The 72,089-nt window shown below is 41.1% G+C and overlaps 5 protein-coding genes across 12 annotated transcripts in view; 3 read left to right on the top strand and 2 right to left on the bottom strand.

Moving 5' to 3' along the window:
- Nucleotides 1-6,475: 6,475 nt before the first annotated feature.
- Nucleotides 6,476-28,840, top strand: LOC121875448 (citron rho-interacting kinase-like). Its single transcript, XM_042380006.1, has 7 exons — nucleotides 6,476-6,882; nucleotides 9,181-9,393; nucleotides 16,850-16,988; nucleotides 21,489-21,615; nucleotides 23,017-23,065; nucleotides 23,957-24,136; nucleotides 24,499-28,840. The coding sequence occupies exons 1-7, from the start codon at nucleotides 6,476-6,478 to the stop codon at nucleotides 26,774-26,776; spliced, it is 3,393 nt and encodes a 1,130-aa protein (XP_042235940.1). The 3' UTR covers nucleotides 26,777-28,840.
- A 7,153-nt stretch (nucleotides 28,841-35,993) lies between these two features.
- On the top strand, nucleotides 35,994-46,503 carry LOC121875454 (flocculation protein FLO11-like). Of its 4 annotated transcripts, none has more exons than XM_042380016.1 (4): nucleotides 35,994-36,156; nucleotides 38,832-38,935; nucleotides 43,459-44,396; nucleotides 44,751-46,503. In XM_042380016.1, exons 3-4 carry the CDS (start codon nucleotides 43,462-43,464, stop codon nucleotides 46,192-46,194), a joined length of 2,379 nt encoding a protein of 792 aa, XP_042235950.1. In that variant the 5' UTR covers nucleotides 35,994-36,156; nucleotides 38,832-38,935; nucleotides 43,459-43,461; the 3' UTR covers nucleotides 46,195-46,503. The 4 variants fall into 4 exon arrangements, with proteins under 4 accessions (XP_042235950.1, XP_042235951.1, XP_042235949.1 ...); XM_042380017.1 differs by having other exon boundaries at nucleotides 43,459-44,351; XM_042380015.1 differs by having other exon boundaries at nucleotides 43,459-44,261; nucleotides 44,577-46,503.
- A 1,584-nt stretch (nucleotides 46,504-48,087) lies between these two features.
- On the bottom strand, nucleotides 48,088-58,887 carry LOC121875457 (lactoylglutathione lyase-like). Of its 3 annotated transcripts, none has more exons than XM_042380023.1 (6): nucleotides 58,754-58,887; nucleotides 53,926-54,035; nucleotides 52,070-52,293; nucleotides 51,692-51,762; nucleotides 50,949-51,038; nucleotides 48,088-49,612 (listed from the first exon to the last, which is right to left on the bottom strand). In XM_042380023.1, the coding sequence occupies exons 2-6, from the start codon at nucleotides 53,998-54,000 to the stop codon at nucleotides 49,512-49,514; spliced, it is 561 nt and encodes a 186-aa protein (XP_042235957.1). In that variant the 5' UTR covers nucleotides 54,001-54,035; nucleotides 58,754-58,887; the 3' UTR covers nucleotides 48,088-49,511. The 3 variants fall into 3 exon arrangements, with proteins under 3 accessions (XP_042235957.1, XP_042235955.1, XP_042235956.1); XM_042380021.1 differs by lacking the exon at nucleotides 58,754-58,887 and adding an exon at nucleotides 55,292-55,435; XM_042380022.1 differs by lacking the exon at nucleotides 58,754-58,887 and adding an exon at nucleotides 55,292-55,379 and having other exon boundaries at nucleotides 53,926-54,051.
- A 155-nt stretch (nucleotides 58,888-59,042) lies between these two features.
- LOC121875455 overlaps nucleotides 59,043-72,089 on the top strand; it is a 22,361-nt gene continuing 9,314 nt past the window's right edge. The window contains exon 1 of one of the 3 annotated variants that reach the window (XM_042380020.1): nucleotides 59,043-59,149. The gene's annotated coding sequence lies outside the window, so the exon portion shown is untranslated. Of the gene's footprint in view, nucleotides 59,150-61,364; nucleotides 61,660-72,089 lie in introns of those variants that run through there. The other 2 variants (XR_006090605.1, XM_042380018.1) reach the window with 2 other exon arrangements.
- On the bottom strand, nucleotides 64,507-70,720 carry LOC121875458. The gene is made up of 3 exons (XM_042380025.1): nucleotides 70,634-70,720; nucleotides 66,536-66,660; nucleotides 64,507-65,284 (listed from the first exon to the last, which is right to left on the bottom strand). The coding sequence occupies exons 2-3, from the start codon at nucleotides 66,618-66,620 to the stop codon at nucleotides 64,818-64,820; spliced, it is 552 nt and encodes a 183-aa protein (XP_042235959.1). The 5' UTR covers nucleotides 66,621-66,660; nucleotides 70,634-70,720; the 3' UTR covers nucleotides 64,507-64,817.

Genomic DNA, 72,089 nt, shown 5'->3' on the forward strand with positions numbered 1-72,089 from the left:
TAATAGCGGTGCCAGGTCCTGTATACGAGTCAGTTTTAATGGACCACTGTGGGTCTTGATGGACACCGCTCGTAATTGGCTCCAATCAATCCTAATGGGCACCAGTCCTAATGGGTGGTTGGAGTATGAAGTATAGAATAGGAGTAAAAATGGGGTTTGTGGCGAAGCAGGAGCAGCAGGAGGAGGAGCAGGAAGGGGAGAGCAGGAGGTAGCGGCGGTTCCTTCTATATAATTAGGTAATGAGTTTTATGGTGGCCTGAGGGTTGGCGGTCGCGGCCCACCTCACTCATTACTAGATCGTCTGTGTCATATTAACACACACACACACACACACACACACACACACACACACGGGAGCTGTACAAGGCTTGGTCGTAGTCGTGCTTGTTAAAATGTGTTGGCCAGTGTACAGGTAATGTCTGTCTGTCTGTCTGTCTGTCTGTATGTCTGTCTGTCTGTCTGTCTGTATGTCTGTCTGTCTGTCTGTCGGGCGTGTATACTCTGAACCACATTATTCATTCTTACAGTACCACCCCAGACCACACCTAACCACACCATGTTTAACCATACCATGTTTCTCACTACCATTACTCTGTAGCTTGAGAAACATATCCCATTTACATTTATAATTTGTACGTGTGTCTCATCAGTCGTCATCACCTTACGCCAGCACACGGGAAGGCGGACAGAATACATATCACATAATTATCAAGATGCAGGTATAGCTTGGGGGGGTGTGTCTCAGGTGTAGGTTGGCTGTGTACAGGTGTGGCTCAGGTGTGGTTCAGGTGTGGATTGGGTGTGGCTCAGGTGTAGGTTGGCTGTGTACAGGTGTGGCTCAGGTGTGGTTCAGGTGTGGATTGGGTGTGGCTCAGGTGTAGGTTAGGTGTGGCTCAGGTGTGGCTCAGGTGTATTGGTTAGGTGTGTGAAACCAGGTGTGGCTCAGGTGTATTCGTTGGGGTGTGTACAGGTGTGACTCGTTATGTCACTTAGCTGTGGAGTTGCTACTCTCTTGTAGCTTATGAGATAGTAGTATTAGTGTGTGTGTGTGTGTGTGTGTGACACACACACACACACACACACAGACACACACACACACACACACACACACACACACACACACACACACACACACACACACACACACACACACACACACACACACACACACACACACACACACACACACACACACACACACACACACACACACACACACACACACACACACACACACACACACACACACACACACACACACACACACACACACACATTGTTTACTTTCACCCGCTGTATATTTAACCTGGAAAGCCTCTAATTGGCCCCAGTTTTAATGGACCACAGTCTTAAAGGGCCCCAGTATAATAGGGTCCAAGTCCTAATAGGCACCATTTATAAGGAACCACATTCTCAGTAACGCCCAGTCCTAATGGTTAGGTTAGGTTAGGTTTGGTTAGGTTAGGTTAGGCTAGGTTAGGTTTGGTTAGGTTTGGTTAGGTTAGGTTAGGTTAGGTTAGGTTTGGTTAGGTAGGGTTAGGTTAGGTTTGGTTAGGTTAGGTTAGGATTGGGTTTGGTTCAGGTTAGGTTAGGTTTGGTTAGGTTTGGTTAGGTTAGGTTAGGTTGGGTTTGAGTTAGGTTAGGTTAGGTTAGGTTGGTTAGGTTAGGTTAGGTTAGGTTGGGTTAGGTTGGGAATTTGGGTTGGGTTAGGTTAGGTTAGACATTGTTGGAATTCAAAGACATCACTAGAACCTAGACAACTGGAACTCTACGCACACACACACACACACACACACACACACACACACACACACACACAGTAAGGACAGAGACTATGTGCTGAACACATGTAAAAACATCGGTAGCACCATTTATTCTTTATTTATTACGACCACCAATAACAAGACGTAACACACCTGGAACATAGTATGAAGGAGTCCAGGTGAGGGTGAGGAGGAGGTGGAGAAGAGGAAGGGAGGAGTGGAGGAGGAGGGAGGTTAAGGAGGAGGAGGAGAGGAAGGAGGTGGAGGAAGAGGAGGAGGGAGGGAGGAGTGGAGGGAAGAAGAGGAGGAGGGAGGGAGGTGGAGGAAAGAGGAGGAGGAGGTTGGGAGGAGGAGGAGAGGAGGAAAGGGAGGAGTGGAGGAAGAGGAGGAGGAGGTGGAGGAGAGAGGAGGAGGGAGGAGTGGAGGAAGAGGAGGAGAAGGGTTAGGAGGAGGAGGAGGAAAGGAGGAGGAGGAGGAAAGGAGGTCGAGGAGGAGGGGGCCAGTTGAAGAGAGGTCGAGGAGGAGGAGGAGGAGGGGGTCGGGGAGGGAGGAGGAGGGTGGTCGAGGAGGAGGTCTCGGGAGGAGGAGGAGGAGGTGAGGTCGAGGAGGAGGAGGAGGAGGTCGAGGAGGAGGGCCGGATTGAAGAGTCGAGGAGGAGGAGGAGGAGGTCGAGGAGGAGGAGGGTCGAGAAAATAAGGTCTTCAAGGCACGGGGCCCGATAGGACAAATGGAAGTCAAAGCACGGGGCCCACTTCACTTCCAGTACTACACAAAATAAACTTACATGTCTTAAGAGAGTGATGGTATGGTGACTCAGGTTAATTGACAGGTGTGGGGGGTGTGGCTGCTAGTGTGGTAGGCTTTATGACCCAGGAGTGTAGCCATCAACTTACTGTGGTGGTGTGGCTGACGTGATGACCCAGGGGTGTGACACTTAAGGCGGTGCAGTGTGTGTGTGTGTGTGTGTGTGTGTGTGTGTGTGTGTGTGTACGATAACTTTACCACCTTTGAGTACAACGACTTTACTGTGAGCGGGTCAAGGTATCGTACTGGAGGCGTTAAAGATAAACATTTGTGTGTCACTAAAGGACTGACACACCGGGCACTAATGAGACTTACCTGGACTTACCTGTCAGCCTAATGAATCTCCCACACTTTTATAAACACAAGATTTATTTATTTTGTTTTTTTGTTTTGTTCTTCAGTATAAAGAAATGATATGAAAATAGTTTATATTTATATATTATCTTGTAAGCAGTGTGGTTCTGTGTTACGATCAGCATACACACAGGTAGATACTCTCTCTCTCTCTCTCTCTCTCTCTCTCTCTCTCTCTCTCTCTCTCTCTCTCTCTCTCTCTCTCTCTCACTGATGTAACAGAGAGAGAGCACATAGAGTTTAAACACACACCACAACACACCACAACACACCACAACACACCACACCACAACACAACCACAAGTATAATAGTCAAAACACTATACCTGCAGCCCCTTGAGGCCTAATAAACCACCTTTTAATTAGAACTAAAGTATATTAGATGGCAGCAGAAAGTATAATGAAGTATAATGGATATATTCAGGGACGAATGTAGAGTCTAATGGGATTATAATGCATGTAAGACGAGTGTAGAGAGTATAATGAAGTATAATTGATATATTTAGTCCTGAGGGCATAGAGTAGTGGCGTGGAGTGTTGTGCTTGATTACTGAGTGGTGCCACCTGCCGAGGGGGAGTTTTACCTTTAATTATAATCTGATGACAGTATTATAGGTGTGCGTGTGTGTGTGTGTGTGTGTGTGTGTGTGTGTGTGTGTGTGTGTGGCCGCTACCCCTACCTCACCTGGCCACTACCCCTACCCCTCACCTGGCCACTGCTACACAGCCACTACCCTACCCCCTCACCTGGCCTACCCCTACTCACCTGGCCACTACCCTACCTCACCCAGCACTACCCCTACCCCTCACCTATTTTCACCCCTACCCCTCACCTGTGAGCACCCCTACCTCACCTGGCCACTACCTACATACCTGTACACCCCTACCCCTCACCTAGCCACTACCCCTACCCCTCACCTGTACTACCCCTACCCCTCACCTGCCCCCATAAAGGTGTGTTTGTGCTTGAGTGTTAATAGAACACAGTTTTTTTTATAATGATGTGATGAACAGAGAGATGGGACGAGGTGACACGTATACGGCCTGTTAAACCTGACACCTGAACCACTACCCCTACTACTACCACTATCCCTACTACTACCCCTACTACTACTACTACCCCTACTACTACCACCCCTACTACTACCACTACCCATTCTACTACCCTTACTACTTACTACAACACACACACACACACACACACACACACACACACACACACATAACAATATAACCATTTTGTTCTATAATTCAGCTTCAGACATTTAGCCATTTAGACATTTATTGAAGTAAACATTTAAACACGTAGACATTTTAACAATAAGACATTTAGACAGGTAGGCACTAAGCCATTTAGACACGTAGACATTTAGACACGTAGACATTTAGACATTTACAAGCGTGATGTCTAACAGATTTGTCGGCTCATTAATCACACTTACCTGGATGCTTCCTACCTGGTCCGGCCCTTAGTGAACCTCACCTGTCTCTCACTACCTCTCACCACCTCTCACTACCTCTCACCACCTCTCACCACCTCTCACTACCTCTCTCTCAGGGCGTGGCCGCTGCAGGTGAACAGTCAGGCCAAGATTTCCAACCATGGTAACTAGTCAACCATGGTAACTAGTCAACCATGGTAACTAGTCAACCATGGCAACTAGTCAACCATGGCAACTAGTCAACCATGGTAACTAGTCAACCATGGCAACTAGTCAACCATGGCAACTAGTCAACCATGGCAACTAGTCAATCATGGTAACTAGTCAACCATGGCAACTAGTCAACCATGGTAACTAGTCAACCATGGCAACTAGTCAACCATGGCAACTAGTCAACCATGGTAACTAGTCAACCATGGTAACTAGTCAACCATGGCAACTAGTCAACCATGGTAACTAGTCAACCATGGCCACTAGTCAACCATGGTAACTAGTCAACCATGGTAACTAGTCAACCATGGTAACTAGTCAACCATGGTAACTAGTATGTCAACACCATGTCAGCAACTCAATCACGTGTGTGTGGTGGGGGGGGGCAGCAACACTCACAACCTTTCATTATAACAACACTAAAACGCTAAGTCATGTCATAGATAAAATGCCAACAACAACAACAACAACAACAACAACAACAACAACAAATAAGGTTATACACACCAAATTATATACAAACAAAAAGTTATATACATTACTACTTTGGTAATATTTCTGAGTCTTGTGTATATATAAAAAAAGTATTCTCCGTGTTAGTATCTTAGTGTTTTGTAAGTAAAGATAAGACTTAACACACAAACGGACACTATTTAAAGATTCCAGTATAATGTTGTGGAAATCGGACTCAACGCTCCACTGTGTAGGGTCGTGTTCAAGTCGTTTATCAGAGAACCTGTTTGACGTAGGTAATTGGTCAGGTGTGACATGTTGCCGTAGGTATTTTGGTCAGGTGTGATGTGACATGTTACCGCAGGTATTTTGGTCAGGTGTGACATGTTGCCGCAGGTATTTTGGTCAGGTGTGATGTGACATGTTGCCGCAGGTATTTTGGTCAGGTGTGATGTGACATGTTGCCGCAGGTATTTTGGTCAGGTGTGATGTGACATGTTGCCGCAGGTATTTTGGTCAGGTGTGATGTGACATGTTGCCGCAGGTATTTATTCAGGTGTGACATATTCCCGCAGGTAGCTACTTGGCCAGGTACTACATATCCCCGCAGGTAGTTACTTGGCCAGGTGAGACATGGCGCCTCTCCTCCTACCTCAAGACAATACTAAAAAGTCATTATCCCTTTGTGACGGTGTGACGGACAGATGACAGGGAGCCGCTCCTTAAGTAACACTCTGACCTATATTAGGGAGCCCGGAGCCTTGTATAACACACCTCAGTCATAACAAGTGGGTGAATAACCTAGAACTATAGGGTTGTAAGTAAGACGTGAGAGGGAAGGAAAGGATGTGAAGGATGTGAAGGAAGTGAAGGAAGTGAATAATGAAGGAAGTGAAGGAAGTGAAGGAAGTGAATAATGAAGGAAGTGAAGGAAGTGAATAATGATGGAAGTGAAGGAAGTGAAGGAAGTGAATAATGATGGAAGTGAAGGAAGTGAAGGAAGTGAATAATGAAGGTGTTTGATTAATCCCTTGAGTACGATGATTTTTAACCCCTTGAGTACGATGATTTTAACCCCTTGAGTACGATGAACTAACTACTTAAGTGTGTAGCGTGTTGTATGTAAGTGTGTGGTAGGTGTGTGGTAGGTAAGTGTGTGGTAGGTGTGTGGTAGGTGTGTGGTAGGTAAGTGTGTAGTGTGGTTCTAGGCGAGTGTGTTACGTCACGGCTCAGTTGGTCAGATATTCAGGTTAGGTCACAGACTACCAGATTAATAATGGAGACCAGGTGAAGCTGTATCGAGACCAAGTGAAGCTGTATCGAGACCAAGTGAAGCTGTATCGAGACCAAGTGAAGCTGTATCGAGACCAAGTGAAGCTGTATCGAGACCAAGTGAAGCTGTATCGAGACCAAGTGAAGCTGTATCGAGACTGTATTAGCTGAAGCTGTATGAAGCTGAGACCAAGTGAAGCTGTATCGAGACCAAGTGAAGCTGTATCGAGACCAAGCTGTAAGCTGTATCTGTATCAAGACCAAGTGAAGCTGTATCGAGACCAAGTGAAGCTGTATCGAGACCAAGTGAAGCTGTATCGAGACTTAGTGAAGCTGTATCGAGACCAAGTGAAGCTGTATCGAGACCAAGTGAAGCTGTATCGAGACCAAGTGAAGCTGTATCGAGACCAAGTGAAGCTGTATCGAGACCAAGTGAAGCTGTATCGAGACCAAGTGAAGCTGTATCGAGAAGTGAAGCTGTATCGAGACCAAGTGAAGCTGTATCGAGACCAAGTGAAGCTGTATCGAGACCAAGTGAAGCTGTATCGAGACCAAGTGAAGCTGTATCGAGACCAAGTGAAGCTGTATCGAGACCAGAGACCGGAACAGGGTGTAAATAATAATATAATAATAATAAACGGTTTATTGAAAAGTTTGCAACCCAAGGCTGAAAATATACATTGGACATAAATGACTGTGTGTGTGTGTGTGTGTGTGTGTGTGTGTGTGTGTGTGTGTGTGTGTGTGTGTGACGTACTCCTAAAATACCAAAAAAATAATAAAAAAAATTCCAATTGGTATTATTTCTAAACGCCGAAAACACCAAGACCTCGGTGTGGTAGGAAGATGTAGTAGTAGTAGTAGGAGGAATGAGAACGACAAGAGAAGGGCATACGGGGAGAGAATTCAAAGCGTTGATCAGAGCAGCTTCACTCCTCTGGTGTTCACAACCTCTGGTGGGATGGGACCAAGTGCAAGATGCTTCTACGCCAGACTCGCGGAGGTGATCTCCGAACAGAAGCAACAGCCTGGATGAGATGTCGACTGTCATTCTCTCTCCTTAGGTCGGCTTTGCTCTGCCTCAAGGGAACGAGAGCATCGGCCCCAAAGCCGACAACAGTTGCAGATATTGACTATGAGGCAACAGTCACTAAATGCCGCATAGATCTGTGGCTCAACTAACTCAAAACAACTAGGGTAGCTACTTATGTATTAGGATATTTAATTTTATAATAGTAGTAATAGTAGTAGTAGTAGTAATTAAGTGTTCTTCGCCAGGTATAGTAGAGTCGTGTTACCTGAGAGTGATACTACCTACCTGGGCTGACGGTTCATATCTGCCTGCATCACACACACACACAGGGGGAGGGGGGCTACCTGGCATCAACAGCTGACCTTCCACCATGTTACAACCATAGATCAAGCGCTCACCTGAAGATTAACCCCACCAAGCTTATTTCACCTGAAGATTAACCCCACCAAGCTTATTTCACCTGAAGATTAACCCCACCAAGCTTATTTAACCTGAAGATTAACCATCCGAACTCTAACCTAACCAGACCGTAGGGGTGTATGTAGGTATGCAGGTGTATGTAGGGTGTGTAGGGTGTAAGGTGTAGCTGGGTGGGTGTAGGGAGGATGATTGATAGGGTGTCTGTGGCCCGTAGTATGTTGTAGAGTGAGGGTCGCAACATGGTCACAGTCCAGCCTTATCGACCTTATTTGGCGTGTGTTGACCATAGCTGTGTGTACTCTGGTTTAGACCTTCATTTCCTTCTTCCTCTCCTCCTCCTCTTCCTCTCCTCCTTCTCTTCCTCTCCTCCTCCTCTTCCTCTCCTCCTCCTCTTCCTCTCCTCCTCCTCTTTTTTCTCCTGCACATTCCCTAATTATATAACTTTTATCATCTGTTGACTGTGTATTATCTGCCTTATTATTGTTATTATTATTATTCTCTGTTGACTTTGTATTATCTGCCTTATTATTGTTATTATTATTATTGCTCTCTCTCTCTCTCTCTCTCTCTCTCTCTCTCTCTCTCTCTCTCTCTCTCTCTCTCTCTCTCTCTCTCTCTCTCTCTCTCTCTCACACAGTACTCGGTTCCTGTCCTAAGGGTCGGTGGTTCTCGCCCGGGACACAGACAGTTGACACAGGTGTTAGGAAAATGTTGGCCTCCTTGTACACCGAAGACTCAGTATGCCGTGTGCTGTATCCACACTGCCCCTAACCGGCCGCCGTGACGCTGGGACTAACTTCCATCCTAGTCGCTGAGGATGATGGCCATATGACGTCACACATGAGGGCGACATGAAACAGTGTTCTTATCTTAGAAAAAAAAAGTTAATTAAATTAGGTGAATATATCATACCTGACGTCACTGTTATAATGAACAGGAGAACAAACACCACCGAGACAGGTTTCAGTTGAGAGAAGATGACTGAAGAACACACATCCCGCCCCGCCCCGCCCCGCCAGGCCCTCTCTTATCTCACAAAACTGTCAGCTGACAGAACACTCACACCGCCCCCAGGTGTACAACCTCACCTGCCACCTGCTGCCACTAATTATTTTTTTAAGAAGTTTGTATCTATATATAATCCATTCCTCCCTTCCTCCTCTCCTTCCCTCCCTCCCTCCCTCCTCCCTCCTCCCTCCCTCCTCCTCCCTCCCTCCCTCCCTCCCTCCCTCCTCCCCTCCCTCCTCCTCCCCCTATAGCTTCTTAACGTGATCACAAAGGTCATTACTATACAGTGTGTGTCTAAGTATTATTCTATCTGTGATGTTCTCTCTAGCACTGTACTATACACCTTTATGTAATGTATACTGCTGTACTACTATAAGATGTACTACTATAAGATGTACTCAGATGTACTCCTCCACCACAGGGGACAGTTCGCCGTGGTCTACCACTGCCAACACAGAGTTACGGGGGAGGAATACGCCGCCAAGTTCTCCTCTCGCTTGCGTCTGGGAGCTGACTGTACCTCGGACATCCTTCACGAGGTGGCGGTGTGTGCCATGTTGAGGCCAGCCCACAGGACGATACAGCTACGAGACGTGTTCAGTACCGAGAGTGAACTGGTACTGGTCATGGAGTAGTGAGTACTATTGTTGTTGTTGTTGAGTACTAGTCATGGAGTAGTGAGTACCTCTTGTTGTTGAGTACTATTGTATTAGAATGTATAACTGCTCTATTATACAATTAAAATCATTTGTGTAGTTATGAAGTAGGTATTATGTTTACCTCTGAGGTGACGTGGATGGATGGGTGGAGGGAGGCAAGAAAGAGGAGAAAGATGAAGGGAGAGAGAAAGAGAGAGGAAGAAAGGAAAAAACACAAAGCTACAGGGTCAGTATACACACCAGGTGATCAATTAGTCAGGGTCAAAGGTCACCTCACCACAACTGATCACCTTTCATCGTGTGTGTGTGTGTGTGTGTGTGTGTGTGTGTGTGTGTGTGTGTGTGTGTGTGTGTGTGTGTGTGTGTGTGTGTGTGTGTGTGTGTACAGGTGACGACGTAGTGTTGATTGTAGTGCTCACCTGTGTCTCTCAGCTGCATACCTGTTGTTATGATCGTTCTTTAGCGCTACAGGGTGAAGGGTATCGACATTCTATCATTCCACAGTAGATAAATGATAGACTTAAGGAGTATAAATAACTTAGACACAACAGAAAGTGAAGGTATCTCGTGAGTCCTGAGGTGAATGTCTGTAAAACTCTCAAGGTTGTTTTGTTTAATAATATCAAGATAAAAATAAGAAATATCCGGGTGTATAAATGGTCAATGTGGTGAGTGTGTTGAGTACTCTGCCTTACCAAACAGCCAGGCATTAGTGTCGTAAAATTTGCTCTCTCGGTGGTAAAGAAATTAAGGAATGTGTGGCATGTTAAGCGGGGTAATGGCAGCAGCACCCTGCACCGTCCACCTCGCCTCGCCCTGCCTCGCCTTACCTCGCCCCTCCTTACCTCGCCTCGCCGCCCTGTGAACCCAAAGCTGTTGTGTTGGTCGTGTGCACCCTCCCTCCCCTTACCACAGCAGCTCTCCCCAATAAATCAAGGTAAATAACACACATTGTCCCCGAGTGAAGGTTCACAAGTGTAGATGACAGAGTCGAGGGCCTAGATGAAGGGGCGAGTGTGTGTGTTTGTGGTCCTTCCCCCCCGGCCGCTATCACCACCAACCACCACCAATTACTGTCTCCTGTTGCCTACTAGTTGACACACACACACACACACACACACACGGGGTCAACTCCCGCTGTCGTGTCTCCCAAACGTTCTTTAAGGTTCTTCTTTTATCACATTTCACGCATTTTATAAAGTGAGTTTATTGCTTTAGCTGTGCGTGCGTGCGTGCGTGTGTGTGTGTGTGTGTGTGTGTGTGTGTGTGTGTGTGTGTGTGTGTGTGTGTGTGTGTGTGTGTGTGTGTGTGTGTGTGTGTGTGTGTGTTACCCAGATCTTCCCACAGTTTAGTATACATAGACCGTCTCCCTGGTGCTCTTAACCCGAAGACTCGAAGACTTAACAAGAGATCAAAGTTGTTTTAGTGAGTTTGTTCATTAGTTAACGATATAGTTCACTAATTAACAGGTATTTCATTAATGTTTGGTTACTGGAGCAATATATTGATCAGTCTTCACTTTAAGATGACTTTTGTTCTTGTTATCTAAATCAGTGTTGTGACGAGGCTTTATCACCTGTAGTTATTGTTGTTGTTTTGTCGCTGTTTTTGTTGTTGTTGTTGTTGAGGTGATCAGCTGTCAGGAAGGAAGGGGTTGTACCGTCAGCGTCAACCTCTACATAAGACACTTGATGAGGCAGGTCATAAGGTCACTCAGTATAAGGTAAAGTCAATAGCCAAGATATATATTATGAATCTTACGCCCCCCTTACCTAGAGGTGAGTGTCAACAAACTACCATTGTCTTGCCTCCGGTTATCAGGTAACTACAACACCTGACTGAGGAAAAGATTGTGATCAGTGGTCCGTATATTTGAACACTATATTGACCCGAGTGAAGTGTGTGTGTGTGTGTGTGGAAAGGTAGATTAAGTCAGTAAGTGGATCAGTCAGTCAGTCAAGGTAAGCATCCATAGAGCTGACTGGAGGACACATGGACCTTGGTGCGGGATATTTAAATCTACGGGACCTGAACACCATGGTCCAGTTAATGGTCCAGGTAATGATGGTGGTCCAAGTATTGGTCCAAGTAATGGCCCAAACAGCCAAGCGGTCCATCAATGATCGTTTGGTTCAAGGGATAGACAAATCTAGACATTATCCCCTCATGCATTAGAGCCAAGATAGTTTACCCTCCATGTGTACTGCCCGACACACACAGGTTACTTGGTCACGGTGTAAGAGAGGCTCCTCCTCCTCCTCCTCTTCCTTCTTCTCTTCCTCCTCTTTCTTCTTCTCTTCCTCCCCCTCTCCCTTCTTCTCTTCCTCCTCCTCCTCTTCCCCCTCTCCTCCTCCTCCTCCTCCTCCTCCTCCTCCTCCTCCTCCTCCTCCTCCTCCTCCTCCTCCTCCTCCTCCTCCTCCTCCTCCTCCTCTTTTTCCTCCTCCTCCTCCTCCTGCTCTTCCTCCTTCCTCCTATTGGGTGATACGAAACGTCTTAACGTGTGTCTTTAGTAGTAGAGAACAAGGGTAGAGAGAGAGAGAGAGAGAGAGAGAGAGAGAGACAGGAGGGGACACACAGTGGCCTGGGGTCCTGGATTTATCAGGCAGTGTCGCGTCGCTGTCTTTACTTGGGAAGAACCACTACCTCTACCGCCACCTACCACCACTACCACCACACACCTTCCCACCATCACCCCCACCATCACCACCATCACCACCCACATCACCCCACCATCACCCCCACCATCACCACCCACCATCACCCTCACCCCCACCATCACCCCCACCATCACCCCCCCACCATCACCCCCCACCATCACCCCCCCACCATCACCCCCACCATCACCCCCACCATCACCCCCACCATCACCCCCCCACCATCACCCCCACCATCACCACCCACCATCACCCCCACCATCACCATCTACCCCCACCATCCCCCCACCATCCTCCACCCACCATCACCCCCCACCATCACCCCCCACCATCACCCCCACCATCACCCCCACCATCACCACCCACCATCACCCCCACCATCACCACCCACCATCACCCCACCATCACCCACCATACCCACCATCCTACCCACCATCACCACCCACCATCACCCCCACCATCACCCCCCCACCATCACCCCCCCACCATCACCACCCCAGGCCACAGATGCCAACAGCTCACCACCACCCCATTACCTGCCAGAGAGCCACTGTTGCCAAAGGAAGAACAATCACCAATTGGTCACACTGTTTGGATCTTCGTATACAAGGAGGTGAAAAATTCGCTAAAAATAACAAAATATTTATACTTCTGGATGCAAACAATTTATCTTTGTTTATTGTTAACGTATGAATGTATAACAACACTCAATAATCCTACAGCTATATTTTGTCATTAATGGTCTATGAACTATGGTTGGATAAAGGTGTGTTATCCATGTACCGATATCCAGGTATAATACAATATAAATTTATCCATATCTCTTACCTCACCTACCTACACCTCTCTCTCTCTCTCTCTCTCTCTCTCTCTCTCTCTCTCTCTCTCTCTCTCTCTCTCTCTCTCTCTCTCTCTCTCTCTCTCTCCGCCAAACGACTCCAGTTATATCCAGGAGTCTTACTACAGGTGTTCTCAGGACAGGTGAGCAATTAGGCAGGTAATGAGTTAAGTGGGTGTCGTGTTGCTCACCTGTACAACCCCTTCGTGTTAACTGTGTTGTGGTGGTAGTTGTTGATTGTGGGGTGGGAATTGGTGTGGTTGTTAAGTAATTGTGCTCAAAGGGATTAAGTCATCATAGTCGAAGGTTAGGTTAGGTTAGGTTAGGTTAGGAGAAACGAGGAAGGAAGGAGGGAGAAGAGACGGGAATAAGAAGGATGAAGGAAGATAGAAGGATGGGGGAGGAAGATATAAGATGGAAGGAAGGAAGATAGAATGAAGGAAGGAAGGAAGGAGGGAGGAAGGAAGGAAGGAAGGAAGGAAGGAAGATAGAAGGAAGGAAGGACAGAAGGAACAGACAGAGAGTGACAGTGATCGCCTTATCCTCTCTCTAATCTAATTAAATCAAGCGGTCGTGTTACCTGGCGGTGGTGTCAGGGTTTCAGCTCACCTGTGGCTGATACCTGTAATTAGGAGGCGTGTTACTCCCTCTGCCCGGTGTACCCCCCCCCCTCACCTGGCCTTCGTGTGAGGGGTGAGGGGGGTAGTGAAGGGTCAGGGAGAAGGGAGCAGGAGTGAGGGATTAGGGGTGAGGGAGGGGTGAGGGGGTGCAGGAGGAGGGGGAGAGGTTAGGGAGGAGGTAGAACACCTGCACTGGTCATCGCTAGAGGCCGGTAAACATATGTAACGGACCAACACCTGTGGCACTTAAACACCTGTGATGGCTCAACCTATGTGTCAGAGCAACACCTATGATCTAAGCTAACACCTGTGGCGATGAAACACCTATGTTTGATTAATACCTGTAGCCGGGCAACACCTGTAACCATTAAACACCTGTATTGGCTCACCTGTCGCTGTGAATCAACACCTGTAGTGGGGGACCTTATGTGGTAATCAGCACTTATGGTGGTGTGAGAGTTAACATGGGTGAGTGAAAGTGTTGGTGGCGGTACAAATGGAAAACAATTGGTTGTGTGTGTGTGTGTGTGTGTGTGTATGTGTGTGTGTGTGTGTGTGTGTGTTTGTGTGTGTGTGTGTGTGTGTGTGTGTGTGTGTGTGTGTGTGTGTGTGTGTGTGTGTGTGTGTGTGTGTGTATTTTCTTCATATATCTTCTATTCTCTACATTTATTCATTATTTCCTTATTTATTCCCTTCTGTCACCATCTTCCTCCTACACTGAAACGTCTTAAAAAAAACATCTGGAAGTGTAAACATCTTTGTCCAGGGCCGTTTACTCACACACACCTGACTCACACACACACTCACACACACACCTGACCTCTGTTATATAAAAGTATTGATAGTTTTAACCATATTATACTTTCATCGTTCATTTCTCACCTGTAAACATTACCTGTGTGTTAGTTTGTCTTTTTCGTAATTATTTCTGGCAGTGTTTATAAGAATGATTGCTGAGGCTGTTTACTGACCTGACCTGACCCTCTCTAACCCTCCCTTACACTTCCTGACACTGCGTGACACTTCCTGACACTGCCTGACACTCCTTAATACTCAATAATCCTCCTCTGCCCTCCCTGACACTCGCTGACACTCCCTGACACTCACTGACACTCGCTGACACTCCCTGACACTGCCTGACACTCGCTGACACTCCCTGACACTCACTGATACTCCCTGACACTCGCTGACACTCTCTGACACTCCCTGACGCTGCCTGACACTCGCTGACACTCCCAGACATTGCCTGACACTCAGTGACACTGCCTGACACTCGCTGACACTGCCTAACACTGCCTGACACTGTCTGACACTGCCTGACACTGTCTGACACTGCCTGACACTACCTGACACTCGCTGACACTGCCTGACACTGTCTGACACTGCCTGACACTGTCTGACACTGCCTGACACTACCTGACACTCGCTGACACTGCCTGACACTGTCTGACACTCGCTGACACTGCCTGACACTGCCTAACACTCGTTGACACCTTGTTTATCCCGTTACCACCACCCCGGCCAGCCATTGTGTTCACAACGCTGTCACCACTGTCACCCGTCCAGCCTCCCAGGTGAAGGTGACAGTCGTGGCCGCTGTAAGATGTGTGTGTGTGTGTGTGTGTGTCGAGGAGGACGTCTGGTTGTTGGAGTGGCGCTTGGACGTTATACTTGTCTTGTGGTCCCCCGGCCGTCACGACGTGAGGCGGGCAGCGTCGAGTGATGGTAAATTAATTGACACTTGAGAGAAGGTGAGAGCAGACCTCCCCGGCAGGTTATGGCAGCCTTGACGTGATGTGGTAAATAATATGGTGTACCTCGCTGGGTGACGAGGGAAAGTGTTGTGGCAGTTTATTTATCGTTGTAAACTTTATGAGGCTGATGTCACCGAGGGATATAGAGTTAGAGGAAGAACGACCATTATAAACACTTGTATGATGAAGGTTTTAAACTAAGCTGGTTAACACACCTGGCTGCTTCTGGTCAGGTGTGTGGTACCTTACATTACCTGTGTCAGGTGTGTGGTACCATACATTACCTGTGTCAGGTGTGTGGTACCTTACATTACCTGTGTCAGGTGTGTGGTATTTTACATTACCTGTATCAGGTGTGTAGTACCTTACATTACTTGTGTCAGGTGTGTGGTACCTTACATTACTTGTGTCAGGTGTGTGGTACCTTACATTACCTGTGTCAGGTGTGTGGTACCTTACATTACCTGTGTCAGGTGTGTGGTACCTTACACTACCTGTGTCAGATGTGTGGTACGTGTGTGTGGTTCTCCCGGTTGAGTTATTACCTTACCATGGACACTGTTACTGCGCTAACCTCCTTGGTGGTGAAGTCAGGGTGGATGGTGAGGTGAGGAGGGAGGAAGAGAAGAAGGGGAGGAGGAGGAGGTAAGGTGGGAAGAGAAGCAGGAGGAGGAGGAGGAGGTAGAGAAGGTGAGGAGGACACCATGGTATACAACAGGTGTATGAACACAGGTGACAGCGGCGCCCTTTGATAACACCATAAATATTTACACCACACAACCACTCTGCGTTTACCGCTCGCTAATGTTATATATAAATACATACATATGTTATAAAACAGTCGTATATTATATAATTAAATACATACCTATAGTGATAAATGGTTCAGGTAATATTAAAGGTGATAGTATTAATTAGAGTCTCTGTGTCGTGTTTATTATTAGTGAAGGCAGGTGTAAGGTGCAAAGTCTGGCTCCTGGTACATAAACTTGGCTACAGGTACACACTTATACTGAGGCCTGCGATACACTTATGCTACTCTCTCTCTCTCTCTCTCTCTCTCTCTCTCTCTCTCTCTCTCTCTCTCTCTCTCTCTCTCTCTCTCTCTCTCCACATTGTTACAAAAATAGTAAGACAAATACTTTTCTGAGGCCCATTTGAGTTGCAGGTTTGGTGAGTGTGTGGGAGTTGTAAGATTATAAGAGTGTTTAGTTGAATCATTCGTGTATATATTACAAAACAAAGACACACACACACACACACACACACGCACACATGGTCGTAACCTCAGTGGTAAAACGTTCAGGTCGAGACCCTTATTTAAGAGGTCAAGTCTCTCTCTCTCTCTCTCTCTCTCTCTCTTGGTAACTTTTCACTCACCTCAAACTTTAAGGAAATAATCAAATTAAACTTTCTTGATTTTGAAATATTTATTGTTGTTGTTCACTGGTCCTGTGGTGGTGGTGTGAGGTGACTTATTTATTGTACTGAAATTTTATATGTTATATTATGTTCTTTCCTACAAGACCTACACACAGTATTAACAGGTGTTCTCCTCCACACAGTGCGGCAGGGGGTGACCTACAGACCCTGCTGGACCAAGACATGGTACCGTATGAACGTGACGTCATCAGCTTCACGCGACAGCTCCTTGAGGGACTGGTGTTTATCCACGACCGTAACCTTGTTCATCTAGACATAAAGGTAAGTCTCATGTTCTTACCTGTAATTAGAACCAGGTGTTAGAGAGGCTGTTCTTACCTGTAATTAGAACCAGGTGTTAGAGAGGGCCTGTTCTTACCTGTAATTAGAACCAGGTGTTAGAGGGTCTTAATGAATGATATATTAACAGGTTTGGATGAGGAAGAACTTATAAATTGACCAGTTTGTTGTTATAGCTAATTGTAAATATAACAAATTAATTATGTAACTTGCACTGTGTCACTAGGAATTTGTTGTGTCTACAGTAGTGCATTAAGATAGAAAAAAATATATCAGTGAGCATGGATATAAATGTTAGTGTTTACTGAGGGCATTTGAGTATTAAATCCTGTGTTGACGATCTTAAGTCAACACAGAGGGATTCCAACACCACACAGACCTTCGACTTGATGCAAAAAATTACATAAAGTTTTCATGTTTATGGGTCGATACAAATGAGGTTTATGTCTTGGTTTAAAGGTGGAATTATTAATAACAAGCTGATTAAAAGGCCGCCAGAGGTGTAGGGGGGAGAGGTGAGGTGGTGTCGGGCGGACCTAGGAGTGATGGAAGGGCCTAGGAGTGACGGGAGGGTCCTAGGAGTAACGGGAGGGCCCTAGGAGTGACGGGGGGATCCTAGGAGTGATGGGAGGACCGTAAGAGTGACAAAAAGGAATTAGGATTGACGGAAGAGCATTAGGAGTGACGAGATGGTCCCAGGAGTGACGGTAGGGCCCTAGGAGTGACAGGAGGACCTGTCGTGAGGGGGATGGAGGAGAGAATGTACGCTCGCCAACAAGTCCTGTAAGGTGTCTGGATCTCTGGACTCGTGAAGAGGCAGTGAGGCGACAGGCCTTTTATTGACGAGTGTCTACGTGCCTCGCCATCACCCTCCTTCAGTATTGACACCCGCCGTACACACAGTCAGATCAACACCGGAGAGAAATCGTAAACATTGACACTCACACTCTGCTGGGGTGATACAGCTAATATATTGATGGCTGAGAAGGAGGTCTTTTAAAACATTATAGGAATTTAAATGTTGACTCTCTGAAGAATAAAATCTTTTAAAGTCATTGGAGATATTAAGATGAGTTTATGGCATTTAAATTTATATATGTCATGGGGATATATTAGTTATTTTAAGAAATCTGATTTGACTGTTAACTGGAAGAAAATTAATCCCAAACTCCACACTTGGTAAACAACTTGTCCTCTGATGCTGACATAAACATGGGGGTCAATAATATTTAGCGAAGGAAAGATACTGGAACAAACACCACAAGTAAAATCTTTTAAAACACGTTCATCTGAGGCACTTGAACGCCCTGGTCTGTGCTGATGAGTGAGTGAGGGAAGCGTGTAGTAATAGTTCTGGCACAAGCATTATGGTCGTTCATGTTACCAGCACAATTCTAACCAGAGATTGTTATGTTTTTGTTGTTTATTTTGTATTTGTCACAGGTTTACGCTCACCAGCTAGTAGGGGTCAGTATTCACCGCTCACCTGGACAGACAGCATACACCTTTAGATAATGAAGGCGATATAAACATACACCTTTGGATTTTAAGAGGATTCGACACCTGAGTTCATTTCTCCTGTTAAGAATCTCAGTTCCATTTGTCTTCGTTATATTGTCTTGTCTGGGTCTGTGTTACGGCTGTCTTCACTCTTAATCTTGTCTTCAACGCCTCCACCTGCTCCACTTGTCTCCTTCCTCTCCGTCTCTCTCGCCTCCACCTGCTCCACTTGTCTCCTCCCTCTCCGTCTCTCTCGCCTCTCCATTCCGCCACTCCTATCTGCCTCTCCCTTCCTTCTTTCATCCTATTCCCTCCACCTTTTCCTCTCTTTTCCTCCTCTCTTCCACCTCCCCCTCTTCTTCATTCTGCCTCTCTCCTCCGCCTCTCCCCTCCCCCTCTCCCCTCCGCCTCTCCCCTCCGCCTCTCCCCTTCGCCTCTCCCCTTCCATCACCGAGCCATAAGTCACCCAACACTCAACCTCGGCAGCACCACACGTAAACAACAGTCTCTCCCTCAACTGCCATTCACTATTTTCCTCGCTGAGTCCACCTAATTGAAAGCCCCGGCGATACAGAGAGCCCCCCCACCCCTCCTGTACATAAAGGCGACACTCACTTAACTCACTACTCGAACTATGGATCTTATGTGTACGTGGTGTGGTGTAGCTCCCCCTTCCCCCCTCCTTGCTTGGGTTAATTCAGGATAGCTTGAGTAAGTGAACTGTAGGAGCGAGACATCTGTTAGTGCTGGTTTCTTTAGCTGTGTTAGTATTGCATCACTAACTGTGGATTATGACTGGGACGGTTATACCTACGCCACACCACCAATGGGAAGTATCCGTTACACCTGTCGTTTTAGGGTAATTACCTCTCGTCTCAGGGTGCTTCTCCCCCGCAGGTAAAAGAGATAAAAATACGTCACCACTGGCCCCCGTGTTTACAGTAAGCTGGTCATTGACGGACCATCTCCACAGATCTTTCTCGTCTTAAAGTGACATAAAATTATACTCCCAGCGGCCAGTTACCCTCATTAATCTTCATTTACACGACACAGTGTTTTGTGGTGGGGAGACAGGTGAGTGGTGGGGAGACGGGTGGGGAGACAGGTGGGGAGACGGGTGGGGAGACGGGTGAGTGGTGGGGAGACGGGTGGGGAGACAGGTGAGTGGTGGGGAGACAAGTGGGAAGACAGAGACGGGTGGGGAGACAGGTGGGGAGACGGGTGAGTGGTGGGGAGACAGGTGGGGAGACAGGTGAGTGGTGGGGAGACAGGTGGGGAGACGACAGGTGGGGAGACAGGTGGGGAGACGGTGAGTGGTGGGGAGACAGGTGGGAGACGGGTGAGTGGTGGGGGAGACAGGTGAGTGGTGGGGAGACAGGTGGGGAGACGGGTGAGTGGTGGGGAGACAGGTGGGGAGACGGGTGAGTGGTGGGGAGACAGTGACCTTTGATGATAAACCCACACATAAACACAGGTCGGTAACTCAACCTGTATATATATATTCATTCTCAGGTTGCTACACTTACGATAAATAAACAGGACCATTTATATCAGTATAATTTAGAGGCTGATAACTCCCTCATAACCTCAGTTACTCTGCTGTTATCTTAACCGTGTGTGTGTGTGGTCAGCATGCTCGCCTCGCAAGCGAGTAGACCCGGGTTCGATCCCCGGGCAGGATGAAACTATGGGTAAGTTTTTTTTACGCCATTTGCCTCTGTCTACCCAGCAGTAATTGGGGACCCGGATGTTAATCGATTTACAGATCGTGTTCCGGGGTAATAGTTAGTCAGTGCAGTTGGCGAGTTGTCCGGTCTTCTCGGACTATTCCTTAACACTGGGTCATGCAACTCGTGTTATTGTTGTGTTGGCGACAGCTTCTACACCTTAAACAAATTCACACCGAGGTGGCCCTAGGGCCGGCCATCCTCGTTACATGAGGGGCAACCATTATTATTATTATGGTTGGGCAAGTCCCCCTCACACACCTTCCTCCCCTTCACTCCCCCACACACTTCTTCCTCCCAACACAGTGATGGTAGTGGTGATGGTGGTGTGTAGAAGTGTCCCCCCTTTTCATTCTTCTCCTCCTCCTCTTCCTTCTTCTCGTCCTGTTCCTCTTCTTCTTCTTCCTTCTCCTCATCATCAACATCCTCTCCTTCCTCCTCCCACACCTCGTCCTCCACCACCTGGGACTCACCTCTGCACCAGCTGCCTCACACGGCCACCTCAGCACCACCTGTCAACCCCGCGCTGATTTACAAGAGCTTTAAAACCTCTTCTGGGGAACTGATCTGTTGGCCAAGACTGTATCTCTCCCTGTCAGACACTCAGACAGTCTTTCTTGAGTGGTATACCAGTCTTTGTTCTCCTGACTGTCTTCTGATACTTCACCTAAATCTCACCTTTAAGTACCTGAACCATACTTACCATACTACCATACCTAACATCACAACAGAACCTGAAAATTAGTTCTCCACACACACACACACACACACACACACACACACACACACACACACACACACACACCAAGTCCTTCATTCTCCTCCTACGTCTCCGCCAGTCTCCCTCCCCTTGAAGACAGACACACCTGGAGGATGAACAATCGTCCTTACTCGAGGTGGAGATGGACCTTGGCCACTGGAGTCTCTAATGAGTGTCTGCTGGTGACTAGACAACCCACCAGAGTTAGAATAATGAAGACTTTATTTTTTATGGACGTAATTTGTGGAGAAATAATGTGATTAAAGAATTATAGAGAAATCTCCAGAATATTACATCAAAATATTTACATAATATCATCGACCACCAGACATCTTGGCGCCAAAGTATTGTTTTGGGTCGCTTGTACTGATAAACTTAATGACATGACAGAAAACGGGGAACTATTTCGGGAGAACTTCGTTATTAGAACCTGAGGGTGATGTTAGTAGCTTCACCAACACTCCCTCTCCAACACTCCCTCTCCTTCTCCAACAGCCACAGAACTTGGTGTTAATGGGAGAGTTTCCGGACTGCGCCGTCAAGTTGTGTGACTTTGAGATCTCCAGAGTGTTGACGCCTGGTAGGGAGGTGCGTGAGATACTGGGCACCCCGGACTATGTTGGTTAGTGGCTCTACCTTGTTTATATACCTGTGTGTGTATACCTGTATGTATATTTTGTTTATACACCTGTGTGTAAGTGTGTGTGTATGATTTTCAAGTCTATGTATTAGTCGATTATTTCCAGGCTGTATGAGTACGTATAGTGTATAGATTTAAGATTCGAGTGTGTATGATTATCTGGTTAGGATGTGTATGGGTGTGTATAATGTTATAAGTCTCTCTCTCTCTCTCTCTCTCTCTCTCTCTCTCTCTCTCTCTCTCTCTCTCTCTCTCTCTCTCTCTCTCTCATAACTAATCACCCCTTGGAGTCTACCCACAGCCCGTCTACCCACACTAGCCAGGACCGACCCATTATGCCGTGGCTGAGTGGTTATAGGACTGACCCACCAGGTGACCCCAAGCGTCCCTGGTTCATATCACCACTGAGGACGCCTTAACTGATTACATACTTGAGTTAATATCAGTGGTGTTGATTCTCCTCCACAGCTGGCTTAGTGTAAAAAACCCAGCTGGCTTAGTGTAAACAAACCCAGCTGGCTTAGTGTTAACAAACCCAGTTGGCTTATATTAACAAAGTACATATGTAATTAGTTTTTTCTCTTAAATTTCTGTTAAATTCTATATTTTTTTTCGATTATAGAGACGACTGATATATAATTTAAATGACTCTGTTTCTCTCAATAGCTCTGGTAATATTCCGTCAGATATATATATTATCTTTTAAGTTGCCGGATGATATATTACCTATTTTACATTATAGTAGAGGATAGATATATTGTGTTTTAATATGGCTCCTGTGTCTATTAGCGTTAGGTTAGGTTAGTTTAGGTCAGAGATGAGATTTCTCTATTAAATTATCCATTAGATATTTAATCGATCCAGTAATGGGGAAGGGGTATTTAAATCATCCAGGTAATGGGGAAGGGGTATTTAAATCGTCCAGGTAATGGGGAAGGGGTAATTAAATCATCCAGGTAATGGGGAGGGGTAATTAAATAGTTCTGTTTGAAAATAAATTGGTTGTGTTATATGGAAAGGTATTCTGAAACACCTTAATCATGTTTACCTTCGATAATAAGTTTACCTTTACGATGTGACAGGAAACAGCACACCCAGGTGATAGTGACTCATATTTGGGTCCAGGTTATATTTGAGGCTTTAATAACCTCGTAAACGTGAACCTGTTTTTACCTGTACAGACAAATGTGTAGGGAAAATATTATGTTGAGACGTGTGAGCTGTTTATGTGGTGTGGGCTGTGGTCACCAACCCTCAGAACAGGAGGAAGGCACCTTCGGCTGGGTGATTTATTCTTTGTGGGCTGTGGTCGCCAACCCTCAGAACAGGACGCTAGTTAACCATTAAGTGACCGACTAACTAACACTCTCCTGCCTCCCACAGCCCCTGAGATCCTCCTCTATGAGCCGATCACCAAGAAGACTGACATGTGGTAAGTGTCAGGTAGATACTAATTAGCCCTTTAACTAAACCACCTTTATTAATCTACAGGAGTATCTTAATGTTAGGACAAGGTTGGGTTGGGTTGGGTTAGGTTAGGTTAGGTTAGGTTAGGTTAGGTCGGCCTTAAATACCGATCAGCCAAACGTTACAAATGCCACAAAATATCGGCCAAAGGTCAGGGGTCAATATGTTTATAAATGAGAAATCTAGGTCACAGGAGATGGCTTTGGGTGACCTTATTATCAACAGGTCTAAGGTCAGGGGTCAGTAATATCAATGGAATAATATTTTGGACATAGTATTATCTTGGTGACCTTATTTTCAACAGGTCACAGGTCAGTAATATAACTGAAAGTAGTAATAAGGTCACACTAGTATTTTTGGAACTCCTATTATTAGAGGTCAGAGGTCAAAGGTTGTGTTTACTAGCTCAAAATCTTCACTCGAAAAAAAAGAAACACTCTAGTGACCTCATTATCTAAGGTCAAAGGTTCATAGATGTTATATGTTCAGTACGTGTATATAACAATTTCACAAGTTTACCCATTCATTTTTTCTTGCAAATCAGTTTTATTTTTGTATATTACCAAGATTATTTGGTTACTGGAGGAAGTGGGACGCCAGGTTACGTTAGATTAGTTTTGGTTAGGTTAGGTTAGGTTAATCTTTAAATGAATTATGCTAGGGTAGAGATTCTTCAGGTGTGTGTGTGTGTGTGTGTGTGTGTGTGTGTGTGTGTGTGTGTTATGATATACTCTTTGATAATATACTTGGTTATATCTCTTATATATGTTATCACCTGTTATCTTAGAAGGTAAACTGTTGCTTTCTCTCTCCTGCTATCATAAGACACCCAACTAAGTCATATCCTCCCCCACAGGTCTCTGGGAGTGCTGACCTACGTGCTCCTGACGGGGTTCTTACCGTTCGGGGGCGACACAGACCAAGAGACGTTCCTGGAGATCTCGCGGGGGGAGCTTGACTTCCCCGAGGAGCTCTTTGAAGACATCTCTGCTGAGGCCATTGACTTCATCAAACGCCTACTAGTGAGGCAGCCAGAGTGGGTGTTGATGCCTCGTGCCTTCTGGTGGCCTGTTTAGCCTCACAGCACTGGCATGAGCTCTTGTGCTGTCATCCTCACACACACACACACACACACACACACACATTTTTTGTATTGTTACTATACTGAAATTCCCTGTTGAATAACTTTTCTTCCCCTTGTTATTATAAACCATATTTGTATCACTTATTTCACCTGTATGTTACTTATCAATCAGGTGACCCATTCCTTAATTATATAACTTTCATCATCTCTGTTGACAATGTTTTCAACCCTTTGGCTACCAGGTTCATGTATTTATGGTCATAGTGACTGAAAATTAACTTGTTTCTAACTACAGTTCCGTTTTCTTCCACCAGACGTCGCATGAGCGTACGGGAGTGCCTCGACCATCCCTGGATGAAGAAAGAGATGGATAGACCGACACGACCCACGACTCTTCCTATCACCCCTGTGTCAACACCAGCACCTCCCATCACGCCTACACCCATCACGCCGGGTTCCATCATGGCGCCCTCGGAGATCACATCACCAACCATGGACATTGGTCTTCCGCCCTTCCATCCCAACACCCCAATCAAGCAAGCACCTCCTTTCCCAGATCCCAGCTCGACCGTCACCTCACCTGTCACCTTCATGCCCCCTGTGGCCCCATCATCTCTACAGCGTCAGGAGTCCAGGACAGCATCAAGACCTAACCTTGACCGCCTCAGGAGTATGTCTAAGTCACGAGAGGTGTTGTCAGAGAGAATCCAGATGTCCAACTTGAAGAAAACAATATCTAAATCCCGAGAAAGACTTTTCGATGCAAAACTTGGACTTTCAAAATCCCATGAGAGGTTGATGGGTCTTCGGTCATTCTCACAGTCCGTAGAAGCTCTCTCAGCTCTCTCACAACTCAGTCAAGTTAACTCAAGATATCAGAGCTGCAATAATATCTTCGTCCCGATGCTCACCCCCAGTGATGACAAGGACAATGACATAACTTGCAGAATGTACAAAAGTTTAGCTGCCATTGACCAGATTGATGGAATCGATTACTCACGCAAACTTGGCTATTTCGAATCAAGATTCTCCAAGGACGACGAGGATTACAATGATCTCGTCACTAGACACAACACCAACATGAACAGCGTCATAACCTCACAGGACGCCCCAAAGACTGGAAGGTGTGGAGACATGGCAAATGAGGCACGTCTTAGAGGTGGTGGTCGAGGTGGTCGGGGTGGCGACATCTGTGACAAGCGCTGTCCACGTCACAATCACAGACAATCTGAGGCACAGCTAACTCAGAAAATCCCTAAAGTTAACAGAGCAGAACGTATGAAGCGAGAAGCACAAAGACGGCGCAAAGAGAGAAAAGAGAGAGAGAAAGAAGAGAGAGAGAAACAGAAAGGGAACTTGGTCAGTGATCCAGAAGTTGTGTCGAGAACAACCAACAGAACAACACAGGAGAAAACCACTGAAGGTGCGTCGTCTCCAAGTGGCCGTCGACGATCAGTATCACACGTTGAGCAACGCCTGGCTGAGCGACACGAACGCCAGCAAGAGCGACTGGAGAAACAGGAGAAAGGAGAGAGAAGAAACAGTCTGAGTAACAGAAGACGTAGTTCCGTAGACCTTGACAGAAGTCCAGTTAGTGAGAGGTTAAGACTTGGTAAGAACAATAACAGTGCGGGCTCGTCGCTAGAGAGACCTCGTAGTACAACACCAACTGGGAAGCACAAAACTAAGAAACATTCCAGTGGAGGAAGTGACGTCTCCCAGGCGTCCTCCCTGGAAAGCGTCGACGGAAACCTGGATAGTCCACGAACCCCCACCAGGCCCAAGAGGCCCACCTCACTAGACCTCCCCGAAATCAAGATCTTTACCGATAACACGAAGGCAGTACCTCCCAGTGGTGACGTCAACGACAACATTGTTAAACAGGAGACTCGTGGAGACATCGATGAGGCGTATGTGTCGCTAGACGATACAAGCATATACAACAGAAGCCGAATTATGGAGAGTAATGTGTCAAGTGAGTCAGGCAGCACCATAACTGAGTCAAAACAAGAACAACAAACACAGGTAATCTCTGAGCCAACTGTAGATAAGAAAGATGAGGATGAGTCTGAGAACAGAAATTTACAGACTGCATCAGAACAAGGCCTCGGAGGCTCCGGGGATCTAACCATCATAGACGAAGAGGACGATGGTCACGGCAAGAGAAAGTGTTTACCTTCATACGTAAGATCCATCTCTGCCAACAGTGACATTGGCAGTATGGTGAGTGAAGGCAGCGAGGGTTCCTTAGACCGGGATAACTGTGGTTCTTGCAGTCCGAGCACAGACACAGACTTGTCGCCAGAGTGGAAAGGTCGCGGCCGATCTATGAGCATTCAGTCTGGTGGGTCAACAGGGTCCTTACAGCACAAGGGGAGGTCTAGGTCGAACTCCGTCCACCTCGAGCCCACAGGCAACAACCGAGCCAGACCGTGGGGAGGGGTGTGTGACGGGGCAGTGGCCAGAGCCTTAGGGAAGTTCAACATCAGAAGTGACGACAAGACTCCGGTGGGTAAACCTATCCCTTGTAGACGTATGTCAACCCCACCGTTGTCCCCGTCAGCCGAGGATGACTCTGCCTTCCTCGAGTAACACACATCCCTTCTTCATCATTAATTATTCCCTTCAACACCTTCACTTCTTTCCCACTTTCTCCAGGAACTCACTAGTCCCTCAAGTGCCCACCAAATATTAAGAAAACGATGTTGTATAACCTTGTTCATAAACGTTGATAAGAATGTTGTCCTGTGCGATGGTGCTGGGTAACTGTAAATAAATAGAGATAAAAGTATATTTTTCAAATCCAGTAGTGATCCCAAGGCATTAACTTGATCAGCACAGTACACGTCATCTAGACAGAAATATTCTTTTTCTTCATCTTCTGCATTACCAAAGCTAATAAATCTTGATTGTGTTTTGCATCTTTTGTCGGGGCCAATGTGCTAGTCAACCGCTTGCCTCAGTCATCATGATGAAGCTGGGTTATCAAGGCCAGTTTCACTTAAAGGTTATCTTTCTTCAGTTCTTCACCGTCAGCCTTACCAGAGCGTCAAGGCTGTACGAGGCTGACACCTTCCCCAGGCTTCTGTGGCTCACCACCACACAAGTTGCGGCCAGTGCTGACGCCAGCAACCCGCAGCTGTGACCTCAAAGTACTACAAAAATTTTATTTGTCTTACTTTGGCGGTGACGACCCGTTATGTATTTGTGAGACACTCTTGGTGGAAATCAACCTAATATAATACTTCTTTGTATCATTAATTCAAAACTTTTCCTCAATTTAGATCTTAAAAAATTAAAAGGGGAATGCAGTGGCAACTGAGTCAATAAATATGAGTAACTTTTAATGACTTTTAGTGTCAAGAATCAGTTCGAAACTTTAGCTTGCAACGTAGCATTTAACTAATGAGGCTTTTTGATCTACATGTTAACTCAAGTGTCTGTGTTTTTTATCATGTTGTTCGTGGCAGAGGTACAGCTGACGCGGTGCTTGTCATAAAACGGGTATTATTATTCTCAACTACCATACAGGTGCTATGCCCATCCCCCACTTCCCTCCGTAAGGACCCACCAGACCCAGAACTGACCCACCAGACCCAGAACTGACCCACCAGACCCAGAACCAACCCACCTGACTGACTTTCCAAGGCGCAAAACGACGTGACCCCAGGCCCCTCATGACGTGAGCTTCCAGGGGCCTGACATGACCTGAGTTCTCAAGGCCCTACACAGCCCAAGTCTTCCCCAAAAGATCATCCTTGTGTGGCCCGACACACACACATCGCACTCTCTCTCTCTCTCCTGCCACAGTGAGATCTGTTCACTACCACACCCTGCAACCAGAAGAGAAGACCTGAGGCCTTACATAAGCCTCTGGTTGGCTGAGACTCCTGATAATGCTCTCAAGGTTCACCAATTAACTTCGAAATCACCGTTCAAAACACCCTGAAGAGCGTACGGGCAAGAAGGGTATGAAAGACCATCTGATGACTCGCCAGACAATCACTGTGTTGCGTAGTATGGAACAACCACCACAAGCCAACCAGAGTCTCAGGCCAGCAACTAGAGGTGTCCTCGTCGACACAAAAGGAGAAGACAGTGTAATAATAATGTGGACAGATGTGGCCAAGGGAGGGACTCTCTGAAGCTGTGTTAAGCCCTTATTGGACGTGTTATTGTTAAGAATGACACTGCTTGTTTAAGCTTAGATTTGTGAATGTTAAAAGTATCAAGTCAGATGTCATAAATATGTTAGAAATTTGATAAGAATTTTGAAATTATTAGTTATATATGATAAGAAATTTAAATTATCAGATTATTGTGTTAAAGCAGATAAAAGTATTAATTAAATATGTTAAAGTTGTTAGAATTATCACCTTAATGTGACGAGTTAAAATCATCAATTTGATATGACAGTAAAGTTAAAATCATCAAATTAACTATGACACGACAGTTATAATCATCAATGAATTAGAACTCACAGGTAAATGAGTCACACAGGTGATTATAGCGAGGCGGAGACAATTAAGACTTCCACCAGGTAATTTTCCCTCCAGGTTACTTGACGTGTGACGGGCGCACTCCACATGTTGCCAAGTGCAGTAGCTTATTGTAACTCTACACCAGGTATATCGAACCAATAAATCTTTATGATGAGTTCTGTGTCTTAACCTTGGGGCTGTGATGTGTGTTTAAATATTGCTCTGTTTTATAACCTAACCTAACCTGACGTAACTTAACAAAACCCAACATTTTAAACCCTAGTATGCTGTGTCGTATGTGCTGTCATTTTTCGTATAAAGAGAATAATATAGGTAGAATAATATTTAGTTAAAATATAATAATTACAGTAATGAAAACAATATAAAGTAAATAAAATATAGTTTGACTACATTACAAAGATACATATTACATACAAGATTGAAATGAATATAACTTATAAGTAATTATTGTATACCAGTACTGCATCAACATTAACAGTTTGGAAGATGAGAAGGGAGACAGAATGTAAATAAACCGAAGATAAAAAAAAGGACTGGACAGCAAAAGAACATTCCCGTACTGCTCTAGGCTCCTCAAGACGTGAAGCCAATGTTTCCGGCCGAGAATGGAGTAGTGGGAGAGCTACAGAGTTAGAGTTACAACCTGGAGGATCGACTGGCAGAGTTAACTGGGAGATATAATATTTTAATACTTTTGTGTATTCTGCCCCAGGTTCTTTGTTCCCCTGTGCCTGTACCGTTTAAAGAAATACAGAAATCGTATATAACTATATTTCACGTATGAACTTTAAAGATGTTAAAACTAAGTGTTTGGTTGTGGACTAGTTTAGTGTCGTAACAGCGGGGTCGTTTACAAAGTTTCGAATTTCGTGGTTAATCTTCGTTAATAATTAATTACATTTTAGCTAATGATGGCCATAAATAATTTGAAAAACTGAACGAGACTGTAAATGACGACAAATTGTGAATTGGTGCTCTTTCTGCCATCCAGTTGATAAATAGAAACGTATGTGATTTTCATTTGAATCAGTAAAGCGAACCAATGAATTAGGGAATCGAAGCACCTCAAAGGAAGGGCCAAGGTGTTCGACTGCCACACTGAGTCGCCAGTGATCATTAAGGTTTGGTGGTGGTAACGTGTGTGTGTGGTGATACAGTATTTGATGACTATTTCCGGGTTTTACGTTCGCTTTTTGTGGATTACCTCATGTTCGTGGCGCCGTAAGGGCTTCCAGGACTCTCCGTTGTGATTATTAGCAGCTGAGTGCAGGTATGTTGATTAAAAAGTTGTGTTGTACTGTGGGGTCGAGGGAGGGGAGGCGGTGGTGTCTGCTTTCCTCACTGTCTACAGGAATTGTGAATGTGATGGCTCGGACAGATAATACTGCAATTAACCAAAGTTAGCATGTAGACGTATAAATAAAATCCTAGAATTAGTAACGTTTCATTGTTGTTAGTAACACGGGAAAAGATTGTACACATAGGAGGATGACAGTGGTTAGAGAAAGATTATTTATAAGGTGGTTGGAGAGTCCTGCCAGGCTCTCTCATTTTTTTTACTTTTACTTTTATCCTCTCCGCCACTGATCGGCTTGTTAGCCGCTTGGGCGATCGGTCACGTCTCTGTCACGCACTGTTGGCAAGTACTGGGCATGCACCGGCTCCTGAATGTACCTGAACCCGCTCCAGTGTTGGTCAAGTCTTGTCTTGAAAGAGCTCACACAACGCTCTCTGGTAGATTGTTCCAAGAGTTTACAACCCTCACTCCGAAAAAAGTTTGCCCTCACGGTTTTCTGGACTTGCGGCTTCTTCAATCTTGAGCTGTGACCCCTTGTGGGGCGAGCGTCCGCCAGCTCCAAGTAAGGACACTCAACTGAGTAGTGCCCCTTGAGATGCTTATACACCTCAACTAGGTCCCCCCTTGCCCGTCCGTAGTATAAACTAGGCAAGTTCAGGCGCTCCAATCTCTCAGGGTGGTTGAGGTGCCGAAGTGCATATCTCGGGGACCAGATGGGGTGACAGTACTCCAGATGGGGAAGCACTTCACTCCTGAAGATCGCTACAAGGGACGGACCGTCTAGATATCTGAACTACCTTCTTATAAGACCTAATAATTTATTCGGTCGGTCACTCATCTTTTTGGTGATAGTTATTTTTATTTTATTGTTCTCTTTAAGTATAAGATGGTAAGGGTGATCCTCCTACTAGCTTTGAGCCATCGGTGTTCTGTTATTCGTTCGTTGTCGTTCTCATTTAACCAGTTTTGGTCTGTTTCTATGTTTAGGTCTGTTAGTTTGTTCCAAATATTTTTTGCCTTGTTGCTGATTTCGACTTTTAGAGCTTGGAGGTTCGCTCTGTCATGCAATTACTCGTTTGTAATGTGGTCGGTGTATTTAATTTTGTACAAAATTATAGGAATTTCAACACAAGATAATTAAGTCTTTAAAATACAAATAATAACCGAATTATTTCAAATCTATTAGTGAAAATTTGTAATAAACATCTTCTTTTAGCGTAGATACCCCTAGAGGAGTTGGCAACTGTAGAAAACGGCCAATATTCTTTGGTACACTATGAAAAGCAATTATTTCACACTAAAGAGAAACGATAGACTTTACAGTACAGTTATTACATGCGATCTTGGAATTCTTTAAAAGCTATGCATAAAATTATTCATAATTACACATAATACTAAGGACCCTTATGATATTGGCTGTGGGTTTATTTAACAAGTAGATTTTGCTTAAAGTTTGATATTTACCTTATTTACATTTATTAGCTTATTTACCTAATTGCCACCCACTAGAGGTGGCCATACCGAGGAAAGAAGGCCAGTGGCCTATGTAGAATCCCCCATTGTTTCATAGTCTTGTTAAGGGTTATATTGTACCCCAGAATAGCTCTGGTTAGGTTCCTTAGCGCTGGTGGTGCGTGACCACGAAAAAGTGGTCTCGGTTCACTTTTTTCATATCTCAAGATTTCGAACGTTTCTATGAGATCTGCCTTGTTGAGTCTTGTCTGAAGGGTTGTTAGTCCAAAGGCTCTCACTCGAGGTGACAGTTCCAGATATATCTTAGTCGCTCTGTGTTGCACAAACATAATCCCCGTTTCTTTTATTTTCGAAAGCCTGGATATATTATAATAATTTCTAGGTAAGAGAGTTAATAGCGACTGTTGTAAATATCAGTACAGTATTTTGCGTTGTTTATGATACTACGCAGAGAAATAAACGCCAGGGATAAATAGTTTAGTCTCGTCAGAGCAAATTGGTAGAGAAAACATGTATGCATATTGTATAAATACATGTACAAATAAGTAAAATATAATATATCATTAATAAGACATTCTAAAAAGGAAAATAAAAATAATACAAAATAATAATTGTCCGGAAGTAAAGAAATAACATAATTATACTCGATTTGCACTATATTGAGGTGTGCTGTATAGTTTTCAGAGGAAATGTCAAAATCAGTGTGGACCAGCATTTTAGTTTAAGGTCCGCGTTGGTAATATTCCTACAAATCTATAAAAAAAAATCAGTGTACCTAAATTCACTAACTCAGAATTACTGAAAGTCTTGACTCTAATAGAGTGCATCAATATGAGGTGTATATTGAATTCTCAGAATACCTCAGTATCTTGTTAAACACGATACTAAGATCCAAGACTTGTTTTACAGATGTACAACTGTATACGAACAAAATATCCCTATTGACTGTAAATTATTATGCGCGAGTCCTCTATTTGAGACTGGACGAACAATAACATGACAGTGGCTTCAACCTACAAAATATGTATAATGCGAGAGGGAATTATATGCGATGTCATGATGGATCATCTACAACTGTGTGAAGGAATACCATCATAGGTTTATGCTGGACAATTGCTTGACACAGCTGATGGAGGCGCTGGATCTAACGAGCAGATCAGTGGTGAAGACGATAAAAATAAAAAGTAAAACTATAAGAAGGTCATTTAGATATCTGGATGGTCCAACGCTTGTCACGATGTTCAAGAGCGAGGTGCTTCCCCATCTGGAGGTATGCTAGAGACTGTCAATTGAAAATGTCCAAAGGAGGGCCACCAGACTGGTGCATGCTCTATGGAACCTCAGTTACCCAGAGAGATAATAATGCATGCAACTACCTAGCTTATACTACAGACAGGCGAGAGGGGGACCTATTCAGTCAAATGTACATACCAGGAACTGGCAAACATCCACCCCACAAGGGGTCACAGCTCAAGGTTGAAGAAGCCAGAAAACTGTGAGGGCAAACTTTTTTGGAGTGAGAATTGTGAACTCTTGGAACAATCTGTTGTGGCGGCACCAAGTTTACGCTCATTCAAGGCCAGACTTGACCAACACTGGAGCAGGTTCAGATGTATTCAGGAGCCAGTGCATGCTCAGTACTAGCCAACAGTGCGTAACAGAGACGTGACTGATCGCCCAAGAGGCTAACGAGCCGATCAGTGGTGAAGAGGATAGAAGTAAGTAAATAAATAAGGGACTCAGATGGTAGATAAATAAGTTAAGAAAACACCAAAAGCAAGCGGGCAGGTAGACCTAATCTTCTTGATATCCACAGAAAGTATAAAGCAGTAATAAAAATACTAAGTTTCAGCTTTCAGTCTTGAAAATATATACATGTATAATTCACGGTGGATAAGGCCGAAATACATTACATGTTTCAATGTTCTGATAAGAATCACACACACACTATATATTTTTTTTAATTTAAGACAGCATACAGCTTGCTAACACTTCTTACTACGATTGAGAGATAAACTTTAAACTTTGTGATAGTTGACAACTGCAATCACGCCGTGTGGAAAAGTTAAGTGAAACCAGAGAAGAAAAGGGGGAGAAATAGGACCTGCATATTCTATTTGGTTTGTGTTGTATATAAAGGGAGATTCTGTAAATCCATCCCATTTAGATTGTTGCGAAAGAAACATATGCAGTACAGCCCAGAGCAATAATAAGTTAGCATCCCAACTTGAAAAACAATGTTATCTAAACCTACAACCCAGAAAGCAGCCACTGTACCACGAAGGTATAAGTGCAGGCAACTGTACATCAGTGATAAAATCAATTAAATTCCTTCCTGAATGTGGTACACTTTTCGTATTTTGGTTCAGCTTACTTGGGCTTTCATGTAATGTACTGTACTAATCAATCCTACTGTACTTATCTCAATAGTGTCCTGTAATGTATTCTTTTCCTTCATCTTTTTTTTAGTACTGCATGTGGATAAACCTTAAGAGAATAGAACAATCTTCACTAAACCAAGACACAAACAACACAGAATGTATACAATGTACCTATTATATTTCTGCTCACGAGGATAATTTGGTGCACAAACGTCAAGATTCTGGATTTTATTAAGAATAATGTATCGTCATTTAGTGCCTGGCAGACTGATCAGGGAATTATACAACTGGCATTATTGTGCAGTGAATGAACTAATAAACCTGCAGCAGCTTGGTCCTGACACACACACCAGAACTTGCCTTCAACATGTAGTGTGTGGTATTTAACATGTGCTACCACATCTAGCGTGTGGTATTTAACATGGGCTACCACATGTAGTGTGTGTGTGGTATTTAACATATACTGCTACATGTAGTGTGTGGTATTAACATGTGCTGCCTGCCACACGTACCGTTGTCACGGCTGATGGTGTAGAAATACTTTAAGTATTTACATTAATTACAATAATCTGAACAGACTCTATTTCTCAGCACATACTTATTCTACTAATTAATGTGTGCAACATTTCAATTTACTATATTAAATTACAGTAAACTCAAATGTCAACAGACTCAGATTTATTTTAATGTAATTCAAAGCAACTGAATATATAGTTACTATTGTTTTGCATCACACAGTGAAGAGTTCCAAGAGAAACAAGATGAAAGCAGAGATTATTAATGTGAACTGTTATGTGATGTAGACCAAAATAACATGAGCGGAATAATTTGGCCCAATAATTATCCACAGAAGACTGGACAATCCTTTCATATTACGGCGCAGCTTCTGTTTTACTATCTGGGGAGATCTCCTTTGGTAAGGTAGTATATATTAATACTGTACAGTTCAATGGTTTCATTCATTCCTATACAGTATTGATTTAAATAAATATGCATACAGGAATCTAACAATTTCATATATTACTGTTAGTAGATCATCAGCTGTGGAAATAAAACGTTTTAATGATAAAAGAGTTTGTTTCTTTACATCTTAATTAATTTAATAATTATACATCCAAACGCATGGAAGTCGAATATGATGCTACTGCCAGTCGCCACTCACCAGCTCTGCTCACCACGGAATCTCAGAGCGTTCTGCCGGGAGTGCCGTACGATATGTTGGGCAAACACTTCCTTTTTACCTAGACTTCACTTTTAACTGCTACACCTTCACTTTTAACTGCTACACCTTCACATCACACACTGGCAGATTGTTGAATATTCCAAGAGTTTACAACCATCTTACACAACGCATACAGTATTTATAGTGATCAATGGTATACAGTAAAATCAAATGTGCCAGCGAAAGGTGGTATGCAAGACTAACTTATTTGTGATGACCTTTGTCCCTAGTTCTGTTTTTTATAAGAAACTAAATTAATTGCGCACCATTGCAAAAAATTACTTTATTTATAAACTGTCAAAATAGAGCCAGGGAAACCTTAACAAAACAAGAAATATCAAACCCGGGGCCAAGGTTTGTTATAAGGCAGGGTCTTATAGAGGGAAAAAAAAGCTTGTCTTAATACGCCTTATTTACGGAATCTTACTAAAACATTATTTTTTTTCGGTACTCTTGACAAATTATACACTCACTATGGGAAACCCTTCTAAAGTACAGTAGTTGTGGGAAAACCTATCAAAACAATCTGAGAATATCCTCTCCCTACTTGCCCTGATATACAGTATATATGGAGTACAAGAGGTAACTTAGAGAATCATTTATGAGTGAGAGTGTTTTACCACACCGGATGGACCACAGCTGCAGCCTACAACACTTCCTCTTATACATTTCCTTTTGTCCGTTTTGAAGACTTGAGTTGGCGATGAGTCCCTACTTTACTTCCTGTTCCGAGAGCTTTATTAAACGACATTTTGATTATTAATAAAGATAATTTTATATAGACTTTTTGTTCCCCTAAAACAGGTAATAAATGGAAGGAAGGACGGGAAGGAGGAGGAGGAGGAGGGACTCTTCTGAGGATGGGTGGTTGGAGGGGGATGGAGGGACAATGGTGAGAGGGTGGGAGGGGTAGGGGCTAGTCCGTTGTGGCAGGTGGTAGGGAGGGAGGGAGGCAGGTGAGTGAGGGAGGTGGTAGACGTTACACTTGCCTGCTGCTGGTGTTCTCTCTCGGCACCCAACAGTTTTCAAAACCTCCTGCGGCTACTGAGGCGCCATACAGCTCCTCCCTGTACCTCTCCCTCACACGGTCCTCATAGGTTGGTAAATAGCTGTTGTGTTTTATAAATGGTGATGCATTTGAACGTCTTAATGACTAGGTATCATTCAATAGTGTATTCCTAGTCATTCAGTATAGCGTGTTCTTACGTCATTCATTTTAGCATATTACTGGTTCACTCAATATAGCATATTCCTGGGTCCTTCACTATAGCATATTCCTGGGTCCTTCACTACAGCATATTCCTGGGTCCTTCACTACAGCATATTCCTGGGTCCTTCACTATAGCATATTCCTGGGTCATTCAGTATAGCATATTCCTGGGTCATTCAGTATAGCATATTGTTGGGTCCTTCACTATAGCATATTCCTGGGTTCTTCACTACAGCATATTCCTGGGTCCTTCACTATAGCATATTCCTGGGTCATTCAGTATAGCATATTGTTAGGTCCTTCACTATAGCATATTCCTGGGTCCTTCACTATAGCATATTCCTGGGTCCTTCACTATAGCATATTCCTGGGTCCTTCACTACAGCATATTCCTGGGTCCTTCACTATAGCATATTCCTGGGTCCTTCACTATAGCATATTCCTGGGTCCTTCACTACAGCATATTCCTGGGTCCTTCACTATAGCATATTCCTGGGTCCTTCACTATAGCATATTCCTGGGTCCTTCACTATAGCATATTCCTGGGTCCTTCACTATAGCATATTCCTGGGTCCTTCACTACAGCATATTCCTGGGTCCTTCACTACAGCATATTCCTGGGTCCTTCACTATAGCATATTCCTCGGTCCTTCACTATAGCATATTCCTGGGTCCTTCACTATAGCATATTCCTCGGTCCTTCACTATAGCATATTCCTGGGTCATTCAGTATAGCATATTACTGAGTATTATTGTGAAAATAGCTTCTGTTGTGATGGTTGCTGTACAGTATTATGCATCGTGTTAAAAACAGGTAGAACAGCCTAACCTCCCTAACTTAATTCATTGGGAAATGGTAAATATTATTAGGTCAAGTTGGTTTTGGTTCATTGCAGTTTCGGCCAATACACGGCCAACTGCTTTAACCACCCTCACTTAACCTTTAGATCTCATTATTTGGAGTATTTCTAACCCCATTTCAATCAGGGGGCAAAGAATAATATTGTCAAATGAATTTTAAAGTTTCCATACGTTTTTTGGGGGGATAACTCTAAAACGGGTACTTCCCCTGAAAATAAAGGTCAAATTTTATTCAATCACACCAAAATACACAGGATAAACTAATTTCTAAACTACTAGGGCATATTGGCGGGTCCGACTCATTACCCAAATGTAGCCAAATATAGCCGGAATGAAGTCAAATAATGGTGCTAGATGAATAAATCGGACTGCCAATCACTTCTCGACAAGTATTTGGTGTCACAAAGTCACAAAAAATTGGTAAACTTAATTTAATCTGAGTTAATAGATCGAGTGCATGTACCTAACCTAACCTAACCTCACCTCACCTCAACTAGTATTTGGTGTCACGAAGTCACAAAAAATTGGTAAACTTAATTTAATCTGAGTTAATAGATCAAGTGCATGTACCTAACCTAACCTAATCTAACCTAACCTAACCTAACCTAACCTAACCTAACCTAACCTAACCTAACCTAACCCAACACAACTCAGATTAAATTAAGTTTACCATTTTTTTTTTACTTTATGACACCAAATAATAATCGAGAAGTGATTCACAGCCCGAATTACGCTTGTACGACCATCATTTGACTTCATTGCGGCTACATTTGGCTACAGTGTGAATGAATACACATAAAACATAATCTTGTACAGCAGCTAAAACAACTACCGGTTTCTGTGCAGGTGGGGGTCGATATGCTCCAAAATTTTACGTGTGACTAGTGACAGCCCTCATATACTAAAATTTATCATCCATGGTCTCATATTGTTTCCCACAAAGTATGCACAGATAGTTGTTTTAGCTACTGTACATTATAGGTAGGTATTATTTTTTTTACATACGTAGAAGTCTGTAACCATTTTTTTTTAAAATAAAACTATCCTTGTTTGTCTCTACGGTATTACAAAACATTTAAAGACCTACACAAAAGATAAGTGTATTCTGTGCTGTAATTGTTCATAGCTTCCAATTTGAATATTTATTATATTAAAAGAATCAAATAAATTTCTCTCGGGATACAGATTTCTGGTACAGTAAAATTGTATTTGGTTACATTTAGTTGACACAGTTCTGATAAGAAATTATTTCAGCCCCATAATGTAAATAAAAATGGACATACTGTAAAAATTTATCATGTTGCATCATAGATATGTACATACTGTATGTTAGTTAGCTGAAGTGACATCTCATCAGGGGATTATATTAAAGAAAGTATGGATTTTTTTGTTAAAATATTTCCAGACAAAATAAATTGTACCTGTAAATGGATTACTTTAGTACTGTAGTTGTCTTGATTTAAATTTTGTACCTGGCACAGCTTACATGTTTTTGTGTCATCTTAAATTTTTTAGAGAAACACAATAGGAATATGATGTCACACAGGAAAAGGTAAATGGAATGACTGTCTGTATGTCAGTTTGTATTTATTTCCACTGCTGTCATCTCACACCAGTGTTCTCTCTTGAAAACAGATAAATACTGCCTTTTATTGACACCCACACTTATTAGGGGTTTCATAGCATTTTTCTTTTTTTCAGATAACTGCTAAAACAAACTTGGCTCCTAATAAGCATGCCAAAGAGTACACGACATCATGTACTCAGTAAAGTACTCATCATTGTGTGTATAGCATCTGCATTAGGTGAGTACTGTACATACATGATTTACTTACACAATAACCTGTAATGTTAGAGTGTCATATTGTTCTGCCTTAGCAAAGTCTTACCTAATTTATACTGTACTGCTGTACAGTGCATTGTTTGACTGCTTGGTCCAGTATGTACTGTTGTACTTTAATGCTTTATTCTTAATGGCGCATGAAACAAAATATATCTCCACCCAGAATACAGTACTGTGCTGTACAGTACAGGTACTGTAAAAAAAATACACTAAGAAATGAAGACTTACACCTAATAAATTATTATCCAGCACTTCTTCAGCCACAGAAGTACTGTACTGTACTTGTGGTCCCCCAGCAACTCTCTTCATGTTGCCTTTATCATACTTGTCATTCCTTAACCAACTACTGTACTGTACACACTCTCTATACTGTACTTTTCACCATTTATCAGCTTATTAATGGTCACATAAGAGTTTTAGACTGTTATCTTACTTAGATTACCTGGTACTTAATTTTATCCTTAATGAAGGCTCTCTTCCTGTACAGTGCAATATATCCAGCTCTATGTGCTCTCATGTTATTCATTGTATAACAAGTGGGCTACAGTATTGGCTTTGTGATGTAGGCTATATTCAGAGTCAAGGCTCTGTTGTTGAACATGACATCAAAGATGTTTGTCCTCCTTGGTTGTTACAACTATTACTTTTATCCTCTTCACCACTGATCGGCTCGTTAGCCGCTTGGGCAGTCGGTTACGTCTCTGTTATGCACTGTTGGCAAGTATTGGGCATGTACTGGCTTCTGATTGTATCTTTACCTGTACCACAGTGTTGGTCAAGTCTTGTCTTGAAAGAGCTCACACAGTTGGTGCCGTCACAACACTCTGGCAGATTGTTCCAAGAGTTCATAATTCTCACTCCGAAAAAGTTTGTCCTCACAGTTTTCTGGACTTGTGGCTTCTTCAACCTTGAGCTGTGACTTCTTGTGGGGCAGACATCCACCAGCTCCAGGTATGGGCACTCAACTGAGTAGGGCCCCGTGAGTTGTTAATAAACTTCAGCTAGGTCACCTGGTGCTTCTCTATAGTATAAGCTAGGCAGTTGCAGGCATTCTAATCTCTTTGGATAACTAAGGTGATGTAGTACTGGCACCAATCTGGTGGCCCTTCTTTGAACCCCAAGATTCAGACTTATGAATCCTGAACACCCGTGGACAAAATAATACTCCATGTCTACTGCTTCGGGTTCATGAGTCTGAATCTTGGGGTTTGTGGAGCAGCAGGAGAGGTGACTGGACTTTTGCTCATGATGGTACAATAAACTGAGGTCATTACAATAACACATAATTCAGTATGTTTTTATTCCATTGTTGTTACTGTACAAAACAAAGCCAAAACTGGAGTACAGTATGAGGTATGAGTTGCTCACAATTTGTTAGAATCATTTATTATTTATTTATTTACGTATTCTATTTATTTTTTATTTTTTCAATGCCTTTACAGTACAGTCACTCCCCAGTTTATACAAAGGTTCCATTATGGACCCTGTCTTTAAGCTCAATTTTCCATAAACTGAAAATGACCCTCCCATAAGATAAATATGTACTGTACTATATTGAACATGGAGCACATAAATAAGTTTCACGTAGGGATTTTACGCATAATCCTCCACAAATAGTGTTGTTACGTCATACTAGCTACCTTCTGTAATAACAGAAACTCTTAATTTTTTATGATGGGACTTATGGGAGGCATTCTGTATCCTCGAATTTCCGTAAACCAAGTGTTGTGTAACCTAGAGAGTGTCTGTATGACAACAAGTACCAGAACGGCACTCCAATTATCTTGATATATAACAACATTCTAGCTCGTCGTAGCATTGAACGAGTGACTATACCAAGGGTGTGAGGGTTTTCTGCATGTGTTCTACTCATCCATAATTTGATGAAGTCTTTCATCTTGTTTGTATTTTTCTCGTTCACCAGTACCTTCATATTTTGAACATAGTTATAATGAATTGTAGACTAAACTGTACAGTACATTGGTAGTACTTATTCAATAAAACATTTAAATTATTTGCAAATCACTTTTTAACTTCAAATACTCATAGTTCTTTAATAATTGGGAATCAGACCCGTGTTCATAGAATATTTTTTACTAGAAAGAACCTGAAAAATTAGCTCCTGGTGATTGAAAGCAGACATAAAACTTGGCTACAGTGTGTCTGATGGCACCCGAGTCACCAGAGGTTTTTTTTTTTACGGGGATTAGCCCGCCCTGGCACAGGTCACTGACCCACATCGGGGCCTGAGGGGCGAAACTGTATTAATAATAATAATCATTCATAATAAATCAAAATTTTATTAAAAAATATATAAATTTGAAAATAAAATAATAATGATAATATAGTAATAATAATAATAATAATAATAAAGAACCATAAAAAATGCAAAAATTACAAAAAAAAAAACAATAGTGAGAAACAATATATGAATGTTGTCAAAGTAAGAAAACAATTGAGACCCTGCAATTGTGTGTAAATGAGGCAGAAAGTCAGATCAGAAACCGAGGACTTAGTCACAATTTTCGTGATGCCACATGGCAGCAGGGTCTACCCTTAGTCTCTGCTGCTCACTCTGGGCTGGCACCCTGCCTGGGCTTGTGGTGGTGAGCTGGGGGTGGTATTCTGTTCTGGTTTTACCCAACAACTGTCGTTAGGTAATCGTAGCTAACTCGGTCAAGTCCTGCTCTAAATGAGACATTTACGGCGATGTCAAATTACTCAGTAATATCAGACTTTGACCACACAATAATGGGAGTAATTTAGGGTGCAATGCTTTATTGAGAGTCTACTGTACCGAGCCAGGAGAGCATTGAGGCTGGGTGAGATCTCAGACTGCTACACTGATCTACCACTAAAACATTCCTGGTAAACATCATTAAGGTCACTCTCAGTAACATTCTTCAATTTGGGGTATGAGCCATAATGAATTACTTTTGTATACTGGATTACATTTGATGTTACATTATTGTAATGAGTTTTATTCATCAGTTGGGGTTTGGAAAGATTGAAACATGCAGGCCCAATAAAACTCTCAGTCCAGGGCCTTGTGAATGCTCAGTCCAGCCTGGTACAACCTAATCAGTGTTATGATAAATACTGATAATAAAAAATGCTGTATGATAACATAGGACATAGCATAATGATGCAATGGTGAGGAAGACCATTGTTGTGGCAGGATGATGGTGAAGCTGAAGCCTCCACAAGAGGTGTAGAGTAGGAGCTTTATAATGATGCAGTGATCAATGTGGGTCTGCAAATTTTTGGTGAATTATTTGTGTCATAAGGACAGCAAACAATTTAAAGGATTTTAGAACATAATGGCTGTGTGTTTGGAGTAAATTTTACAAGTTTTCTTGTTCAAAATATATATTAGTCAATTAACTGTAAAGTTTAAACTCTTTTTTATAAAATGGTTTAAAGCTAGATAAAATTAAGATTTTATACTGTACAGTATAGTGTATCTCCGTTAGCCAGAACAATTGGTGCAGAGCACTTCTGGGAATGAGAGATTTCCAGGTAACAAGACCATTCTCTCAAAGCTGGAAAAAAATCCCCCATCCCCAGAATTTTTCAGAATGATGCATGATTTCATCTCTCAAACCTGGGAAAAAAAATCCCTCATCCCCGGATTTTCCGGGTACTGGAAAATTTTTCTCAGAATTTTCCAGAAAATCATTCCCAAAGCTGTAATTTTCCAGAAAATTCAAGCTTTCGGAACGATTTTCCAGGAAAATTTCAATTTTGCCCATCCGAGACTTCCGGTTAAGAGGAATTCCGGCTAACGGAAATACTGTATTACTTTATTGTGACCCTCGGCCGATTAATCATTCTGACAGTAATGTTATGTAGTACTGAGGTGATATCTTAATGCTGTGAAAGAAATTTAATAATTGTGAATTTCTAGGGTGGTGACCTGAGCTGCCATGGCAAGAAAGTGCCAGGTATACTGTATATACTCTTGCCTCTTGGTTAAATTACTTGGGAAAGTTGACACTAGTAGTAATGTGTTCATTACTCATCATATCAGACTTAAACTTTCCATTAAGTTGGAATCATAAGAGTATTTGCTCCTTTTCCATTCCCATACAATATTTGAATTGTTATGCCCCTCCATTTTTATTGGGGGATAGCATGCAGTGTTGCTCTCCTGTACAGTGTCATTTCTCTTGACTAACTTAAGAACATCTTTTCAGACTGAAATGTAATTTATTTTAGTTCCATACAGGTGTTGTCAACATCTAGTGTGGGTTTCATTCTCACCATTGACCTTACATATTTTAAATATTTATGATATTGTTCAACTTGTAAATTTTGGCTGGGTCATAGATCACTTTCTCTTGACCTAGTTTTCAGCGCAGTCAGATTTTAAGGTCATTTATGTTTTTTCTGTGTTGTGTTCATGGTGTTAAAAGTACAATCCGCTGGCATGGGTCGGGTATGAGAGCCCACTGGACTTGTTATATGTATTTTTCTCCTTTGCAGACAATGACGTCACCACTCTTGTTTGCTCAGGACAATCCAACTGTCATATTGAATGAAAGTCAAGAGCTGTTTAAGATTATGTCTGGACTCCAGAGCCTTCCCCCTCTTGTTACCAGTAACTACCATCACCAAACTACTGCTGGTGTTGAGACAAAAGATCTACACTTAAGTGAGGATGACTTGGTTACTGGTGTAGAGAGAATGGAAGGAATATCCCTGGAGTATGAGGACTCCACTCCGATTTCACGCTTAACACACCCAACCACAGAACCCTTCACTCAAGATACTACTGATTTAACAGCAGATCAGGAACTGTTTACTGAATCCAGAAATGAGAACCCTTTTGTTACTACAGAATCAGTAAAAAATTCTACTGATTTTTATGACATTTACCGATATGTCACTTTTCTTGAATCAAATGAAAATTCAACAGATTTTAATAATAAAAATATTCCAGTTTCTCCAGGAAGTCCTGAACATATTCCTCAGAATTATATTAATAAGACAGCAACTATAACTCAAGGTGGTAGGAGTTTGAAAGAAATTATTGATGACTTAAGTAATGTTAGGAAGGTGAAGTCTGAGAGTGAGCACACAGGAGTCACAACAAATATTCCAACTACAGAAATTACTGTCCATACAAGAGGAGGAACAAGGAGGCAGAAATATGTCCGAGTGCCTCATCTTAGTACTGATGCTACTCTAGATGAGGAAGATTATGATTGGTCAGCATCTACACTACCAAATCCTGCTTCTGATGATTGGTCAGCAACCACACTACCAACTGCTGCTTCTGGTGATTGGTCAGCAACCACACTACCAACTCCTGTTTTCGATGCTGATGATTGGTCAGCAACCACACTACAAACTCCTGCTTCCGATGCTGATGATTGGTCAGCAACCACACTACAAACTCCTGCTTCCGATGCTGATGATTGGTCAGCAACTACACTACCAACTCCTGCTTCCAATGCTGATGATTGGTCAGCATCTACACTACCAACTCCTACTTCCGATGCTGATGATTGGTCAGCAACCACACTACAAACTCCTGCTTCCGATGCTGATGATTGGTCAGCAACTACACTACCAACTCCTACTTCCGATGCTGATGATTGGTCAGCAACCACACTACCAACTCCTGTTTTCGATGCTGATGATTGGTCAGCAACCACACTACAAACTCCTGCTTCCGATGCTGATGATTGGTCAGCAACTACACTACCAACTGCTGCTTCTGATGATTGGTCAGCAACTACACTACCAACTCCTGCTTCCGATGCTGATGATTGGTCAGCAACTACACTACCAACTCCTGCTTCTGATGCTGCTGATTGGTCAGAAACTACAACCATTATCTCAGATTTAGCGAACAGTACAGACACAAGAGAACAGGACTTCTTACTTGAAGCATCACCAGTCACAGAGGCAGGGACAGATCCCACCAAAAATCCTTTAGATGATCTTGCAAATTTTGATATAAGAATAATGACAACAAGGAAGGGATTACAAGTAGATGCCCATGATGTGGTATTTGACCCTAGTCAGATAGCTAAAGCAACAAGTTACGAAGGCTCATCCTACTCCACAGCTACGAGAAGTGCAACAGTCACTACTTGGGTTGATCCTGAGAATAGGCATTTGTTTAGTCAACAACAAAATTTAATGAATTTGACAAAATCAGAAAACATAGAAGATTCAGGAAAATTTGAAATCGTAACAAAGTCTGAAATGTTTTTTGAATATAACCCTGACACTGAAGTGACCACTGATGTCCCAGAGACTGGTGCTACAGTTACCTCACATTTAGAGTTATTACCTAAAGCAAAAACTGAATTTACATCTGTGGCTTCAGACTTTGTACATAATAGTGAGACTGAATTGGAAAACAAAGAACTCCCTGAAGTGACTACGAAAAATTCTGTCTTGAATAATGGCATAAATAAAAATATTACAGAGGTTATTCCTACTCTAAGATATAATGTAACAGACTTTGGAAATGATGCTCAAATACTGGTGAAAGATAGTAAGAACAAGTCTGAAGACTCATTAATATATGGAATACCAGTGGCAGATACTAGCAGGGAGTCTGGCACACACTTGACCCCTTCTGTTGTAATAGCATTATCAGTTTGTTGCAGTATTGTTCTCCTGCTAGGAATGATCTCCATTTTCTTGTGGTTATGTCGCCGACACAGAAATAGAAGTAAAATTTATTTAAGCCATGAAGCTACAAAACCAAGAGCTTTTTTCACAAAACCAATGAACCCAGCTTTGCTTCCTAATGAAAATATTGCAGAGACTGTATATATGTTAGAGTTTCAAAAACCAAGAGCTCCAGTTATGTTAAGTGATGACCAAAGAGACTTGTATTTTATTGAACGCTCACCTGTTAACGAGTCTTCACAAGTAGAAAATACCAGCATTGGTGTTGAAAATAATGGCTTTAGTGATATACCTCTTAATGAATCAAAAACAGAACAGATACAAAATAGTAACAAAATTAGTGGTCAAGATCCACCAAAGTATGACTTAAAGTATAAGTGTGAGAGTGACAGTGACTCGGGCATTAAGGTGTGGTCGTCGACGGGTTCACTGTACACGGCTGCCTCGCAGCTCACCCAGTGTTCTCTCCCACCGCCTCCTTACTCTCCGTCTGTTGGTGAAGAATCTCTTTGTCTTTCAGTTCATTCTCTTCCTTCATTGTCCAAGAAACTAGGAATGTTAAATGTATAACTATCATCCCAACTGAAGTACAGGTACTGTTCTTTACTGTACTCTGAATATTAATGTTAAATCTCAAGTGTGTATGTAAATAAGTATTTATTGTACAGGTTGGTGTGTTTCAGGTTTGTCAAGTTATCAGTCAGTTATGTTCAATCTCAAGTCAAAATTTATTTTGTGAAAATTAAAGTTATAGAATATACAAAGTGCTTGGGTATACTTAGACTGTGAAACAGGCCGGTGTAGATACAGTGATAGACTTCCAAGTAAAAAAAGCCAAACTGCTTCATTTATTAAGACAAAATAAAGAGAATAATGTGTTGTTATGTTTGATTGTATTTTTTTAAGAAATCCCTCATCTTCCTTATCAGACAATTGACAAAACATGACCTATTAATATTACGTAATTTAGTGTACTTCACCTCAAGGAGCTTACACATATAGGGCTACACTGTACAATACTACATGTAGGGCTATACTGTACAATACTACATGTAGGGCTACACTGTTTAGAGAGGATGAGGAAGGGAGTATAAAGGGCAAAAAAAAGCATTAAGGGTAGCTTTGTTGTCACCTACTGAGGGGGGAACTTCCCTGGAAGGTGAAGCATCACATAACTATATATGACTTTAATTCTTGACCTCATTGGTAACAGTAACAAGTACAGGGTTACAGTTGACCTCTCAGTGTTAACAGTAACAATTACAGGGTTACAGTTGACCTCTCAGTGTTAACAGTAACAAGTACAGGGTTACAGTAGCATCAGCATCTTTCTGACCATGATATGACCCCAGAGAATGATCTCCTGTCACTCAAATACAGTATCACATATTCATAAGTAATATACTATACCCTGTACAGTGTATATCTCTGCCCAGAGCATTATGGCTTATAATCTTGTTAATGATAAAGTATTACAGTATGTCTCATTGGGCATTGGAGTGCACATTGAGTAAAGAACCTGACGAGACCGTGCCATCCGGTAACTAGTTGTGGTTAACCCGTGTAAACGTGGAAAATGTCCATAAAACGATGATAATTATGATAACTACAGGTCTCAAGTTTTTGATGCGGTAAGATGCTTTAGCTGCATCTCAAGTTTGGTCACACATAATGGTGAAAGATTTAATTGTCCTTCCATCAGTGTAGGAGCAGTAAATTACTACAGCATGTTGGTACTTTACACTTTTCTGGTTCTCCTCCAGCCTACAATGCATAAATCAACATCCTCTTGATGAGTTTGAACCAATTTAGGTTTAGTTGGGTATGTGATATTCCCATGTTAGTAAAAACAAAGCATTAACCAGATCCTCCATCCCATACCTCAGTTGACTAAGCCTTGACCATGACCATCTCTTGAAGGGCAGGGAGTTCACTATACCAGTACAATACAGTACAAGCTCTACTTGACCCTCTGAGTTCTCATCATATGGGAATGTACACAAGAGTCCCTGAATCATGGTACCTTAGCCTTTAAATATTTCACCACAAACTCATAAAGTTAAAGAAACAGTAATGGTCATAACCATGTGTGATGTGTCCCAGTTGAAGAAAGAAAAGGTAAACCAAGTAATTTAAACTAAAGGATCACTGGATGACCATGTATTATACACATTAATGTATCTAAATCACAGTTTTCACCTTAGTATACAGTATCTCAGATACTGAGGATATGTTACCTTGGTATTATTATAACTTTGTAACTCCTTAACTTTGCATTACATAATATTATACTGAGTGAGTTAAGGGACTTCCAGATTATGTGAGAATAAATGTGTAAGATATGCAACATGCAATCCAAGGTTGTCACACTCTCAGCACTGCTTGTTTGGTTATTACTAGAATTAAAATTTAAATCATCTCTAACACACCCCAATTTAAGAGAAAGTGTAATAAAGTACAATATACTCATTAAATTTATTGTTGGTATACAAGCACATAATCATGTTGACAAACTCAATGGAATTTAATTTTTAAAAATATTTAAACAAGATATTTTTAAACCATTAACACAGAGAACTTCCATAACACAACCCAACACCACAGTACTGTGTCACCTTTGGAAAGTTTTGTCAAGATCAGAATATGTAAATAAATAACACAAAATGGAGTAAATGGTTGTTTTAAAGAAGCTTCTTTTGAATGTTGTACTTAAATAATTACTCCAAAAAGACCCACAGAGAAGTAACACAATGATCACTGAAAACATGAAGCTCTAATTGAGTGATGATAGAAAAGGTGCCACGGAAAGTGAAATAACACAACATACTGTACATTGGAATAATACAAGTGTCACAAGTAAAAGGTGAATTATACAGGTGCCACAGGTAAAAGGTGAATTATACAAGTGCCACAGGTAAAAGGTGAATTATACAGGTGCCACAGGTAAAAGGTGAATTATAAAAGTGCCACAGGTAAAAGGTGAATTATACAAGTGCCACAGGTAAAAGGTGAATTATACAAGTGCCACAGGTAAAAGTTGCATACCTAATATGGTATATCTATTTGAAAATCATCAGAAAATATGCTGATGAGGAAGACACTGATACTCACAACCAAGGTATATAAAAGTTTGTTGTTGTACTGTACAATTAGAGGCTGCAAGGGCTTACTGATGCTGTACCGAGATTTTTCATTGGTTGTATTTTCTCTAACTTTTACCACAGCCATACTGTACTGTATATAATTTCTTGGTGTAATGTTAAACTGAACTACAGTAATTAAAAAAAAGTGAACTTTCACCTGATAACACATCCTAAGACAGATAAGACCGGTAACTGGTTTGGAGCGCAATTTAATGGTATTAATATACCTAGATATAAATGCAGTACTGAACATGTAAGCACAAGTAATCTCTGGGAATAAGAACCTAATTCAGTATTTGGAGGTATAGAGATGCTTAAATAAATGTATCTCAGTAATTTAATGTCAAGTCTTCTCTCTTTTGTTCCCACCCCCCTCCCAGCATACAAGCCTTTTCTTGTTATGATGCAGAAGTGACTGGACTGGTGTTGATCCCTGATTCTTAGCTTTCAATAGCTAGTGCATTAAAGTTATCACAATACCTTTCCTACACCCACTGTGTGTTATCTTTACTCCTCTCCCACTTTGTGTAGGAGGATCAATCTTCAAGGGGAGAGTGGTGGTACAGTGCAGTATAAGACAAACACTGAAAGCGTCAAATAAATAATGCTATAACATGGAGAAATACCCATACATACTTCTTCACATCTTTTTCCTCTTGTCTTACAGGGTAAATAATTTCCAAGACCGAGACAGGTGGCAAGTCATTATATTCCTTAAAAGACTGTCAACAAGATGTAATGTACCTATGCCACCTGTTTCACTGCCTGCACCACACAGCTAGGATTCAAAATTTCAATCCAATAACCATCAGGATCTTGAATAAATGCAATATTTTTCATTGTACCTGAAAAAAAAAAGAGAAGATAATTCAACCAAGTTGCACTAATAGAAAGTAATGCTGAAATACCTACTATAGTCTTAAGATGTAACTGTGAAACTTTTGACTTGTAAAGAAGATATTGTACTGATGAAACTTATGAATGAATTTTATGGATATATACGATACAATATTGATTTAAAACTAAAACTCCTTTTAAGATCCAGAAACAAGTTTTGTACAGAAAATTTAAGTGCAGGCTAAGCACCAGCCCGAGGAGAGGTCTCGACAGTGTTAATCATGTAATAGTGCAGTAGAGCAAATTAAGCCTAGTCATTAATATCATAGAATGGTGAGCAATTTTTTTTCTTCTCTAGCATATCCTCTTAAGCCAGGTGGCTCTTGTATTAGAGACTGCTTATTGGGGGTTCTAGATTATGAGATTAACCCCATTACATCAGCCAGGGTTAAGCTGTTAATGTTAATCTAATTCAGATAAATTGGTGACCCTTCCCATCTCATCACACCCAACAAACTAACATACTGGTCTATTGTACTATGCTTGCACTCAACTTGGGTTAACTATAGTTAACACATCTAACTCCACTAGACTGCTACCTTTCATCAGTAGAGAAAGCAAATCACTTCCTGGTTCCAAAAGTAAATGTAATGGACTGGGAGTTTCTTGCCCTGGTTTATAATCACTGGAGCAGTAATTGAGTTCATTTGGTATCGGGTTAATAAAACATTATAGCACAGCAATAAATTGTCACACACAAAAAAAATATCACCTCATGCGGTACAGTAATACTGTACCTCGCTACTTGCAATTAATGATAATTAATTTTGTCTCTTTCTCTTCTCTTCCAATTTAATGGAATATTTCTGCTGGTTATCATTGTTTAATTTGGTTTATTTTAGTTGTGATAAAGGTTTAAAGTGCGGTTGTGCATTTATCGTGTGTGGTGGGGTTTTGTGAGTGGGGTCCATATGTGTTTTCATAATGGAGTTTTGTTCTTTATGTATGATGATATTTAACCTTCGAGAGAGGGAATATAGGGAAGAGAGAGAACAAAGATGTGTACTATGAGAGCAACACCTAAGGGTTTGTGAAGCATCTCAGATACACTTGAGGGCAATAACAAATTATTTTAAATATAACTGATACAATATTTTGACTAAATATTTTTTTTTGTATTGGTTAGGTATGACAGAATTAAACTATCAAATATAGGATAATATAAGGGAGGCAAACAACTACAGTCTGCATCATAGGTAGTGTAGAGTACTGTACATGCTAAGGTGGGTCACAGGTATCAATCTCACCTCCTTGGACTCCCATCTTTCATCACACTAGACTTACCATCAGTTGGTTTCTTGATAAATTTTGTTCCAAGAGACTCAAATCTTGCACAAGCTTTTTCCACATCTGGAACCATGATTCCAATATGTCCTAAAGAGAAAAAATATTATTGTTATCATCATTTTTAAATACTGTATAGGAAACTTTATATGTATTAACCTCTGAGGGGCTGATATGGCACTAAAGCCCCTCTCACAGGTGTACAGTATCATATTTTACCTGTAGTGTACATGGCTTAAAATGTTTCATTTCTTTGCTGTACAGTATTAGGCTTACTGTTGTATTGTCCATATTTTGTCTTATTTCTCAGTCAATATTTACAACATACACACTACATTATTTACAACACTTATGACTATGGTATAGAACACTGATATATGAACATTTTTTTTCCTTTTCTGGTTCTTTTCCTAAATTAATTGTTTGTGCAATGAAATTAGAGATAACATATTAAGAGCCGCCCTAAGTTTCCTATTCTCGTGAAAACATTTATCTCCAATTCTGGCACATGAATGTTTAGTCACTTACACACTTACTAACACATTATTATTAATTTATTTATATTAGCACTTCCTTTGAAGTATTATTTTGTTGAATAATCAATAGAAGCTTCATGTCATTTTTAGTACTTACTGTTTCTAAAAAAAATACATACGGGTACGGTATTCATATTTTAAATCGGTATCTCTTATCCTCTCTTTCATAAACCTACCACAGCATTAACTGTACACTGCTGTACTTACCAAAGCCTTTAGGTTCTGAATTTCCATTGTGATATCCAGAGAAATTGGGATCAGATTCTGTACCCCAATTGCTGAAACAATGTAGAACATTGGCAGAGGTTAATATTTGTATTATGGTGAAGAAACTTTATGCCATAAGCAATATAATTTAAGCTTTTTAACTTTTATAAAAACATAAGAAATGTTAATAAAATATTCACCACCCTGTCCTGTACAGTACTGTATTATACAGAAGTGGAAATAAAGTTTTCCCTCTTGCTAACTACAATATTTTACCCATCAATCATACAGACAAATTAGAAGAATACAGCTCACCTTGAGCTGTTAATATACTAAAAAAGTAACAATACAAACACCCCAAAGAGAAAGTCAACTAACTGTGTCAGCTCCAAAGTGGCCTTCTGTGAAAGGCACCAAGTTGTCCTCTCATCTTCTTCCTGTGGAATATCCTTAGCTGACTCAAAGCCCATGAAGTACAAAGAAAATTTCATGGATGGAAAGTTCAGCTTTTGTAGTAGGCGCATGCCCAATACTCGAGTGTAAAAGTCCAAAGAGGCTTTTGGATCTTTGATGCGGAACATTGTCTGCTGGAAGATGAAGTCCTGTGGAATAAAACAGAAAATTAGTCATATTACACTACGTACTACTGTACAAAAATTCCAGCATATCATTGTTTTACTTGAGGCAGTTCTGTTAGCTCCCCACTCAACAGTACAGTAGTCCACCCAACTCCTGCAACAAGACTGGACTACATCCATAACACTGTGAGCACCAGTTTCCTAAAGGACTATTTTTGGAAATATCCATGTGTCACCTTCCTTGGATGGAGCCTTCTGCAAGTGTTGAATACTGTACCCTCCTCACCTCACCGGAAAAATCACCTTAAAATCTGGCTAACGAGCTGATCAGTGGTGAAGAGGATAAAGGTAAAATTAAAAAATGCTCAACTTTTAGCGACCAAATTTACACAAACTGATTTTAAACACTTTTTGTATGCTTTTAATTTTTAAATTAAATTTTTAGAACATTCTCTTAAAATTGGAATGAGTTCCTTCAACATTAAGGGAGATAGTGTATGAAGTGGACCACAAAATATATATATTGGGTCTACATTGTTGAGATCATCTGGTGAGAGCCACACATATCTTTGTGGGCATTGCCTTAGGAATTTCACTGAAACATACTTTTTTTCCCTTCTAACAATCTGTCTACATAATACATATCACCATAGTACTGTACTGTATACACAAATGTGTATAGTCCAGTAGATTAGCCCATAGGCTTTGAAATACCCCCCAAAAAAATGTCTTGCCACAAAAAAACAAACAAAGAGTATTAAAGAAATACACAAATAGTGGTCAAAATCATCTCAGGTTGAGAAATTGCCTAGGGTAAGTTTGACCACATATTTAAATAACTGCAATAAAAAAGTTCCATTTTATGCATGAGACACCTATCAAGGTTTAATTACAGTAGACCCTTCCCATTCATGGGTTTGTGATACACGATTTCGAGGATTTGCGGTAAGCAGATGGTGGCTAGCTTTTTCCCACAGCACAACGAGTCGCCCCCCCATGCAGCATCTCGTGTTGTACTCTCAAAACTTTAGTGTTTCTGTGAGAAATGGCCCCTAAAAGACTGCCTAGTGTCAGTGCTAGTGATGCTAGTGGAGTGAAATGTAAAGGGCAGAAGTCAGTGATGACCCTGACAAAGAAAGTTTTATTATTAGATAAGTTAGAGGGGATGAGTGCTGCCGCGGCTGGTCGGTTGTTTGGTATAGGTATACAGTAGTGCACTAAGGTAGTATAAGTTACTATTCGGGCCATTCCTTGGAACCTATCCCTCAAGAATAACAAGAGTTTACTGGACTGTACAGTATATCATTTACACTGTGTCCAATATTTCACATTTATAGTTAACCTACAGTAATAAAGTTAAAGCAAAATTTAAAATCAGAAAATTAAATTTTTGGCAACTTTTTTTTCACTCCTTTGTTTGTATTTCTATGGATTTATTATTAATGTTTGTCCTGAGATTCTACAGTGGAACACTTGATGTGAAGGAACTAAACTAAGAGTTGAGTGTTTCAAATGGGTAAAAAAAAAAAGAAACCATTGTGAACTTTATTGACAGTGGGCAAACACTCACCCCCTAATTCTTGGGGTAATGGATCCACAAGTTTGAGGACTATATAAATCACATTTTGTCAGTGTACTGTAGTGTATAAGGCTTACTTTTGTTGCTTCATCAGGTTCAGCACAGCAGGCAAGAGCCTCCTCCTTAGTCAGGCCAGCTGGTTCCTGAGCCATGGTAGACACTTCAGTACTGTACTGTTGTTAGAAGTCTGAAAAAATAGAAAACTAAATGGCTGTGTTTGAGATAGATACCATACTCTTACTGATGCTTAATGAATGCTTTTCTATGCCCCCATATTAAATTTACATACTGTACTATGTATTACAATATGCAGTGATGAAAACATCTTAAAAAAAAATAAAAAATAGCTTAGGAATTTACTTCGCTACAGAATCCAATCCAACTAAATTCCTACGCTTTTTCAGAACCCTACAGAACTTTGGAAACAGCAAACACAACTGAATCTTTAAAATTAACGTATAGATTCAGTTTTGCAATTTCATAACTGACCCTATGTAAAATGGATCATGTGGCTGCGTAGGTCAAGTACAACCAATTCATAAATTCTATTATATTTCTGGCACAAATTTATGTTTTTTGAGTATTTTAACCAATAAGACATCCCCATTTACCAACAATACTGGTTGTTCAAAATGAGCAGTAGAGGGAAAATGTGGAGTACAATATTAGAAATAAAACCTTACCTAACTTGTAAAAAATTAAAAAATATGTCAATGCTTGAGAACACTACTACCACCAGAAGGAATTGTTCAACTATGTTCATTTTTTCCACAAATGTTATCATTATAAAAGAGGCGACATTTAGTAGAACCTAATAGAACCTGACCTAACCAACCACAGAAACCTACCTAACTTCCTAGCTGGGGGACGGAACCCTCGTCATATTAAACAGAAATTACTGTACTGTACTTAGCCAATCAGAGTGCACTCAAGGTAAAATAGCATTAGTAGGAACTAAGCCAGTCACGGCAAAATATCCACTATGTATATACAAGGATACACCCCAATTCGTCACCACTAACAGTCGCTGGTATTAGTGACAAATTGTAAGTTATTATTTTACACATGTGTATAGACGACTCGAAAAGTATTGTGTTATTATTATACATGAATATTAATTTAATAAAGAAACGATTAAAACGTTTTTTCTGGTAAGTTAGGAAGGTTGCTTTAGGTTGATTGGTTAGGTCAAGTTCTAATGGGCTCTGTGCATTCTCGTTTCCATTTATATATTTATTAGATTCGTAATAACATTTCCACAGTGTAAAAGATAAAAGTAAAAGAAAAGCACCTGACAACTGGACAAATATCCAGCCTAAAATTAAAACTGAGTGAACTGAAGATAAAAACCTCTGATTATTAAAGCTTTGATAATATTTTTAGAATGACATTCATATATATATATGTACAGTACATACAACTTATAGATACTATATAACTTACTGTTACTGAACCTCTCTGTGCTCCGGGTCACCCCTGTACCCTAACTGATCCTCTTGGAGAAAACAAGCTAACCAAATAAACTAACTTCAATTTACTTTTATATTTAAATTTTAGGGATATATTCCTCACTTGTAATTTAAATTAGTTTTACATCAGGACTTTGCATTTTCTTTAAGGGTGTCATTGCTCTTACAGATGTCATCACCTGAAAGTTTTTTTTTTTAATTCTTCAATATTTTCATTTATACAGTACTTAATCTTCATTGCCGCATGTGCGAAAACATTCAATTAACACACAGGTCAAGAAGTGAAGATGGTTCTGGAAGTACAGCCACAGGTGTTTTTATTTTTAGATATATGGGCAAATCGTTGACTCTATTTTCCAATTGAATTATATATGTGTTCCCTCGGGATACTGAATGTGTCTTCGGCCAACCGGGAGCCATGTTGTTGCTGAGCTGAAGTTAGCGCTCGTACTGTAGATGATGATGATGATGATGATGATGTTGTTTATTCAATACAATAGTCATACGTGTTCACAATTGGATAAGCATATTCATAAACTATGTGGGAGAGAGCCCGAGAAGATTTCCCACCCGCTGAGTGACAACATGGCGCCCGGTTGGCCGAGAAGCAGCAAAATTAAAGGCTGATAAGCCGCTGTGTGTGAGAAATGTTCGTTTTCTTTGTTTTTTCTTATTTTTTCTTTTTAACGGGGAATAGCCCATCCGGGCACAGGTCATCGACCCACAACGGTGCCCTAGGAGGGGGGGCGAAAAATAAGAGTAAAAATAAATTAAAGATAGAAGAGAAAAAGATTAAATTAATCTACACCACGAAGATGCCGGAAACCCAGTTAGTTAATTAGTTTAACAAATTTATTGGCAGAGCTTGTAGTACAGTTTGTCTATTCTGAGTAATTCAGTCAGGTCTTGACACTGAGGGTGGTATCACTTCTCACTGCCACGCAGGACAGAGGTTCATACACAAAGAAATACATCATTCATTAACAGCTATATATGTATAGAGGTCAGATTCATGTGGGTAATGTCACTCTTCACTGCCATGCAGGACAGAGGTTCGTACACAAAGAGATGCATCATATTCATGACACTATACATAGGTCAGATTCATGTGGGTAATGCCACTGTTTACTGCCATGCAGGACAGAGGTTCGTACACAAAGAAGGAAATACATCATATTCATTAGCAGTATATATGGGTCAGTGGATCACATACATTGGAGTCATATTCTAATTGAAGACTAATCAGTGTGGGCTAGCAAATTTGGGATAAACAGCAAGAATATCCTCAAGCACCCCTGATTCATTGTAGTAATTACATAGTTCAAGATACAATAAGTCAGGTGGCCTGAAGACTTTGACAGTGTCACATTCAATAATATAGTGTTCAAGTGTATGCTTTAGAGGTTTATCACAAAGTTTACATGCTGAGTGTTCCGGTATAGGTACAACGTTACTAACTTGCCAGATGTGTCTGTATCCTAGCCTAATTCTGGCCACGATTACATCACATTGTCTGGTTCTGTCCTTATGCTGGCCATACCGGTACCTCTTGTCACAAAATTTGTCATATTTACTAATGCTACAACTGCCAGGTCTCTCTGCATTTCTCACTTCTTCTAGAACAGAGTTCATGATTCTGACTTGAATGTCTTTAATTACAGCATTGGACAGGCCAAGGTCACGGTCAACATATTCCTTCTTACATGCCTCATTGGCCAGTCTATCAGCACGGTCATGATACCTGATTCCAACATGGGATGGAATCCACACAAATTCGATACGAAAGTTGTGATCAAAATGCAATACTTACTGAATACACTGTTGTCAAGTGTGAACCCCATCCTAAGCTCAGAATTAACATCCCAGATAATCTTAAACTGCACTTCAAGGCCTATATCCACAGATGGTATGCTGGATATACACCTGGGTCAGTGGATGAATTTTGCTGTGATCTTGTAAATGTCATTACCACATATTATACCACCTGGCTTAAGTCAAGGCCGGAAACCCAGCTTTTTGAAGTGAGAAAGATTGTATGAGTATGGAAACACAGAAGGCAGAGCATTCCACAGTTTGGCTGTGTGAGGAAAGAAGGCTGTATACCATAACGGGTTATTCTAGAATCTAGTGTGACCGACAGCCACAGAGCATAAGAGAAGGGGGGTGACGTGACTAGTCAGGTCAGATAAAAAATAAGGGACCCACTAAATAACTATCATACATCTAGAGCAAAGGTTTTCAAAGCATTTTTAACCTTGAGCCACTGACAAATAAATTTATGTAACATTATCAGTTTTGAACTGATCATCACTAAGGTTTATTGATTTTAATTCCTTAATCAAACTAGCTTCAACCAGAAGTCTTTCTGTGACACAAGATGATTTAAATACTTCTAAGCTTTTTTCCCAAGCAATGGGATGATTATTATTCCTAACATGAACGAACAAGGCACTGCTTTCAGAAGCTGTTCTGATATACCTGACCTGACTAGTCACGCCACCCCCCTTCTCTTAAGCTCCTCTACGTGTGTGTTGGTGTGGGGATTAGTGGATGACATCATTATGACCTGACCTCATGTTTTTAAGGTCACCCTGTATATTTAAGCCTCTCTCTGTCCATGTAATCCAGTTGCCTCTGAAGATGTCTTGAATTAAGACGAAAGCTAAGGTGCTCCGTTGTTTCCCTTTTCCCGTGTGATTTTATCAAGATTTATCTTATCCACGTTTTCATTGTGGATCTACATGAAATAAGGTTCATATCTAGGAGTGTGAGTAACAGAACTGCTGACGTTATCTTGAAACTTTACCTAGCATTAGTGAGGCCACACATGGATTATGCGGTTCAATTCTGGTGTCCTTATTATAGAATGGACATAGATTCTTTGGAGAGAGTACAAAGAAGAATGACAAAAATGATCCATAATATTAGAAACCTTCCATATGAAGAAAGACTGAAAAGCTTAGGCTTGCATTCATTAGAGAGGCGTAGAGTTAGGAGAGATATGATAGAAGTGTTCAAGTGGGTAAGTGGGATTAACAAGGGTAAAATGGAAGATGTTCTGAAGCTCAGTAATAACGAAATAACTAGAACAAATGGCTTTAAATTAGATAAATTCCGGTTCAGAAAGGATATAGGCAAGCACTGGTTTGGTAATAGAGTTGTGGATATGTGGAATAGGCTACCGAGTGCTATAGTAGGATCGGGGACGCTAGGGAGCTTCAAGACGAAGTTGGATAGGCACATGGAAGTGCTGGGATGGGTGTGAAAGGGATCTGCCCTGTATGGGCCAGTCGGCCTCCTGCAGTATCCCACTTTCTTATGTTCTTATATTTAACTTGAAATGTATAGACTTAAAGAATGAATTATAGTCTACACGTTACGTGGTAATTGTAATCTAATAAGATTTAACTAATAAGGTTTATCATTTTATCCTTACCCATAATGGCATTCGCGCTCTCTGTAACTCCGGACGTCCGTCACAAGTTTAGAGGTAAGTGACTCAAGCTATGGCTGCTTCCCATGTTGCCTCTCACAGCTAAGTCCATTTTTTCCCAAGACGGCGGCGTCCACAACTCTAACTGGACACTAGCTTGGACTCTCATCTTACACTCTCTGTTCACTTGCTCTGGCATTGTGTTGAAGTTTAATTTCGACTCTACGATCTGCTCACTGCCCGAGTTTAAATTCATATCGGTAGAATTTGGAGATATAGATAATATTACGTACAACAATCTTTCGGTCTTTCCTCACTGCACCGGATAAAAGTTCCTAGTAATGGCGCTTCATTCGCTCGTCTCCACAAGTGGCAGAGAACACTACAGCGTGTATGAAGGTACCGTAAATCACTATGTTGTGCAGTGTTACTATGGTGGTGACCGTGAGGTGAGTCGAGAGTGGCGCGCTGCATGCACTTGACAAGGCTTAACTACCAATACGATCTTTAAATATTATTTTATCCGGATATGTATCTGCGACTGCACCTCTTGGACTATGTACATTCGATTAATTTATTTTCTGCATTTGAATATTAATGATATGGCAAAGCTGGTGCAATATCACAATGATGTATTAATAAGGAGTATTCATGTATTATTGGCAACTGATTGCAGTGGTCGGTGACTAACCACGGAAGGAATTGCATCATACACTTATGTTGCCTTGTCAAGCATATACTGTATAGGCACAAACTAATATGACTAACAGGTGACAACTAATTATACTACAAATAATGTCTAATATAAATAATAACTATTTAAATAATAACAACGAAAAATAATAACCAATTTTAACTCTTTTTATAGAACAACTAATCAATACTAATAACAAGGGCGGTAGCTTGCATAGCGGAGGAACGGGGACGGGTACCAAGAGCACAGACGTTACCGAGAACAAATTCCGGCTTGAATGTTATGTACACTAATGTCGACACGTTCCTTCATAAAAGAGAGGGGTTTGAAACACTACTGAAGGCACATTAACCCGACGCAGTAGGACCTGATTGCTTTTTTACTCCCACTTACCCCGGGGTTTCGCCAGTAGAGAGAGGTCGGGGTAAGTGGAAGTAAAAAACAAGCAGGTCCTGGGGAGTAAAATTGGATTTCTGCAGCTACCCTGAGAGATTAGAGCGTCTGCAATTGCTTAACTTATACTACAGACGGGCAAGGGGTGACCTAATTGGGGTGTATTAGCATCTCAAGGGGCACTACTCAGGTGAGTGTCCTTACTTGGAGCTGGCGGACGCTCGCCCCACAAGGGGTCACAGCTCAAGGTTAAAGAAGCCACAAATCCAGAAAACTGTAAAGGCAAACTTTTTCGGAGTGAGAGTTGTAAACTCTTGGAACAATCTACCAGAGAGTGTTGTGACGGCACCGAGTGTGAGCTCTTTCAAGACAAGACTTGACCAACACTGGAGCAAGCCACTAACGAGCCGATCAGTGGTGAAGAGGATAAAAGTAAAAAAAAAAAGTAAAATAAGAATGAAATATTTTTAAAGTGGACCACAAGGAATTAATCAATTCAGTGGAAGATTTGGTTTTATCCTTAGTAGAAAAAACAACTAAGGAGAACACAAATTAACTCTTACTTCAGCTGAGATGATACGATGGATGAGTGAGTCTTAGAACAGATGCTGATTGACCAGTGGTGGCGCTCTTCCTTTCTCTTGTACTGTACCCCTCCGAGTATTACTAATCCTTAATTTGTCTTAGTGTGCCTCATTGTGGGTAAAAATAAGTATATATTAAATGCATCCTCCGAAAGCGTGAATTTGCTACCAGAGTTTAACAGTTAATTCATGTATAATACTTGGGGAAGGGTGTTACTGTATCCAGTTTCCTCCCGTACTATCACTGGATATTAGAATTCATATCAATTAAAAGAATTTCTAAACCATTAAAATAAAATTGTCTTGAAATTACACTGAAGATTACTTTTATATGTTCAAAAGACTACACAAAAACAACTAAATTTTCAGAGGTTCATTTAAGGAGTACAATAGTTAACACCACACGCAGGATGCAGCTGCACGGGGTGTTATTTTTATCTTATTTTTCTATTATATTAAACGCCATGTCACTAAACGTAACGAGATAAGGAAAACTCTTCTCCTTGCTGGCGGAGCTACATGTTGTAACCTATTTCGATTAACTGGGTGGTGGTTATGGTGGTGATGATGGTGGTTGTGAAGATGGTGGTTGTGGTGTTGATGGTGGTTGTGGTGATTGTTGATGGTGGCGATGGTGGTGATGATGATGTGGTTATAAAGACCAGCATTTTGGATATAATTTTCATTATTTTAGGCGACTGGTTGTCCTTAACACTGTCACAACACCACCTTGAAACTGTACCTCCTACACCGTAATGTTATTAAACAATTCAAAGTTAAAATTGAAAAGTTTATAGCCGATAAAGCTATAGCAAGAGAAGCTAGTGCATTGTTTATATTAATTACTAACCCTAAACTAGCGTTGAAGTGAGCCCCAAGCCAAGGAGAGTAAAAAAAAAATTAAAAGGAGTACAATTGCAATATAATGCTTGTTTTATTTAACCATAAACTCTGACGTTTATTTTTATAGATTAACTGTTGCACTCGAGCTGATCAGTGGCGAAAAGGATAAAAGTAAAACACCTAAAAATATTACTGACAATTTACAGAAAACCTAAGTGGTGACGTTGGAACACAAGTGACTACCAGTTCAAGGTGTCACAATACAAACATTTAATAATATCCTGAAGTTCTTGTGTTTACAGAATAAAATTAGAAGCCAAAGATTGTCACTCTCAGGTTATCCACATTGACGTGTTGTGTCAAGACGTGGGGATAACTGTACTTCAAGATATGAGGTAATGTTACTTCTATTTTTTTTTTAACTTCATCAATTCTCCTCCGATCGGCTGTGGATATTTAAGCAGTTGTTGGTTAGGTAGGCTTTTTAGACTAACACCAGGAGTTGATATAATTGGATGAAATTTTGTAGAAACGTTATTAATAATCTAATAAATAGATAAATGGAAACGAGAATGCACAGAGCCCATTAGAACTTGACCTAACTAATCGACCTAAAGTAACCTTCCTAACTTACCAGCAAAACCTTTTAATACATTCTTAACCGTACTGACTGGATTACTGTTTCCATTTATCTATTTAATAGATTGTAATTAATGTTGCCACAAAGTTTAGTCCAATTCTATCAACTACTACTGGTTTTATTCTAAAAACCTCTCTAACTGACATGCAATAGATATATTTCATCATTCTGGGTAACTTTCATTCTATACACTTCCGTGACAAATGAATAATTATGAACCTAATAGAACCTTACCAACTGAAGAAACCTACCTAACCTTAGCTAACTTCCTAGCTGGGGGCCTCCGTCCCCAAGACCCCGTGCCATATTGAGTAGAAAGTACTTATTTTGTTATCTGGTACTATTGAAAGTAACTTTGTTGAAGTATCATGGTATAATTTCACTTTTTTTTGTGAGAATGCTGTACTGTGTGCTGGGACCGAACGGGTCGGTTATAAACAAGCAGACGACAATGAGTGACTGTAGATTTTTCAGAGGAGTATTTATGGTAGATGAGCAAAAATGTAAATATATTGCTTACACATAATTTGCTATGGAAATGCCATAATGAGAAATGATAGAGATGGGTGAGGTTTACCGATAGCAACTATTCATTTGCAGATATCTTTTGCAAGTCTACTTGTGAAATAATACCTATAATTTGCCATGGTAAAGATTCAGAAAAGGTCGACCGCGAAACTCTATACAGTCTCTCCTCGACTTACAATGGGGTTCCGTCCTGACAACCAGGTCGTAAGTCGTAAAGGCGAAAATAATACATAGAAATTCTAAAATGGGTGTCTCTTTTTCTTCTCAGCACCACGAGAACTCTCACTTTTATGCTTGCCAGCCATTTTAAAGGGATTTACAAACAAAAATTTTGTCAGTACACTGCGCAATCACTAACGTCGGGACTCGAAAATACATAATGTGAAAAATATTTATACGACCATGGTCGTCGTATGTCCAGGTTGTCGTAAGTCGAGGAGAGACTGTATTGATTTGTATCTACTAGGGAGATAGACCAAAAAATATTTAACTTCAATTTAGCACATGACCTACTATACTACAGGATGAAAAGAGGTTCTTATATAGAACTAGGATCTGACCTAACCTCCTGTCCAGCCCCTCCCTCAGATCCCCCTACGTGAAAACCTAACCTATCCCAACAAGACAAAAGGAACCTAACGAACCCTGAAATAAAATTCGGAACAACACAAAAATATAAGTTTCCGATGAAAATGTTTTGATTAAATACTGTACAGTATTCTTATTTTTTCCATGGTTGAAATTTTCTGAATCTTAACCTTTATCATTCATAATATGAACCAAACTAACCTACCTAACCTAACCTTATACCTGCAATTTCCACATGTTCTTCCTTCCCAACACTTGACGGTCACATGTAATTGCTGGTCTTAAGAGATCCAACCAAAACATTCTGCCAACACCACAAACAGTGGAGTCATTTATCTTACTTTACTTAACTTTATCCTCTTTGCCACTACTGTATTTGGCCTGCTAGTTGCTTGGGTGGTTGGTCACGTCTGTTACACTCTGTTAGCAAGTACTGTACTTGGTCCAGAGTTTACCTGAACCTATGCCTCTGTTGATCAATTTTGTACTTAGCTTCCCAAATGCAAATATATATACCCTGTACTGTATTGTATATATACAGTAATTTGTAATTTTTGGTCTTTGAGTTCATGGGAAATAGTATGGCCTGTGGAAATGCAAGACAAATTCCAATACAGCCCTCCAGATGAGAAAGGTAACAAGAAAATACAAATATTTGGTAATTTTTGTTTTATCCATAATTAGAGCAGTCCCCGGAATTTTTCCATGTGCTGAGGAATGTTTGAAAGGTATGCAAACACCACTGTACACATACAATGTACTGTATACTGTATTGTAAATAAACAAAATTTACCACTGTATACACTACAGTATACTGTACCAAGAATTCTGGCACTACAGTATAGGAGATTGGAGCATTCAATGTTAAATTTTTTATCCTCCTCCAACAGTGTCGTCGCCAAGCTACCGCCTTACATGTGATAACACCAGATTATTAAATAATTTTTTTCTTTAAATTATAGCGAGTCAGTAGGTTATTGACATCCAACTTTAGATATCTCGGGATAATTTCTCAATGCAACACATTGATTATTTTTCAGTGAATGATATTATTTGCCCACTTAAGGGCATATACTATGATATTTACTGTACTAGGTTTGGGTGAAGTAATTAACTTGTTTACCCAAACCTTTGTCAGCTAGCATCCCAAGTGATTGTTTCTATTTTCTTCTCATCTTTTAGAAGCTTTTCAATGCTTTTTGCTTGAAAACAACTGTTAATGTGTGAGGTCTTTCACACTTTCTGAGAGACCACGCACATCAACAAGTGAGGACAATTTTGCTGCTGTAATGCAAGCATTCGTGCACTTGACATGAAAAATTGTACAGCAATGTACAGGTACAGTATACTCATTTCTTATTTATTTATCTTCGGAGACACCTTAAACCTCCAGATTATGCCACTAACTTAATCATTAACACTCATGTTTTCTTTTTAATATTACTGTACTGTACAGTATTTATTACCAAGTAATAATACACATTGATCATGTATTATGGAAGCTTTTATTATAAATAAAATATAGGTACAGTACCTTTGAGGTCATGGTATATGTACTGATGAGTACTTCATTACATAAGTATTAGATGAAAGCAAATAATAATTTTTCTTTGCCAGCTTTTGCTTAGACAGTTGAAGTTATTATGCTGAAGAACACTCACACTCATTAATTTCTCGGAGCCGTAATTGACAGTAATTACAGTGCATTATAATATTAACAATTTCAAAGTGTAATTTACTCATAGTCAACTACAGTATTCCTGAACTTAGTGTGGGTATAGTTTACTACCTGATGGACTACACCTTAAGCTGTGCCGGTTGACACACAACGTTCATTACGCATTTTCCAGTTTTGGGCAGCCTCACTTCACACATTTGGGGGCACTTCCGGAAGGGAGGCTCCACAAAAATGTAATACACATGCTCATTAACACCGAAATCCTGGTTGTCAGAAGTCATTGTCGTTGACATCTTGGAACTGATGGTCGTTTGTGTCGTGCCTGCCAAAATGGGCATCTCTGTAGAAAGTCTAACAGGCACTGCTGGTTTAAATTTTGGTGATGTGATGTTTGTAGTGTTTGGCATGAGTAAAGATGTGAGGACTGGCATGAAATGAAGGGGCTGGTGGGGCACTTTCATGTCACGGGGTTGTAGGCTGGCTCTCAAGGAGGTGTCCACAATCATCCTGGGCTGTAAATTGCCATTCCTGTGATTGTTGTCCTCACTTAAGGTGCCTGGGTGGCTCCTGGCCTTCACTGTGAGCCCTGGAATTATTACCATCATTAAAGTCTGGACATAATAAAACAATGGATGGAGACAAATTTTATTTGGGAGAATAAGTAAAATCTTGTGAGTACAGGTATGAAAAATTCCTTATACTGTACTGTACTAGCATGTATCACGTCCTCCACACAAGGAAGGTGCCCCCATGGTAGGCTACACACCTGTCACTGGTGATATGTCATGGATCAAATTTTTCTACTTCACCATTTAACCAGAAATGTTGTGGGAACCTGCTCGAAGTGCACTGGGAGCAAACACTGACCAGTAAAGCAGGACACTGATGTGATAACTGCTACACTACCAAGGTGGTTGGAGATGTGTATAATGTATTTTATAATTACATAGGGATAATGAAGTTAAGGAGTGAACAAAGTAAACTGATATGTATCATAAATAATCTTGCACCAACAGAAGACCTAAATTCTCATGTTCTATGTCAGTAGTTATCTTTGGTGTAATGAGGAAGTCATGTGATGCATGTGACGTTACATACAGTATATTATAATACGTATAGTAGACACACAACTTCCAGGTGAACAAAGGTGAATGAGATAACAGAAACTGTGTGTTTGGAGACAATTTCTTCATGGTATCAAATGTTTATGCCACTTATTTATCTTGAGTGAAAACTAAAAATATCAAATTAAAATCCATTTGTCTCTTTAAAGGAATTTTCAAACTGTTAAATAAGAAGAATTAAAACAAAATGATAATTAAGAGAGCAAGGTTCATCCCTGTTGACACCACATCTGCTGACACTCAACAGCAACAAAAAGTTTATCTTTAGTCAATTAAATCATTATCAACACAAGTCAGTCCGTTACTTTCAAGTGTTATTTGCATATCCATCGGCTCTCCCAGACACTCAAATCTGAACCATCATGAGCCACTTTATACTGTATATTGTAATGTTTTCTAATCCTGGAGTGCTGGTTATAATTGATATGCCCCATCTGTATACCTGACCAACACGTATCTATACAGTACAATGGAAAACTGAAAAGGTGTCACTGCCAGAACAACACTACATACACAGCTGAGAGTAAACATACAAGCCACAGATGCAACATTAGTCACAGTGATCAACACCTTATGATGGGTTACATTTTTTTATACAGGCTTAAGAAACACTTGAAAGGTGTCTCTTGGTATAATACATACACCTGTTGATGCCTAGAAGTACACTACATACCTGAAGACACCACACACTTATGGTGGTGTGTGGGACTCACCTAGGGAAGTGGGTGATGTGTGGGTGGGTGACAGGAGACTCCCGCAGAGAGCCAGAACCATGCAGGTGAAGTGCCATGTCAACATCGCACTGCTACACGTTGATACACACACACACACACACTACCTGTACTAATAGAATATATTTCTGATTATCTTCATAAATAAAATGTTATACAAACGTGATATCATGTCCCACTTGGTACAGTATTGTCAGAATTATGTTGTCATTAAGATTCCTACAGTTAATATTCCTCCTAAATGTAAATATGCCCCTACAGTATGGATGCTTTAGTTAAAACTGAAAAATAGTGTGTGTGCATAATTTTGAGACCACCGAATCTGTATCTTTACTACAGTACAGTACATGCATTCACTTGTCACCAGTCAGGAGCTAATTTACAAAATTAAAATACAGATTCTGCAAATTAAGTTTGTCCAGTACAGTACTTGCTACAACTCTTTGCGGGTTACCTTGCCATATTAGTTACTGATGAAAGTCAAGTCTTCTTTAAACAGAGTACCGGGTAACTAAGGCTATTTATTCACTACCCCTGATACCTCCCACTATACAGTACTGTACAGTATAGTATTTTAATATCATTCAAATGGCTCACTGTTAAAGCTAGAATTGAATTGAAACTGTCTGATGACCTTTAGAATCATAAAGTAACATGAACCAATAAAATTGGACAATTTTCTTGAGCCTAGAAATGTGTGTGAAAATTCTTTTTCCTTAACAGTATAGTGCGTTAATTATGTCTCCCTGAAGCTGCCGCACTCAGTGGAGATTTTCAAAGAGCAAATAAAAGATATCCTTTTTGTGGAAATATGACTGTGATGGAGACTAAGTCTCCTGACAACAGTTTTAATAGCTTCTTTTTATACAGTACTAGCAGAAACGCTGCCGTCTGGGCGGCTCATTCGCTAGGCCACAGTAGGACGCCACCCTCCGGGAGGCTCCACATTGTCTCACTGTTCAGTCCCCAAACTTCTTCTTCCATCAATAGTTTATTAACGGTGTACTGTATGTAAGTTCCACCATGTTTTTCACTACAACGGTACAGCAAAGTAAATTTTTTTTAGCATTAAACTGTTATTATTTTATTGTCTAATCATCACTACATATAACACCACCCATCATCACTACATATAACATCATCCATCATCACTACATATAACAACATCCATCATCACTACATATAACATCATCCATCATCACTACATATAACATCCATCATCACTACATATAACACCATCCATCATCACTACATATAACACCATCCATCATCACTACAGATCGGTAAAGTAGTTTCCGAGATTCTCGTGCGGACACACACACACACACAAACAAACAGACTTCTTTGTTTTATAGATATAAGGTTGTACTGAAGTTGTAAAACTCAGCGAGTCTATCTTGATTTTTTCCCCAGAAATCTCTCCATTACTAGCTATTACAGTGCTGTTCTGTATTGTATAGTGCATGTATCAAGTTAAGGTCTCACTGTATCTTTATCATGGCCATTTCTGTTTTTAACTCCATTCATTTAAATAAGGATATATTTCATCTTCAGTTATGAGAGACATTCATCATGCAGAGGGCAGGATGGTTAAGGAAACTCTGTTTTAGTTGTTAAGGATTTTTCAATCATACAGCGGAAGGCAAGGTACAAAAAAGCCAGAAATCTGTCAGTTTTAATAACAAGTGTTTTCACTTACCAAACATGTAGTAGCAACTCAGGGATCTACCATCATTTTACATTTATAGAACATTAAAAGTACTGTATACTGTTGTAATTTTACCAGTTTACCTCGGTATGGGATAAGTTGTGACACACTGGGGCACATTGTAACAGTGTGAGGCAAGTTGTGACACACTGGGTACATTGTAACAGTGTGAGGCAAGTTGTGACACACTGGGGCACATTGTAACTGTGAGGCAAGTTGTGACACACTGGGGCACATTGTTACAGTGTGAGGCAAGTTGTGACACACTGGAGCACATTGTAACAGTGTGAGGCAAGTTGTGACACACTGGGGCACATTGTTACAGTGTGAGGCAAGTTGTGACACACTGGGGCACATTGTAACAGTGTGAGGCAAGTTGTGACACACTGGGGCACATTGTAACAGTGTGAGGCAAGTTGTGACACACTGGGGCACATTGTAACTGTGAGGCAAGTTGTGACACACTGGGGCACATTGTAACAGTGTGAGGCAAGTTGTGACACTGGGGCACATTGTAACAGTGTGAGGCAAGTTGTGACACACTGGGGTACATTGTAACAGTGTGAGGCAAGTTGTGACACACTGGGGTACATTGTTACAGTGTGAGGCAAGTTGTGACACACTGGGGCACATTGTAACAGTGTGAGGCAAGTTGTGACACACTGGGTACATTGTTATAGTGTGAGGCAAGTTGTGAGACACTGGGGCACATTGTTATAGTGTGAGGCAAGTTGTGACACACTGGGGCACATTGTAACAGTGTGAGGCAAGTTGTGACACACTGGGTACATTGTTATAGTGTGAGGCAAGTTGTGACACACTGGGGTACATTGTAATAGTGTGAGACAATTTGTGACATTGGTACATTGTTACACATTGCATATTTCACGTGTTCCCAAGCCCCATAAACCTGCATTTTTATTTATTTATTTTGTTTATATTTTATTTTATTTATTTATTTATTTTATATTTTATTTATTTATTTATATATTTATTTATTTACTATTTTATACGGGGATTAGCCCACCCGGGCACAGGTCACTGACCCACATCGGGACCTGGGGGGTGAAAATGTAATAGTAGGCCTAACAATAATAAAAAATACAAAAATTAAAAAAGATCAATAGTGAGAAACAATATATGAATGTTGTGTTGTCAAAGTAAGAGAAACAATTGAGACCCTGCAATTGTGTGTAAATGAGGCAGAAAGTCAGATCAGCAACCTGGGACTTGGTCACAATTTTCGTGAGGCCATATGGCAGCAGGGTCTACCATTAGACAACACATTATGCTTCCAATATCTTCCCAGGCAGTAGTACCTCCCTGTTTGGTAGCTGCCTAATACCTACTACCTATGACTACTTTCTAATTAGATTTGTAAATGTATATTGTATATAAAAACCGGATAAGAGATATGAAAGATTAATACCTAAGACAAGAGGAAAACCAACATATAATTACTTATTTATCATACCATAATGTATTTCAAATATCCTAACGTCAGCTGCAGACAGTCAAAACTCAGGGAAGATGAACCCCAAATTTAAACAAAACCTGTTGCTTTAATTAATACAATACCGTCTGCCAGGAATAATAAACTACAATATTTCCTAATATCCTTTTAATATATTATACTGTACTTCATTCATGTTTATTGTCGTGAGCTGAAAGTGGCTGTGTTTTGCAGCAGACAAGTAATATATTTTTTGTTAATGTTGTCTTAGCTCTCATTCCCACATACATCCTTCTGAAGCTTCTCATCCCATACCTTCCATGATATAATTTCTGCCCTCATCTACCCCCACGTGTACTGTGATATCGGATGCAGAAAAATAAATAAGAGGAGTAACAGGTCACACCTCAAGGTCACGGATAAATATGTTAATATGTAATATTTATGTATATATGTAAATTGTAAAATTTTAAATAAAAGAAAAAGAGAACTACCCCGGTGTGCTATGTTGTACTACGTCATATTTCACATACACACACACACGCATACTATGATAAATACACGTAACAGTTAGTAATAAACACTAAGACATACATAAAGGTGTACACATAGGATGAACACGCACATAAATATAAACACACAAAAACAAACATACACAGTTAAAGACATATACATACATAAACACACAAGGACAATTGAACAATATACAGTACTACACAATACTGTACATTCACGATAAGTCTTTACATTAATTACTATATGCAATGTTTGCTTAATATACAGGGGGGGACTTAAACATAATGCAGCACCAGTACACCACAACAACACTCATTAGTATATTTATTTATTTATTTTACACACTAACACGTAGTAATAACTCCTGTCACCACGTAATGCCATTAATGGTATTTAAACTCGCCTGAGTACTGGAGATGAGTGGTGCGCCGTCTGGCAAGTGGGTGCGTGTAGTGAGTCTGGCGACTGACAAGGTAAACTTCAATGAAGGTAAACGAGGGTTGGCAACTTTCACCAGACCGGCAAGGACAACTTTGCCCACACACTCATGTATGACGTTTGATTTGGGTCAGGGTGGTTATGACCTAACCTAACTGTGGTCACAGCAAAACTCCACTTACCGCTCTCTCGAATCTAAGGAAAAACGTGTTGAAATATATGAAGCAGTGGCCCTTAGTGTTGAAATATATGAAGCAGTGGCCCTTAGTGTTGAAATATATGAAGCAGTGGCTTTTAGTGTTGAAATATATGAAGCAGTGGCCCTTAGTGTTGAAATATGTGAAACAGTGGCCCCCAGTGTTGAAATGTATGAAGCAGTGGCCCTTAGTGTTGAAATATATGAAGCAGTGGCTCTTAGTGTTGAAATATATGAAGCAGTGGCTCTTAGTGTTGAAATATATGAAGCAGTGGCTCTTAGTGTTGAAATATATGAAGCAGTGGCAGTGGCCCTTAGTGTTGAAATATATGAAGCAGTGGCCCTCAGTGTTGAAATATATGAAGCAGTGGCCCCCCAGTGTTGAAATATATGAAGCAAGTGTTGAAATGTATGAAGCAGTGGCCCTTAGTGTTGAAATATATGAAACAGTGGCCCCCAGTGTTGAAATGTATGAAGCAGTGGCCCCTGGTGTTGAAATATATGAGTGGCCAGAAGCAGTACTGGTGTTGAAATATATGAAGCAGTGGCCCCCTTTGTTGAAATATATGAAGCAGTGGCCCCCTGGTGTTGAAATGTATGAAGCAAGTGGCCCTTAGTGTTGAAATATATGAAGCAGTACAGTGTTGAAATGTATGAAGCAAGTGGCCCCAGTGTTGAAATATATGAAGCAGTGGCCCCCAGTGTTGAAATATATGAAACAGTGGCCCCCAGTGTTGAAATATATGAAGCAGTGGCCACCTGGTGTTGAAATATATGAAGCAGTGGCCCCCAGTGTTGAAATGTATGAAGCAGTGGCCCTTAGTGTTGAAATATATGAAGCAGTGGCCCCCAGTGTTGAAATATATGAAGCAGTGGCCCCCAGTGTTGAAATATATGAAACAGTGGCCCCCAGTGTTGAAATATATGAAGCAGTGGCCCCAGTGTTGAAATATATGAAGCAGTGGCCACCTGGTGTTGAAATGAGTGTAGGACAATAGCCCCCTAGGACAAATAATAATAATAATAATTTTTTTAATCATTATTTTTATTCTGGGACATGGCTAACTCCAGAAGGCGTTGTTCAATTGTGTAAATTTTTTCCATTGATTCTTGTATCATTATAGTAATTATTTTAAAAGAGGTGACATTTACTAGAACCAAATAGAACCTAACCTAACCTACCAAAGACATCTATCTACCTAACAGTACCTATCTTCCTAGCCAG

This window comes from Homarus americanus, unplaced genomic scaffold (assembly GCF_018991925.1).
Source record: "Homarus americanus isolate GMGI-L3 unplaced genomic scaffold, GMGI_Hamer_2.0 scaffold20322, whole genome shotgun sequence".
Taxonomy (NCBI): domain Eukaryota; kingdom Metazoa; phylum Arthropoda; class Malacostraca; order Decapoda; family Nephropidae; genus Homarus; species Homarus americanus.

What these genes read in the sequence shown, in the direction of transcription:
- LOC121875448 (XM_042380006.1), top strand. Translation starts at nt 6,476, where the DNA reads ATGAAGCTGAGACCAAGTGAAGCTGTATCGAGACCAAGTGAAGCTGTA. An exon ending in TTGTTCATCTAGACATAAAG is followed by an intron (nt 16,989 to 21,488) that starts GTAAGTCTCATG and finishes CTTCTCCAACAG; the next exon opens with CCACAGAACTTGGTGTTAAT. An exon ending in CTACTAGTGAGGCAGCCAGA is followed by an intron (nt 24,137 to 24,498) that starts GTGGGTGTTGAT and finishes TTCTTCCACCAG; the next exon opens with ACGTCGCATGAGCGTACGGG.
- LOC121875458 (XM_042380025.1), bottom strand. Translation starts at nt 66,620, where the DNA reads ATGTTGACATGGCACTTCACCTGCATGGTTCTGGCTCTCTGCGGGAGT. An exon ending in CACATCACCCACTTCCCTAG is followed by an intron (nt 65,285 to 66,535) that starts GTGAGTCCCACA and finishes TAATAATTCCAG; the next exon opens with GGCTCACAGTGAAGGCCAGG.
- LOC121875457 (XM_042380023.1), bottom strand. Translation starts at nt 54,000, where the DNA reads ATGGCTCAGGAACCAGCTGGCCTGACTAAGGAGGAGGCTCTTGCCTGC. An exon ending in GCCACTTTGGAGCTGACACA is followed by an intron (nt 51,763 to 52,069) that starts GTTAGTTGACTT and finishes ACATTGTTTCAG; the next exon opens with CAATTGGGGTACAGAATCTG. An exon ending in TTCAGAACCTAAAGGCTTTG is followed by an intron (nt 51,039 to 51,691) that starts GTAAGTACAGCA and finishes TTTTCTCTTTAG; the next exon opens with GACATATTGGAATCATGGTT.
- LOC121875454 (XM_042380014.1), top strand. Translation starts at nt 43,462, where the DNA reads ATGACGTCACCACTCTTGTTTGCTCAGGACAATCCAACTGTCATATTG.